The sequence below is a fragment of the Hordeum vulgare genome, chromosome 2H (assembly GCF_904849725.1).
Source record: "Hordeum vulgare subsp. vulgare chromosome 2H, MorexV3_pseudomolecules_assembly, whole genome shotgun sequence".
NCBI classification, from domain to species: Eukaryota; Viridiplantae; Streptophyta; class Magnoliopsida; order Poales; family Poaceae; genus Hordeum; species Hordeum vulgare.
The window spans coordinates 655,581,206-655,653,294 of NC_058519.1; the positions used below are offsets into that span (position 1 = coordinate 655,581,206).

At 44.2% G+C, this 72,089-nt stretch overlaps 1 long non-coding RNA gene across 2 annotated transcripts in view; it reads left to right on the top strand.

Moving 5' to 3' along the window:
* Positions 1 to 2,090, top strand: part of LOC123428481 — a 2,956-nt gene extending 866 nt beyond the window's left edge. Inside the window, exons 1-2 of one of the 2 annotated variants that reach the window (XR_006622564.1) lie at positions 1 to 390; positions 869 to 2,090. The exon at positions 1 to 390 is cut by the window's left edge and continues 866 nt beyond it. This is a non-coding gene — a long non-coding RNA (uncharacterized LOC123428481). The remainder of the gene's footprint in view (positions 391 to 868) is intronic. The other variant, XR_006622565.1, reaches the window with a different exon arrangement.
* Positions 2,091 to 72,089: the final 69,999 nt, after the last annotated feature.

Consider the following 72,089-nt stretch of genomic DNA (forward strand, 5'->3'; position numbering starts at 1 on the left):
GTGCATGTTTTTAATACCGTCAAATATATGGACATGTATAACATGCAAGTGCAAGGATAACGGCGCATCTCGATTTTGCATAAACTTTACTCAAAATGATAACGATTGCTTTATGGCATATTCTCTTTCATTTTGTACCTAGATTTATTTATTAGGAGATGATCCGGGCCACTAGTTAGTAGTTTAATTATTATACATGTATTTCTAGAGTGGGAATTCTAGACATATGGTCATAAGTGGTTCGCTCCAAAAATTATGACAGCTCAAATGTTCCATTCATTTATATAAGGCACTACTTCGCAGGGCTAATCTCTGAGTGAATACGAATATGTTATCATCGATGGGTAAAGAAAGGCTGTAATGTGCTGATTCTCGACGTGCGTGGCAATTGTATGTTATGTTTTTGCTTATTTTGTAGTATTTTGGCTGTGTGCATTCTTGAGGTCTAAATAGCACTATTGACTTGTTCTTGCAGAAACCGAATGTATTTTATTATGGAAAAAAAATTCCCCACATAAAATTAATTTCCCTTTCTGAACCTAGCTAGAAATCAAAGTTCTTTCCTCAACTGCTCTACACATGCAACTGTAACTAAGCAAAACAAGGCAATAAAGAGTGGGTGCCAGAAAACCATAGGCTACGCAAAGAAAATCATGGAGACTGATTTGTGTGCATGCTAAGATATCATGTGTATGTTTGGATACCTTTTTTTTACAAACATCGAGCTGCCTTAACCATCTACCAAAGATAGGTTCTCTATCGATGCAGTTAACTGGTTGTTTCAATTAAATTGCTTTAATGCTATTATGAACTACTTGGTTAAAAAATTGCTGGGATGGGCAGGGATAATTCACTCCCTTTTTACCAGGTGTCCAACTGTTGGGATGAGAAGGGTTAAATATTTTCTTGGCTGTAAATAAGGCGGACCAAAGGTCAGCCTAAACTTTGTATGAACAACACTTCATTAATTTTAGGTAGGGCTAATTTAGCCCTCAATTTGGCGGGGACATGTGGTATTTTTTTGCATTAATTAGTTTAGAGAAACCTTGGCATGAGTTTTGAGTTGGGGTGGTAATTGTTAGAAACAGATTAATGAATTTTTGGTAAAGATAATTGCATAAGCTTCTATTATATTTATTTTTCTGTATTGGTTCATCACGGCTTCACCAACTAATTCTAGACAAACAGATTCAAAACATGTAACCTAAGTAAGCTTCCTTAGAGTGTATCAAAGGCAATAGGCTATTATCGCAAAAAAGATACTATGATATTAGCATGAGTATTAATTTTAGGCCCTCTTTTAACACGAAATGCTTGTTTGGAATAATGAAAAATACCCAAATAGGATAATAAATTAAAGGATAATGTATCCTGATATAAGAAATTAATGGATAACTAAGCATCTCGATTTTGCATAAAATTTATCCAAAAGGATAATGATTGCTTTGTTGCACATTCTTATTATTTCCCCGTCTCATTTTACAAGTCCGGCACATGTACCTAAGTCGTTAATTTGACCAACTTAATGAGAGGCATATATAACAAAATATATATAATTACAAACTTTAGATATTTTATTTTTTAATGATATAATTTTTATGTTAAATAATATATTTTATATAAGTTAAATTGACAATCTAGATACACGTGCATGTCTTCTAAACTGTGATGGAGGGAGTATGTTTCCTTCCTAAATTTATTAGGAGACAATCAAGTTGCTAGTAGTTTAATTAATGACTACACATGCATTTTCTGGTTGAAAAATCTTGATATGGCATCGGTTGATCCTGAAATTATGATGGCACACAGGCATCGGTCCCTTTGTACTACGAGAGATGCTTCAGAAATTCTGATCACACACATTTCAGATGCTGTCAAGTGTCAACATCGAGGAATGAAGTTGAATTCGGCTACCGCGTGCCTATAAATGCTCGTTGCACATGACAACTGATTGCCATGTTTTCTTGCAAGAACTGTATGTACATAGTGGCTATTTAAAAGGAGCATCTTGTAACTGCTTGCACATATGCCTGCAAATTTGTCCATGCTTGCATCTTTCTCTTTCACAATATACGAATCGTTTTCCTGTGTTTGATTCGCTCAATCTACTTGTGTGACGTAACACAACAAAAACACGATGAATAGTGTTAGAGGAGAAAGAATGATAAATTAAAAGATAGAAGGCAACTCATACCGATCGGGGGGCCATCAATTTGTGATGTTTACGTACATACGTACAAACCGGTATCGATCCATCTCATTGCCCGCAATGTTGTTAATTACTCGGAGATTTTCAAACAGCAAGCGCAATTTATGCTACTCCCTCCGTTCCAAAATAACTGTCTCAACTTTATACTAGATCTAGTATAAATTTATACTAAGCTTAAGACAGTTATTTTGGGACGGAGGGAGTATTACTCTCCTGCCTTCTGCATCATTGCGATGCACGCAACCATAGTAATTTATTAACTATTGAGTAGGCTACATAAGAAATGCAACCACGCTCGAACCATTACAAGATATTCCATAAAACACAGCTACGACGAATGCAATTGCATATAATCTGATAACTCCATTAACTAATCAATCGTTGTCCATATGTTCATGCACGGCATAGTGCATACGTGCACAAAAAACCATGGTTCAGCCGAACTTACACTCGACATCATTGATTTTTAGACACTGTTAATAAACATCTGTGCATGATTGATTAAAAAAAATACATAGTGAAAGATGTTTGCAAGTAAATCGATGCATGTAATAAGATGTTGAATCCTACAGCGTGGAGTATAGGTTCGGCTGAACCATGATCTAAATCACTGCGTCCGGTGTACGTGCATGGATGATTTTCTAGAATGGTATCCATGCATGATGAAATCTTCTGCTCAGACCTCAGAGCACAGAACTAAATGTACCAAGTACTAGTACTTCCGTGTAGCTAAGCGAAGTGAAGCCCCGATGGACTGATCGACATGCAGCATGCGCGCATGCACGTCCCGTGCAATCATCTGCATGTGCAGCAGAGGATTCACTGCAATAGTTGCATGCATGCATGCGCAGGATTCACTGCAAGGGTGTCGGTGGGACTGTTCCTACGTGTGCCTGATCGCTTTTGGTTTTGGTTTTGGACCCCTTCTCCGTGTCATTTCTCTCTTGACTCTTGTCCAGGTGAATCACTTCAACTTGCTTGGAGTAGTTAATTCACTGACTGTGCACTTACTGTCTCTCTCTGTATATGGTGAGCGTGCGTTTGGCGGAAACCGAAACTAAGTACTCACTCCGTTTCTGAATATAAGACCTTCTAGAGATTTGAGTATGAACTACATACAGATGTATGTTATCATATTTTAGGATGTAGATTAATTTATTTTGCTCCGTATCTAGTCTATAGTAAAAATTTCTAAAATATCTTAATATTTAGGAAAGGGGGGAGTAATACGACATAGCAAAGTTTGGTTTAGTTTTTTTTTTTTCAATAGCTGTAGCATAGTGTTATATGAGGAGGAAGATTAATGAAGAAAGGAGCAGTTCAATGAATGATGCAGACCATGAATTTCACTAGCTCCTGATTAAGCATGTGTAAGCTTTACTTTTGTTTTTATTGAGTTGGAGTAAAGGTTTGTTTATATAGTTTTGCTATCTATATGAGTTTTAGTTACTGTTTCCTTTCCTAGAAGGATGAGACATGCTGTTTGACCAATGAGGGGGGCGATGGAGTGTGTTTCATGTTTCTTTATAATGCAGTTATTTGATGGGTTTTTCGTGGTGTGGTCCCGTGTTATCCGCTAATCAATCCATATTTATGTGGGGATATTTTTTCATTGTCGACTGCATGTACTATATTCGTTCTATAGTATCACATGATAACGCTTTTTTATGGGTGATAGGAGTCTGCGAGGGTTGATACGTTTTTATAGGCCGGTTGTTGGTGATTGATTAAAGAAATCGTTGGCCCGAACAAAATCATAAACCCAATCCAAAATTGAATACTTCAATCAAATGAAAAGGTTTTAAAATTAGGAAGCATATAGGATTAAAATAATTAAATATGAGAGCTCCTTGAGAAATTGTTGACCCGATCAAAATCAGGTGACCAAAGTCTAAACTGAAGCCTGAATTAATTGTGAAGGTTTAAAAATTAGGAAGCATAGTGTATTGTATAAAAAACTAAATGAAAGGGTTTGGAAAATTGTTGATCCGGTCGAAATCGGATGACCAAATTTCAATTGGAGACCTCGATTGATTGTGAGGCCTCCAATCCTAGGAAGGTTAGTGATATACTCTCTCTGTTTCTAAATATAAGGTGTATTATTTTTTCAAAAAGTCAAACTTCTCAAACTTTTCCAAGTTTATTGATAAAAATATCAATGTTTAGAATACCAAATCATTATCACTAGATTCACCATGAAATATATTTCTATATTTTGCATTTTTAGTAGTGTAAATGTTTATATATTTTCTATAAAGTTGGTCAAACATAGTCTTCCTTTGACTTTTGAAAAACTAATACACCTTATATTAAGGAATGGAGAGAGTAATATATAGCCATTAAATGTGACTATAAGATGTGTGTGTGCTGATGTGGATGTTGTATTACTTTGTTTCTGTTTTTGTTTTCCAGGTAAATGAGATCAAATTATATCTAATCTAGATGAGTTTTAGGCACTCCCTTGTTTATATGCACATATATTTGTCCCCCATTGCCTTCTGTAAGAGCATCTCCAACATCATGTGCCATATCTTAAGCACCAAATATATTGTTGGAGTAAAATCTAGGGTATCAAAAAGTTTCATTTTTTGCATAAAAGGTGGCATCTCCAACAGATACCCTAAAACAGTGCACCGGAAGATTGAAACACTTTTTTGCAACTACAAACTTTGATTCAAACTTACAAACGTGCCAAGTTTAAACATACGAATATCCAAACATTCAAACTAATTACTAGAAACACCAAACATTCAAACATTGTCTTAGTCACCGTCGGAACCCTCACTCCCACGCTCAAGTTTGTCCTAGTCAATGTAGGAACCCTCATCATCGGACTCTACCTTTCTCACGAAAGACATTTCCTCCTTGTTATTCTTGCGCTTCTAGAGCTCCCAATCCCTCTTCTAGTACCACTCCGCCTTGTACTAGACGTACACCGGGCGTTCCCTTGCGAACCTCGACATTCTCACCTCATTAGTCTTCGAGATGTTGACCCTCTCATCGAAAACAATACGGGTCTCCGGCTTCGCAGGTTGGGTCATAATGGTCACCCCCAGCCCGACGAACTCCGCCTCGATACGGGACTCCACCTCCCGAAAGTTGATCTTCAATCGCGACAGGCCGAATCTCCACACAACGATGTCGTAAGCGCGCGCCACTTCCACTACTGGTGTGATGAAACTTGATACCAAACCGGCCAAACACCCGCGGTCGCACTCCCCTGAAGCACTTTAGCGGCAGGGCGGTGGTAGCATGGGTATGTGGTATCGAGAGCGGAGGAAAGAACATCGACGGTGTGCAGGAGGATTGGATGTGGAAGTGGTGAATAGCCAGAGTCAGGGATGAGGCGATGGATGAGGTGCAACAATGGGTAGAGGAGGAGGTGTGATGGTGATGGAGCAGTATGCCCACACGGTGTAAGAAGTAAGAACGACCGATTAAGCTTGGGGAGGCGATGAATCCAAGCGGTGGGGAGGTGTGTTGGCGGGATTTGATTTGTGGGGGCGGGGAGGGGGGCTACAGGAAGTAGGCGGTTGGGTGGCGGGAGGTTGGTTGGAGTTTTTGTGGAAGAACCTTCATGCCGCATATATGTAGCCACTTGCCCTTTTTTTGGGCTGCCCAAAAACATTTTTGATTAGGTTAGAGTATTTGGGAAGCTGTTGGAGATATTTTTGCCCCCAATACTAAAAAGGAGTGTTGCTCTATAATAATGTAGCTGTTGGAGATTCTCTAAACAAACGCTCAAGGTTTAGCCATACATGAATGCAACTAGCTAGCTTCGATGGTTGACCTGTAGCATTAGCAAGGCTAAGGAAAGACCCTTTAGCATTAGCATTATAAGGTGTCATCTTTGTTTAGACATCTGATATAAAATTACACAAAAATATGTTGGTGGTCTTCTTCTTCCATTGTATGCCATCTGGCGAACATTAAAAGTTGCATTCAACTGGTAGTGTGGAAAAAGCACGCAAGCAAACGTCCTCATTATACTAGGCTTCCAAGACGCGCACGATTTCCACTCACCTTTATAAACAAGATATAATAGTCGTTGAAGGAACATAAGTTGTTTTATCATCCCAAGCAATACCGACTTGTAGCCTTTCACCATTTGTGTATAGGGTGGAGAAACCAGATCATGCCGCTAAACAAACCAAAAGAAGAGATCGAAATAACGACAACAGGAGCCATCCAACCACGGACCTTAATTGACAAGCCCGACATACATAAATTTGTATGTAGCACCAACAATGATTTTATAGTATTGTCGGCCTAAAACTGTTAGCAATGGAATGTACAACGTGATGTTCCATATAAATTTGTATTGCATCTATCAACACAAATCATACCATGATCAGATCCATGTATCAACCACAATTGTGAATTGGAATGATAAGGTTCAGTTTTGCACATCTAAGTACATAACAGTTCTCAATAAATAAAGTTAAGTTAAGTTGCAAGTTTCAGTGCTAAACTTTAGTGCATTACAAAAAAAAATCATACTTCGCAAGAGTAGATAACCTGGCTCTAGTGTCCATTGCAACACCAAAATGCTAGTGTGTTAACAACACCAGCATTAGTTCCAAATTCTTCTTTTTTTGCGAGAAGTTCCAAAGTCTTGTTACATGCTCTAAATCAACAAAGGCACTACTCAGGTTACCACCACTATCTAAGTCACGTTTTCACTGTTGTTGGAGGTAGTATTGCCACCACCAACACAAACATTGTTGGTGCAAAGGTTAGCTGCACCAATAGCCTGGTCGTTAATATCCCCACTGGTGTTTTCACTGCCAACATTACCACCTGAATCACCATCACCACTTAAGCAGTGTGGTCACCGAGTGCTCGGGATCCAATAAGACATGAATTAGTGCCCCCCTACATCATATTTTTTAGACAAACCAGGAGAGGTTATGAAGCAAACTAGAAAAGGCTTCTCAATTAAATGTTGCACTAAACCATCATGTAGAAAATATAAATGATTATAATTGCACATGACCTTTATAAGTAAACCATCAACACATTCAGTATGGACAAATTTATCTAACAACCTATGTAGTCATTTTAACTAAAAGAGAGTGATTAGAATAAACAATAAACATCTACCACAAATGGTGTTTTGAATCGATTTGTCCAAGAACTTAAGTATAGTAAACTTAACTAAGTGAGAGTGACCAAGTTGAGATCCAAGAGAAAATAGAATGAATGATGGTGTAAGTACGTTATGTTGGGACTACATGTACATGCAGGAATGAAGGTGCGCTCATACAAGCATATATTGACATGTTTTTGTTTGGGAGGGGGGGGGGGATGACAGGAAATAGTGCCATCTATCAAGCTAAATATTTATACAGTACCTTACCAATCAATAATATCTAAGATATTCATGCTGTGGCCTGACATAAAATTCAACATGAGGCCACTTCCTCAATGGTGTATATCTTGTTTCCATTATGATATAGCAAAGTATATTAGTTCTGATTTTCAATGGCTACTCCAATAACATAATAATATTTATTTGTAATGGTTGGCAGATCACGAGTTTGATGTTGGAGACTAGAGAGATCTTACTCCAATGCGCCACCGCCACTATCGTCATCGTCAATGCCGCTAGAAAACCAAAACCTATGGGAATTATAGGTAGTGATGAGGACACAAGACAAGATAAAAGGAGGTGGCTTAGGTGGCGACTTGAAGAATACCTTAGTTGCAGCTAAGACCGGTGAGCGGGGAGGGGGATGGGGTCATCTTTACACACAAACAAAGATTAATTTTGTGTAAGATGAATTGCTTTTAGATAAATTTGGTTTAGAGGAATAGATAGCCTTCACGGTTAAGAGGAGATATTTTGAAACTGTCTGGGCCCTCTAATTTATCAAAGTTGCGCTAGTCACATTGCGTTGGTGTACCCTTGTTCTATCCACATTATTGTAGCCCAGGAGCAAAAGAAGCAAAAAAGGAGTAGGCCGCCCAGGCATGTCACTTCTATATCTCACTTGATGCGAGATATAAGGTAGCATCGCCCCAAGAGGGAAATTGTGGTTCGGCCCAATAGTGTCAGGTTCCTTCTTTTTTTCCTTTCCCTTTCTCCTTAACCTTTTTTACACATTGAAAATTATAAAAAATATTTTATTTTTCACAGTTAATTTACTGAATCATTCAGTTCACATTTAGAACAAAATTAATGCAGTGCATAACTCTTGTTAGTGCATTTAAACAATTTCCATGTAGTTCAAAAAGATTTAAAACATGTATTTTTTAAAATATACACCATATATTTGACAATATTTCATGTCTATACAAAACATGTATGATGTGTATTAAAAAAAGTGGGTTTGTATCAAAAAATTAAACCTAAGAAATATTTTTCGAAAATAAAACTGATTAAGCTATGGCGACTCCCACCTCCCACCTCCCACCTCGGCGACCCCATGGCTATCTGGTGCTCTAGCCGGTGTATCCTCCCTCCTCGCCTCTCTTCTGCTCAGGTGAACCCTCCCGACCCCCCTCACGTGGTCGTGCATGGCTTGCATGGGTGGTTCTACGTTGGATCTGGATTTTTCTCATGGTTTGGCCTTCGCCGATGAGGTTTATCGTCATTCTGGTGTTACGGTGCACCCTATGAAGCACCGCCGCTCCTTCATCATGGTGGTTTCTTTTGGTCGTCATGTGTTCCGTCTCCCTGAGGACACGGTCGCCGCAGCTCTGGAATATGTGATTGGGGGCTCTGCCATTGAGTTTCGCGTCTCCCAAGTTACAGATTTGGTTTTCTCCTTCAAAGTGTCCTGCATGCAAGTTGGTTTTCATATTTTGGACTTACGTTCATTCAAATGCTCAAATTTTAAGTGCTTCTTCCATCTATGGGGCCATGGTGGTCCGAATTGGCGTCGGGAATTCTCTCTTTGGAAGAAACAATGTGATGCTGAATGGATTATTGTGAGTCCATCTAAGAGGAGAGCCTCACTAGGTCTGATGGCAATGCATTCCAGACCTCTAAAATTTTCTCTTAAAACTGGATCATCAGTTCGTAAGAAGCTCACATTCGCATCCCTCCAGCAATATGAGGTTTGCAAGGGTTATAGATGTCCTGTTTCCCATGAAGAGCTCCTCACGCTTGAGCAGGATGGTTATACAGTGCCTTCTCCTGAACGTGTCATCATTTCTGCGCCACCGCCGGCGGAACTCCGGTGGACGACGGCCACGCCGCATATTACGTTCGACACTGTTTCTCACCAAGAGTCACCCTCCGGATCTCCCGGACCTGATTTTCAAATTGCCAAGTGTAACGGAAATTCTCCCATGCAACACGGAGCTGCACCTGATCCCGCCGAGATTCATGGTGTTTCGAATTATGAGATTCAATTTTCGGCGGAGAGTTTGGATTCTGGGCCGATTTCTATGCTCATTAATGAGCCTTTTGAGGTTACCTCCTTACCTCGGCCTGAACGTAATACTACGATGGATATTCCCTCCTCACAAGAAGCCCATCTGGCCTTTGATGAACTTATTAATGGCATGGTTGAGGAAATCTTTTCTTGCTCTATTTGCAATGCTCGGGGACATCTAGCTGCCAACTGCACGGCTTTGCCTGTATACGTTGACAGAACTGTGGGTCACGCATGATCTAGAGGAGCCTCTTTTATGCGTAATAATTGTCTTACTTGGAACTGTAAGAGACCCACCACCTCCCCTGTCGCCGATATCTCGGAACTGCCGATACTCTTGGCGAAACCGCAACGCCTGCAGAACAGTTCCTCCCTGTCTTATCGCCGTCGCATCCTCGAACTCCCTCCGAGACACCGCCTACCACGCCGCCGCCACCTCCCAAAATGGCGAACTTTGAGCTTGACCCGGATTTCTTCCTCCCGCCGGGCCACAACATCATCGACGGAGGTCCTGGCCGGCTGCCTCGGACCTACACCACGCTTGCTGTCCCCATCACGAGGCGTAATGAGCGCTTCATCATTGCTGATGTCCACCCTGCACCCCCGGCAGACAACTTGGTCCAGGAACGGCAAGAGGTGGCCGCTCTTCTTCTTCACAGAGGACTTCATGTTCGATCAGCCCAGCCATGGATCAAGGGCGTGGGGCTGTTTGAACTTCGGGATGCGGCGGAGAGCTTCGCTGCGGTACAGATGGTTCCACAGGAAGTTGCTCACAACTCTGTGGTTCGCTTCTTGCGGCATGATCAAGGCGTTGGCTTCCGAGGACAAGAGGGTTTTCGGCAGGGGTGTCTGATGCTCCTGGGGGTCCCTCTGGATTTCCGCAATACTGAGGACTTGCGGGCTGCTGTCAACACCTTCAGAGAGTTCCACCATTGGGTCAGCGATGATCCTTACTTGGTTCGCTCCATTGTGTTTGCATCTTTCCCGGATGACCGTCGAGTCCCTCGCAGCATCAGCTTCTCTGAATATGCTGCTTGGGGGAGGGGGGGGGGGCGAAGGTGTCCTGGTCTGCACCTGTCTACATCTTGGGGGCAGTGCCTGCTGAACTGCTGCCCAATGACGAGGATCCTATGCCCCTCAATGGCAACCCTCACCCTCTTCCTGGCCAACCTGTTGTTTGCTGTGCCCCCGTACCCTGCTTTGGGCTGGAATGCAGTGCCGCCACCGCCTGAAGAACCAATGGTACCTGCTGCTGCTGATGACGGTGGTTGGGGGCAGCCGCCGGCAGCTGCTGATGGAGGAGGATGGGAGCGTGAGGCGGCCCCAGAAGCACCACCTGCTGATTCTGCTCAAGACTAGGAGTCCATGGTGATTGATCAACCGAGTCCTTCTTCTGACCCGGTTCATGAGCTTGTAGACTTAGACCCTCAGCCGCAGGGTGACATTGAGGCGGACGCTGCTGATCTTGCTCCCCCTGCTCCCAACCTAGATGCGATAGTGGCTGCTGACCCTGCCGCCCCTGACGCTGATGTGGCACCGGTTGTCCAGGCTCTTGCCGTTGAGCCGGAGGAAGAAGTGCAAGGGGAGGATGAGGCGCAGGACGACAATCCTGTGGCGATCGTCCCATACAAACCCCCGTAGGTTTAGTCTGACAATCTTTTTGTTGGGGCTGCCAGGTTTTTTTATGGGCCTCCTCTGCCGCCGGTACTATCCTGGTCCCGAACTTTTGATGCTTTCATGGGAGTTCCCACCTCCATGCATGTCCCTCGCCAGCTGCAGATGCCAATGGTGACGCCCATTGTGATCCCCAAGCGATCCTGGGCGGTGGCTTTTGATACTGCTGCCCCAGAGCTGCCACCACCAGAGCCAGCAAGCACCACACTCTCTTTGGATGAGGTAATCCCAGTCAGCCCCTCTTCGTCCGTAGAGGACTCCTTCTCCTTTCAATCTCCTGCTCCAACGAAGAAAGGGACTCGTAAGAAGGCCACTCCTGTCGTCGACTCCTCTGTTCGTCGATGTACTCGCGGCTCCATCAAACGGGATGGCTTCAAACCGGTTTTGCAGGAGCTACCGGTGCATGTCCCCAAGAAGAGGAAGCCCAAGGCCAAGCCAATGCCTTCTCCAGCGCAGGAGTCTGCTGATGTGCAAATTCCTCCTGCCACTCCTATTCCGGTGATTCAGGCGGTCGGGCATACGCTTGGCATCATCCCTGAGAAGCTGACTGTGGATAGTCTTATGGAAGATCCAGCCGATCCCATGCCATCATCTGCAGATGTTTAGTCTTCTTATGTTAACTTGTTGTTGTACTGGCTCCATGTACTGTCAGACTACTGTTTGCTCTGTCTTTTGGTTAACTGAACCTCGCTTGCAAGGGCTATTACATACCCCTGCTTTTGCTCTATATATATCGTCCAATGGATAGTAGTTCTACGAGAAGTTGGCGTGTGCTGTGTTGGAATGTGCGTGGCCTAAATTCGGACCATAGACAACGTGCGGTTCGTAACAAGATTGATGAGATCCTAGCTGCCATGGTGTGCTTGCAAGAAACCAAAATGCAGTCTGTTGATTTTCGAACAGTCAAGTGTTTCTGTCCTAAACGTTTTGACCAGTTTGCCTACTCCCCCTCCAGGGGAGCATCGGGGGGGGGGGGGGCTTATCACACTCTGGAACTCATCCATTCTTACTGGTCTGTTAGTAGAATGCACACCTTATGGATTAATCATCTCCTTTACCTCAAATCATACTGGAGAATCCTGGACTTTGGTGAATGTCTATGGTCCTTGTCAGGGTGAAGCTAGAGATCTCTTTGTTAGCTGGCTATATAATCTTTATATACCTACTGAGTCTAATTGGTTGCTTCTTGGAGACTTTAATTTCATTAGATCACCTGACAACAGAAACCTCACTGGGGCTGATGTAAATGATATGTTCATCTTCAATGAAATTATTGGTCATCTGGGCTTACTAGAACTACCTATTAAAGGCAGATCTTTCACTTGGTCCAATTGCAAGATTCCCCTCTTCTTGAGCAACTTGACTGGTTCTTCACATCTGCCAGCTGGATCTCTTCATATCCTCTTAACAAGTGCTCCCCCTTGCAAAGACAGCTTTTGATCATGTTCCATGTGTGATCACTGTCAACACTTCCATCCCTAAGTGTAGCCTCTTTCGTTTTGAAAACTACTGGGTTGAAATGGAGGGCTTCATGGAGTGTGTTCAACAGTCCTGGGTCATTCCTTCTAAGAAAGCCCATATTACTGCTGTCATTATGGATAAGATGAAACATCTCACGCAGGCCCTGAAAAGATGGCAGACAAACTTATCCCAGCTGAAAATTTTCATCTCGAGATGCAATCAAGCTGTGTTATGTTTGGATGAGCTTGAGGAATTAAGGCCCCTTTTCAGGCCTGAAGCTAACTTCAGGAGTATTATTAAGTTGCACCTGGAGCACCTATTGCATCTTCAGTGCTTATACTGGAAAAGGAGGGTCACTATCAGATTTGTTAAAGTTGGTGAGAAAACACCAAATTCTTTCATGCTATGGCAACTGAGAGATATAGGAGGAACTCTATTGCCTCTCTCAAGCTAAATGATAGATCCATCATATCTGACCATGATCAAATTGCTGCATGCTTTTGGGCATCCTTTAAGGATAGAATGGGAACTTCCCTTGGAATTAACATGGACTTTGATTTACAATCTCTGCTTCAGAAGGTGGAGGGTCTTGATGTTCTCACACAACCTTTTTCTAAGTCTGAAATGGACAAGACTGTTCAGGAAATGCCCATTGACAAAGCTCCTGGACCTTATGGTTTCAATGGCCTTTTCTTTAAGAAATGCTGGTCCATTATTTCTCCTGAGTTTTATCAACTTGTTGCTGCCTTTCATGCTGGTACTGCTCAACTTGAGAACATGAACTCATCTTATATTACTTTGATTCCCAAGAAGAGATCACCTGAGCAAGTGGGAGACTACAGACCAATATCCCTCACTGGGATGGGCCTCAAGTTTCTGTCCAAAATGATAGCCAACAGGTGGCAGTTGCAGATCATGAAGTGTATTCACAAGAATCAGTATGGCTTTATCAAGTCTAGAACCATTCAAGATTGTGTTGGGTGGACTCTGGAGTACCTGCACCAATGCCATCAATCCAAGAAACCAATAGTTATTCTCAAACTCGATTTTGAAAAGGCATTTGATTCTGTAGAGCATGAGTTCATCTTTCAGATTCTCAAACACAAATGATTCAATGATAAATGGATACTTTGGGTACAACAGCTCCTAACTTCTGGCTCTTCTTCTGTCCTGGTCAATGGTGTGCCTGGAAAGAAATTTATGTGCAAGAAAGGGGTCAGGCAGGGAGATCCCATGTCCCCACTGCTTTTTGCAATTGCTGCTGATTTTTTACAGACCTTGGTTAACCAACTGCTAATGGAGGGACTGATTCAGCTGCCCATCCCTTGTCATGATAAGGATTTCCCTATAGTCCAATATGCTGATGATACCTTATCATCCTCCGTGCTGATGAAACTCAACTGTTACAGTTCAAGAAAAATGCTCTTGCTTTTCTCCCAATCCACTGGACTACAAGTGAATTATCACAAATCTGCCCTTCTGCCTGTCAACACTTCTCCACAGCAACTCCAAGACCTAGCACACTCCATTGGCTGCAAAGTGGGATCTTTGCCCTTCACATACCTTGGCCTTCCAGTTGGGACAACTAAACCAAGAATCATTGATCTCATGCCACTGGTTGACAACTTGGAAAGAAGGCTCAGTGCTAGTTCATCTTTCCTGGCCCAGGGGGGAAGGTTACAATATTTAAACTCAGCACTGTCATCTCTTCCTATTTTTTCCTATGCAGTCTGGATATCCCACCAGGCATACTGAAGCAGCTTGAAAGAATTCAGAGGCAATGTCTCTGGAGGAAAAATGGGCAAGATCATGCACCCTCTCTTGCTGCGTGGAAACTGGTGTGCAGACCCAAAAATAATGGGGGATTAGGAATTATCAATCTGGCAATCCAGAATGAAGCCCTGCTGCTCAAGAATGTTGATAAATTTCTGAATCATGCTGATATCCCATGGGTTCACTTAATCTGGAACACTTACTATCATAGCACAGTACCTCAGGGAACTGCTCTTTGTGGTTCTTTTTGGTGGAAGGATATCTGCAAAAGGCTTGACAAGTTCAGATCAGTTACATATGTTCAGCCTAACAAGGGTGACACTTTCCTGTTTTGGTCCGACTCCTGGTTGGTTGGAAACTCTACTGGGCCTCTGGCTGCTAGATTTCAAAGGCTATTCTCCTTTGTTGCTGATCCTTTCTACACAGCTGAGGAAGTTTTTAAAGCTTTTTATGATGAAAGTATGCTCTTCGTGTTTCACTTACCCCTCTCTGATCAAGCTTACCACGAGCTACTTTCAGTCAACTCCCTGCTTCAAGCCCTGAATATTGATCCCCACGCCTCTGACAGATGGGTATGGGGAAAGGATGCTAAGGCCTACACAACCAAGAGATACTATATTCATATTCACAGCACTATTACACCAAACCCCTTGCTAAACTGGATCTGGAGGAGCTATTGTACAATGAAGATCAAGATGTTTGCCTGGATGCTCATCATGGATAGGCTTAACACCCAAGACATGCTTGAATGGTGTCACTGGAATGTTTCTGACTCCAATATCTGTGTTCTATGTCATGCCAGCATTAAAGAAGACAAAGATCACTTATTTTTCATCTGTCTTTTCAGCACGAGGGTCTAGACCTACCTGCAGATCACATGGCAGGGTACATCCATGTGGAGCGCTGCTGTAGCTGCTAAGAGAGACTTCCACAACCCCTGAATGCTCTTTACTGCATGTTGGAACATCTGGACTGTCAGAAATGCCAAGGTGTTTAACCAGGAGCAGCCATGGTTCAGAAAATGGAGATCTGGTTTCATCCATGACATTTCCCTGTTAGCTCATAGGATTAAGGCTAGTTTCAGGGATGATCTCCTTAAATGGATTTCCTTTTTGCCTCCTTGAGGTTTGTACCCATAGCTACCCATCCCCTTTGTACATTCTAACTTCTTCTTGTACATACTACTCTTATATATGGGAATAAAAGAAAAACGGCTGTGGGGGGTTTTCCCTACAGTAGCCGGTCAAAAAAAAAGAAATAGAGAAAATTTGAACACCAAAGAAAACCGAAGACACGAATAGGTTAACTGAAGAAATAAATAGAAAACTAATATCAAACTTCCATTACTGGGGCGGGCCATTCACCGCATGCTGTAGGCGAGCAAGTGCTACATACTCCCTCCGTCCGGAAATACTTGTCCTAGAAATGCATGTATCTAGACTTATTTTAGTTATAGATACATCCATTTTATTTATTTGTAAGACAAGTATTTTCGGACGGAGGGAGTACTGCAGTAGGCCGTAGTCTTGCAGCAGGGCTATGTGTGGCCCGTAGCCATACCTATTTGGTTCGTCTACGGCGGCGGCCCGCCCAACATTGTAGCCATGCGTGATTTTTCTTTATCAGTTGTTGTTTTTGTGTGGTTTCTCCACTATTTGTAGCTTGTTTCTTTGTATTTTCTCTAGTATTTTTTCTTCTATTTTGATTGATTTTCTTTTTTTTTCCTCTTTTATTCAACATATACTCCCTCCGTTCCTAAATATAAGTCTTTCTAGAGATTCTACTAAAGGACTACATACTTTACAATATAGATTCACTCATTTTGCTTCGTATGTAGTCACCTAGTGAAATCTCTTAAAAGACTTATATTTAGGAAGAGAGGGAGTATTTATTTCTCATACACATGGTACATTTTTCATATACATCCACTAGTAGAAAACAGGGCATTGAGCCAACCACATTGGACCCGGATTGGATATAAACCGGTTCTAAAGGGTCTGTCCGCTGGGCCCCCTCCCTGCAGCAAATGGCCGCAAGGCCTTTAGGACCAGTTTGTAACACAAACCGGTCCTAAAGGTTTTTGGACCGTTTGCTGCAGGGAGGGGGGCCCAGTGGACAGACCCTTTAGAACCGGTTTGTATCACAAACCGGTGCTAAAGGTTTTCTCATTTTTGCAGCAACTGCGAGGCCCCGCTGTCAGACCCTTTAGCACCGGTTTTTAACACAAAACGGTCCTAAAGCCCTCCTCTCCTTCCTCCCCGAGCACCCCTATATTCCACCCCGAGCTCAGCTCCATTTTTTCTAGCTCGAGCTCAACTCCATTTTTGTTCTCTCCTTCCTCTTGGGAGCTCTAATCCATCCCCATTTTTCTCCACCATTTGTCAAGATTGTTGGCACCCATCAGTCCTACGGTTAGCATCAACATTCCCTCTTCCGGCATTGCAAGTTTTGCTCGTTTTCTTGCTCATTTCATTTTTGTTGTGCTAGCTAGGTGTTTGATGAAATGCCTAAGCTAGAGAGAGTTCATCATTTGTTATGTATACATATGCAATTTGAGCTCAAATTTAATTATGATTTGTGGTTTTTTTTAGTGTCGCGCGCCTTGTCCCCTTCCTCACCGCCGTCGATCGCCCCGTCACCGACACAACCTTGGTGAGCGTATTGTTTTTATTTACCAAAACAAATTTTGATTTGTATGATTTACATATTTACTTGTATATAATTTTCTTATTGTGTAAGATTTTTTTTATATTTATAGCGCCATGGTTTTGATATCCGTCCCCGTTGGCCCTCGTCCAGTCTATGATTCGGATGTGGTATATTATCTTTTATAACTACATATTTTCATTTCCTGATTATATGACAATTAATTACGCCGACCAACTTGACATAGATATTTTTATCTAGGAGGTAGTGGAACCGGAAATGCCAATCGACCCTATTGTTGAGAAGTTACACTTAGTTGAACAAGAAAATGTTGGCCTGAAAAGAAAGATTGAAAAAAACTGAAGAAAGGTTGGAAAAAACTGAAAGAGAGAAGATGACCTTGGAAAAGGTTCTTGCCGGTGTCGTCGATGGTCACAAGAGTGAGATGGACGCAATGCGTTTGAAGATTAGAAAGATTAGAAAATATGCAATTAGTAAAGAGGCTTGGTATCATTATGCCGTCGGGTCAATTATTACCTTTGTTGCGATTTTGATCGCATTTGTTGTTGTTTTTAAATGCATTAATTAGAGAGAGTTTTTATGGTTGGTTTTAGTGTGTGTTTTTATGAGAACTATATATGTATGGTCACTACGCTACTTTGGTTTTAACGTGTGATGAACTTTTTGTATTAATTAATTAATTTAGTCATGATGATTTAGCATAATGGTTTTTGATAAATTTATATAATGCAGATGAACCGGCAATGGATGTACAGTGATCGACGTCGTCCCGAATTCCTTAATGGCATGCATAGTTTTCTCAATGTGGCTGAGAAAAACAGGCAGAATGGATTTATTTTTTGTCCATGTAAAAAATGCCAGAATAAGAGGAATTTCCCTAACTCAAGAACCATACACACCCACCTGTTGCAAGAAGGCTTCATGCCCAGTTATTTTTGTTGGACCAAGCACGGAGAAAGAGGGGTTGTAATGGAAGACAATGAAGAAGAAGAGGATAATGATAACTATCCTATGTTCGGTGAACACGGTGATACTGAAATGGGGGAAGACGAGCCTGAACTTGAGGACATTGTTGATGAGTCTGATGATGATCTTCGTCAGGTCATTCGTGAAGAACAGATAAACTGCGGAAGTGAAAACGAGAGGTTGAAGTTGGAGCGCATGTTAGAAGATCACAAAAAATTGTTGTACCCAAATTGCGAAGATGGCCAGAAAAAGCTGGGCACCACCCTGGAATTGCTGCAATGGAAGACAGAGAATGGAATATCTGACAAGGGATTTGAAAAGCTGCTGAAAATAATGAAGAATATGCTTCCAAGAGATAACGTGCTGCCCTGCAGTACGTACGAAGCAAAGAAGGTTGTCTGCCCTCTAGGATTGGAAGTGCATAAGATACATGCATGCATCAATGACTGCATCCTCTACCGCGGTCAGCACGAGAATTTAAATGCCTGCCCGGTATGCAGTGCATTTCGGTATAAGATCAAGCGAGATGACCCTGGTGATGTTGAGGGCGACGATCGCCCCAGGAAGAGGGTTCGTGCCAAGGTGATGTGGCATGCTCCTATAATACCAGGGTTGAAACGTTTGTTCCGAAAAAAAGAGCATGCCAAGTTGCTGCGATGGCACAAAGAAGACCGTAAGGAAGACGATATGCTGAGACAACTCGCTGATGGGTCGCAGTGGAGAAACATCGACGATAAGTACGAGGACTTTGCACGTGACCCAAGAAACTTAAGGTTTGGTCTAAATACAGATGGCCTGAATCCGTTTGGGGAGCAGAGTAGCAGTCATAGCACCTGGCCCGTGACTCTATGTATCTATAACCTTCCTCCTTGGTTATGCATGAAGCGTAAGTTCATTATGATGCCAGTGCTTATCCCAGGCCCGTCGCAACCCGGCAACAACATTGATGTGTACCTGAGGCCACTGGTTGATGCACTTTTAGAGTTGTGGGCTGACGAAGGTGTACGTGTGTGGGACGAGTACAAACAGGAGGAATTTGACCTACGAGGGTTGCTGTTTGTAACCATCAATGATTGGCCCGCTCTTAGTAACATCTCAGGACAGTCAAACAAGGGATACAACGCATGCACACACTGTTTAGGCGAGACTGAAAGTATACATATAGGCAAGAATGTGTACCCAGGGCATCGTCGATTTCTTCCAGACAAGCATCCCGTAATAAAGAAAGGAAAGCATTTCAAAGGCGAGGCAGATACACGGAAGAAGCCAACCCTCCCTAAAGGTACTGATATATATGACATGGTCAAAGATATAAAAGTAATCTTTGGTAAGGGTCCTGGCGCACAATCTGTTCCGAATGACGCCGACAACCACGTAGCCATGTAGAAGAAGAAATCTATATTCTAGGAACTACCCTATTGGAAATTCCTAGAGGTTCGCTCTGCGATCGACGTGATGCACGTGACGAAAAATATTTGCGTGAACCTGCTAAACTTATTGGGCGTGCATGGGAAGAAGTCGAGAGATACACCAAAAGCACGGCTGCACCACCAACGTATGCACGAACGAGACGACCTGATGAATCCAGAGAATTTCAAAGGTCCTGCCAGCTACGCTCTTACCAAGGAAGAGAAGGAGATCTTTTTCCAAGTCCTGAGCAGTATCAAGGTCCCGTCTGGCTACTCGTCGAACATAAAAGGAATACTAAACCTGGAAGAGAAAAAGTTCCAAAACCTAAAGTCTCATGACTGCCACGTGATCATGACCCAGTTACTTCCGATTGCATTGAGGGGGCTTCTGCCAGAAAACGTGCGAGTACCCATTGTGAAGCTATGTGCATTCCTCAACGCAATTTCTCAGAAGGCAATCGATCCAGCAACTCTACCAAGTTTACAGAAGGACGTGGTCCAATGTCTTGTCAGCTTCGAGTTGGTGTTCCCACCAACCTTCTTCAATATTATGACGCACCTCATAGTTCACCTAGTCCAAGAGATTTCCGTTCTCGGTCCTGTATTCTTACACAATATGTTCCCCTTTGAGAGGTTCACGGGAGTCTTGAAGAATTATGTTAAAAACCGTGCTAGGCCAGAAGGAAGCATGGTCAAGGGCTATGGAACAGAGGAGGTCATTGAGTTTTGTGTTGACTTTATTCCTGACCTGAACCCGATCGGTGTTCCTCAGTCGCGCCATGAGGGGAGACTGCGTGGAAAAGGCACGCTAGGAAAGAAATCAACAACATGTATGGACGAGCAATCTTTCACTCAAGCACACTACACAGTTCTAGTTAATTCCAGCTTGGCGGCTCCATATATCCAGGAACACAAGGATATTTTACGCTCGGAATACCCGGAGCAACCTGAAGATTTCATTGCTAAAGAACACGCGAAGACTTTCGGCGGTTCGTTGCAAAGACGTCTCATTAATGACAACATTGTTGAAGATGAGCTATACTTGTTGGCCAAGCAACCATCTTCGACTGTATTGACCTTTAAAGGGTACGAGATAAATGGTAACACATTTTACACGGTAGACCAAGATAAAAAGGGCACCAACCAAAACAGTGGCGTCCGGTTTGATGCAAAAGACGACAACGGGCAAAGGGTCACATACTATGGTTACATAGAGCAGATATGGGAACTTGACTACGGACCTTCCTTTAAGGTCCCTTTGTTCTGGTGCAAATGGTTCAACCTGTCAGGCGTGAAGGTAGACCTGAAGTACGGAATGACAACAGTGGATCAGAAGAATCTTGGGTACGGCAATGATCAATTCGTCCTAGCCAATGATGTGGCTCAGGTTTTCTATGTGAAGGACATGTCTAGCAGACCGAGAAAAAGAAAAGATAAGGAAGCGAATACATCAGACGATGAGCCAAGGCGCCACATAGTTCTTTCAGGGAAAAGAAACATCGTGGGAGTCGAGGACAAGACAGACATGTCAGAAGATTACAATAAATTTGATGAAATTCCTCCCTTCAAAGTCAAAGATGATCCAAGCATCCCGTTAAATGACGAAGATACTCCATGGTTACGACACAATCAGAAGAAAGGCAAGAAGAAAAATAGATAGGGGGTGTTGTTGGTGATGTGTAATAATGTATTAAACCTTTTATGTAATTGTGTTGACCATTTTGATAAATATCAAAAATTTGACCAGTTTCCACTAAATTTGACCATTTTGATAAATATCATTTTTATTTTTTAAGTCTTAAAATGACATTTTGACAATTTGTAAATAAATGTAAAAGAAAACAGAAAAGGGAAACAAAAAAGAAAAATAAAAGAAGAAACAGGAAAAAGAAAAAGGAAAGAAAAAGAAAAAGAAAACAGGAAACAGAAAAAAGGAAAAAAGAAAAATAAAAGAAGAAACAGGAAAAAGAAAAAGGAAACAAAAAGAAAAAGAAAACAGGAAACAGAAATAAGGAAAAAAGAAAAATAAAAGAAGAAACAGGAAAAAGAAAAAGGAAACAAAGAGAAAAAGAAAACAGGAAACAGAAAAAAGGAAAAAAGAAAAAGGAAAAAAACCTTTAGGACCGGTTTGTAACAACAACCGGTCCTAAAGGTGGGTTCGCTTCGCGCCCAATTTTTGGACCCTTTAGCACCGGTTTGTGTTAACAACCGGTGCTAAAGACCATTTAGCACCGGTTGTTAACACAAACCGGTGCTAAAGGCTCTAGACCTCTCCGGGGTCGCCAACTTCTCGCCTTCCCGCGCGTCTCTCCTCGCCTTCTCTCCTCGCCGCCTCTCTCCTCGCCGCCGTTGCCTCCTCGCCGCCTCCTCGCCGATCCTCGCCGCCTCCTCGCCGCCTCCTCGCGCGCCGCCTCCTCGCGCGCCGCCTCCTCGCGCCGCCTCCTCGCCGATCCTCGCCGCCTCCTCGCCGCGCCGTCGCCTCCTCGCCGCGCCGCCGCCTCCTCGCCGATCCTCGCCGCCTCCTCGCGCGCGGCCTCTTCGCGCGCGGCCTCCTCGCGCCGCCTCCTCGCTGATCCTCGCCGCCTCCTCGCCGCACCGTCGCCTCCTCGCCGCCTCCTCGCCGCCGTCGCCTCCTCGCCTCCTCCTCGCGACGCCTCCTCGCCGCCTCCTCGCGCGCCGCCCCACGCCGCCTCCTCGCCGCCCCACTTCATCTTCTTCTCACATACGGTATATCCATATTTGTTGTAGTTCCTATTTTCGTATATCCTATTTTTGTATATCCATATTGTTGTATATCATATTGTTGTATCATATTTTTCATATATCATATATCCATATTGTTGTATCATATATCCTTTTTTCGTATATCCATATTGTTGTATATCATATATCCATATTGTTGTATATCCTATTTTAGAGCCTTATCATATTGTTGTATATCCATATTGTTGTAGTTCCTATTTTTACCCTTAGACTTTATTCTTACTGTTTTATCGATGGAGATCGCAAAGTCCTATGATTGTATAAATGAGGTGACTCCGACGATTCCGACGATTCCGACGATTCCGTAAAACCCTAAACCGACGATTCCGTAAAACTTTCCGACGATTACAATTCCGTAAAACTTTCCTACGATTCCGACGATTCCATAACTGCGGGGAAAGTTTCCGACGATTCCGACGATTCCGTAAAACTTTCCGACGATTCCGTAAAACTTTGCGACGATTACGACTCCGACGATTCCGTAAAACTTTTCCGTAAACTCTCCGGTCCGTAAAACTTTTTCGTAAATAATTTTGCTAAGTTAAATTCTTGTTACTAGCAGGTGTTGAGCTATGGATCCCCAAGAACCACATGATCAACACGCCGATCAGCTCGCGGGAATGGGTGAGGCGGAGAAGGAAAGATACATGTGCCAGATGATTTTTGAAGATGCAACGGCCATATATCATGATGACGACGGTGGACATGCGTTTAGCAATCAATTTTTGAACGACTCCGGTGACGGAGCTGAGAATATAGAAGATGTAGTAGATGCAGAAGTGCCCTCCGGAACAAACTCTGCCAATGTATATCTCAAGTCACTGTTGACGCAACAATTAATTTGTATTGCACTTACTAACGAATCATTATTTTCCCGTTTAGGTGCCCTCTGGAACACCTAGCGCAAGTACTGAGACAAAGTCGAAACGAGGCCCGGCCGCAAGGTTGAAAGATACTGCAAGGTACTCGATCGATAAAGTTGCTGCTGATGGCAAACCACTGGAACCCCCAGAAACTTATCGCAAATTTGTAAATCAGTGCGGAGTTGTTGTAAGAGACCTGGTCCCGATCAACTTAATAGAATGGAATAAGCCGAAGACCGGCGCCAACGTTGGAGCTACTTATGTCGATGACAGATTGAAAAGAGTGCTTTGCGACACGGTCTGGCTAAATTTCAGCGTAGCGGAAGATAAGAAGAAGAAAGTCGAGGAGTGGGCTTTGAAGAAGATGGCCACACAATTCCAGAGGTGGAAGAAAGACTTGTGGAAGAAATATAAGGACGAAGATCCAGTTTTCACTAGGAACCTAGTGAAGATAAGAGACGCTTGGCCTGATTTTAAGGCGTACAAGAAATCGGGTGTCTTTACATCCCGATCAGCCACAAATATGGAGAATGCGAAGAAGAAGAAATATCACCATATTTTGGGGTCAGGTGGCTACATGACTGCCCTGCCTAGGTGGCGACGCTATGAAGATGCGCTTCTGAAAAGAAATATCATTCCACAGACACATGACTGGCCCGATAGGTCCAAGTTCTGGTTGTTCGCGCATGGGGCAACGTTGGACGCTGAGACTGGGATGATTGTTGCGGAGGGACCATGGTCGGAAAAAATAACACAAGTCGTATCAGATCTAGAGAAGGCAATAGAAGCTGTTCGAAAAGGAAATTTTGTTCCCGATAGAGAGAACGACGAGTTAACGAAGGCACTCGGGAACCCCGAAAAGTGGGGACGAACACGAGGCTTTGGAGCCACTACCCCGTGGAACCAAGGGTTTCCGGCGGACCTTGGCACTTACAGAAGCCGTGGTAGAAGCAAGAGGAAGGCACTGGAACGGATATCGACATTAGAAGAAAAGGTGGCGTTTCTCTTGAAGAAAGGGGGACACCCTGTACCTGACACTGAAGAGGAGGAAGAAGATCCTGCACCTGACGCTGATCAGCAGCAATTAGAAGACGATCTTGTAGCAGATGTCGTCCCATCTCAGCATAGAAGCAGCGTGGGTTCCACGCAGCTGCAGCTAGAAGACGGTCCTGCAGTCGAACTGTCGGCGCCTCACTACCCCGTGGATGATGTCACGGAGAAGACAAACTGTGAGATACATATGCCAATGGGGAACATATCCTCCATGGTGGCGTCAGGCTATGCTTTACCGAATCAACCTGGAGCAACCTACCATGGTGGTCAGATTCCAACATCCCATGCTCGTGTCGGGTTGTCAACAATTACGTCGGGATGCCAGTCAATTGAGCTTGATATTCCTGGAGGTGAAGGCGAGAAGACACTGGGAGAAATGGAGCTTGGTATCATCTTGTGGAAGAAGAAACACATCGTGTTTCCTAACGCGGCGCCAAGGCCACCGACTCCTCCAGGTACAAATGCACCACCTCCAACAATTACTGAATGTTGCACCACATGTAAGCCTATTTTTAATAGTTTTTTCACTTTCGTACAGAGAATGCACGACCTCCAAGTCCACCCCCAACGCACCTCCAAGTCCACCCCACAACGAAGATAGGGAGCCCGAGGCCGAGAGTCCATCGCCCGTGCACTCCAGTGAGCCGACGGATGCGCCCACTACGGGTACGGCAAAGCGGAAGCTGCAGTTCAGAAGAAACGGGACTCCTCCCAAGAAGAGAGAAAGGAAAGCCAATAAAGTCAAGACTCCCCCGAAGTTACTAGGCCTGATGACTCCGGAGGAACTAGACGAGGCCGTGAAAGCCAAAAACAAAGCATGGTTCGCACGGTTTCCCCTGAAGCCCCCTCCAGACATCTGGAAGGAAACTCTGAAGAACGTACCAAAGTGGAAAATTGAGCGCACCATCGACAACTTATATTATCCTGAACCGCCGCCACCGCCGCCCCTTTCAGACTATGAACGGTTCATTGAAAATATGCACACCGCACAGATGAAGCAGGCGGAGCAGATGAAGCAGGCGGAGCAGACGAAATGCGGGAAACAAGTTCCCCAGCTCGGACAACAAGAAGCACAGTCAATTGCCCCGCTCAAGGTGTTATTTGACCAGGCTTCAGTGTCCGGTCCACGCATGGGCGACGTAGGTTACGCTATTGCTGATGTGGTATATAAATATAAGCCCGAGCACCCTCTGGTCGAAAATCCTAGTGCTCTAACAACCCAACTATGGAATTTACATGGTTGGTACTTGGAGGCCGCAAGGCAAAAGAGAGACTGTATCATGGCGGCAGTTCAGGATCAACACTACTTCGGAGAGTACGGTGTGGAGGTTGGGTTCGATGATTTTTTCCAGATGTACAATCAACGTGCCCTCGACAAAGCTATCGTCAGCTGCTACTGTTTGTAAGTGATTTATTTGTGTAATTTAATTATTTAGTTAAGCTTGCGTTCACTGCCCGTATAATTATCACTCACGAGACATTCTTTTTGTACGCTACTATGCAGAATGAAGATTCGTGAATGCAGGCTGGCAGGAATCTGGGACTTTGGGTTCATTGACCCGTATTCGTTTCATCAAGAGACAATAGAAAAGTTCAACAAGGATACACCGGATGATTTGCTAAGGTTTTTGAAGCGACAAAGTACCAAAAAAGAAATACTTTGGCCCTACGGATTCAAGTGAGTGTTACTGTCTTGTACACATTCTATTTTGCTTACCTGATGTTAAGTGTAATTGATGAGCATGCATGACTCCGTGTGTACACGTGCGCAGGTCCCACTTCATATTGTTCATCATTAGAATCGATCAAGGACAAGTTGAAGTCTGGGACCCGTTAACCTGGGACGCTGAGAAATGGAAGAGCGCGCGTCAGATGCTTCAAAGGTATATATATATCGGCCTCTTTCGTTCATCGGCCTCTTTTTCATTTATTTCGTGATATCAAGTAAGTAATAATTAACTCTTGTATTCATTTTTCTTTGTCGGCCAGGGTTTGGCAAATGTTCATCAAGGAAGAACCCGGTACATGGGCAGACAAGCTCCACTTTCAGATTAACAAAGTAAGTAGTACTACGTACCCTGGTTTCAATACCATTACCATTCTCTTGATTATTATTAATTTGACTGAATTATGTTCTCGTATATAGGGCGTCCCGCAACAACCACAGGGCACTGATTATTGTGGATACTACGTTTACGAGTACATTCACAGGATTATCAATGAGAAATCCCGTACGTTCAGAAATCTAGAGGTACGTAACCGGATCTTCACAACTTTATTTATGTTGCCATCAATTATGTTTAGTTTTGTTCATAACTTAATTGTTTTCATCTAGTTCTTTTAAAGCTGCAACGAAAGCGGGCGATGCTCACACCAATCCAACGTTGCAAGGCAGTTGCAGAGGAATTGGCAGGGTTTCTCCTCACGCAAGTCATAGATGAAGGCGGAGAATTTTTCCATCCTATGAACCAATAGCCAGCTCCCTTCTCTATGCAAGTATACACCTATAGGAAACGAACTTCAAATTATGTAATGATAATCGGTCCAGTACTTCGTGTTACATGTATATATGTACTTTTATTTGGTGCATCAACATTTAACCGCAAACACGGAATCGGAAACACTTAACCGCAAACACGGAATCGGTGTTTTCGGATACGTGTTTCCGATTACGTGTTTCCGATTCCGTGTTCGTAAAAAACGGAACACGGACACACGGAATCGGAAAGACGTAAACGGAAATATGGAACCGGAAACACGTAAACGAAAACCCTGAAAATACGGAACACGGAAACACCGAAATACGGAATCGGAAACCCTGAAAAGAAAAGGAAAAAAAAAAGCATTAGGACCGGTTGGTGTTACCAACCGGTTCTAAAGGTCCTCCGCCTGCGCGCACTCTTCGGCGCCCACGTGGAGGCCTTTAGCACCGGTTTGTAAGAGACCGGTGCTAAAGGGGGGGGCCTTTAGTGCCGGATACGTAGCACCGGATGTGTATCCGGGTCCAAAGGCCCTTACCAACCGGTTCTAATACCCCTTTCTCCACTAGTGATCATTATCCTGGCCTTAGCATGACGATGCGGTGCTGTAACAAGGCTGACCCAGCATCAACTCCTTGCACACGACCCTCTCATAATAGTCGCTATGGGTCCCATGTAGCCACGGATAATTCTATCTCTCGCTAGGTCCGGTACGGGAAACCCTATTTGATGCGTGTTGCGTCAAATAGTCGGGGCTTCGCACACGCACCTAGTTCTGGTTTAGGAGTGGGCCGACCGTTTAACTGTTTCAAGGCCTTCGGTTTGGGGAAACTTCAAGATGTTCCCAGCCGGTTTTTCCTGCTTTTGGAAAACTTCTAGAAGGTTCCCGAACCGATTTTTCTTTTTTTTTTCCTTCATTTTTTCAGTTTTTTTTTTCTGTTTCTGTTTCAAAAAATGTTTTGGATTTTCAAAAATTGTTCTAGATTTTCAGAAAATGTTTCATGTTCTCAAAAATTGTTCTTCAAATTCGAAAAATGTTATTGCTTTTTGACAAAAATCTTCTGGATTTTCTAAAAATATTCTTCAAATTCAGAAAATGTTTCCACTTTTTAAAAATAATGTTCTGGATTTTAAAAAAAGCATTTCAAGTTTGGAAAATGTTTCTGGTTTTTTAAGAAAATGTTCTGGATTCTTAAAAATTGTTCTTCAAATTTTATAAATGTTTTTGCTTTTTATAAAAATGTCCTGAATTTTCAATAAATGTTCTGGCTTTTCAGAAAATTTTATATATTTTTTTCAAAATCTCTTTGTTTTCCGAAATTTGTCCTCAAGATTCTAAAATGTTCGTGTTTTCAAAAATTGTTCACGATTATGACTTTGTTCAGTATATATCAAAATTGTTCTCATTTTCAAATTTTCTTCTCAAGATTAAAAAATGTCCGTGCTTTTAACAAATTGTTCACGCTTTCAAATTTGTTCAAGGTTTTCAGAATTGTTCTACATTTCAAAATTTTGTTCTCAAGATACAAAAAATGTTTGTGCTTTAAAAAATTGTCCATGGTCCCAAAATTGTTTAGGATTTTTCAAAATTATTCTTGGTTTTAAAATTTGTTCTGAATATTAAAAAATATTCGTGCTTTATAAATGTCCGTGTTTTAAATTTGTTCTCAGATTTAAAAAACATTCATGTTATCAAAAAATGATTGAGAAATTTAATGTTTGTTAGTTTTGATAAAAAATAATAAAAAAAGGAAAACGGGAAGAAAAACGAGCTGGAAAAGGAAAAAAAGAAATAAGCAGAAAAGGAAAGAAAACAGAAAAAAGAAACTATCCTAGTTTTTAGACCCCCCCCCCCCCCCCCCAAAAAAAACTGGGCTGTCTCTGTCTGGAGCTCCCCTGTGCGTGGGAGGGGCTCCCTGCCGCAACGAGCGACAGGTAGGAGTTTCCGTCTGGCACACTGTAGACTGGACGCACATTCCAAGCTAGGTGGGCGTTATAGGGTGGGCCGGATCATTTTAGCGTAGTATAGTCGAGTGTTTTAACCAGTTTTGGAAAACTTCTAGAAGTTACCATCCGGTTCATGATTTTTCTATAGTTTTTTCTTTAATATGTTTTCCAAGTTGATTTATTTATTTATTTTCTTACTCACCTTTTCTAGATACTTTCTCCTTTCCCTTTGTTCAGATTTTACAAAAAAATTTGATTTCACAAAATTTCACAAGTTCAAAAATTATTCGTGTTTCTTCAAAAAGGTTCACAAATATGTTAAAATGTTTCATTTTCAAAATTTTTGGATTTTAAAAATGTCACCTTTTGCAATAATTGTTCAGAGGTCCTTTGCCTTTTCCCCCACAAAAATTGAAGTTTAAAACTGATGCTATTTTCAAAAAGATCGATCTTTAAAAAATGTTCATGTTTTCAAAAAAGGTTACACCCTAGATGTAGGAAAAACCGGATCGGAATGGAATTGGACTGGAATACCAAATCCAAGATGGAAAGAAAATGGCCTCCAATTCAAATTCTGTTGTTTGGATGTGCTTGGCATTTGCTGTTGGAATCAAAGGCTAGCACCTAATTTCAAATCATGTTTGGATGTGCAAACCATGGAATCGGGGCGGAGCAGTTGTGGCGGCTCGGGGTGGAGCAGCCAGATGCGGGGGCGGAGGTGTCCGGATGCGGCGGTGGAGGAGGTGGCCTAGGATGAGCAGGCCACTTGGTGACGGAGACTTGGTTGTTGCTCGGGGCTCCGGGCGTAGCAGCTGTGGCGGCTTGCGGTGGAGCATCCGGATGCGGGGGCGGAGGTGGCCGGATGCGGTGGCGGCGGGCAAACCCTAGCCGGAGGGCTTCGGGTCTCGCACGGGAGCGAAGGGGTACGCGACGGTGAGGGGCAGAGAGCGTTTCCGTGCGCTTCTGAGGTGCCAGGCTCAGAAACTGGTCGCACGTGGCGGACGTGCGGGGCCAGGCTTGGAATTCGACTACGTTTCCATGGGCCAATTTTGTAACCATCCCAAACAGCAGAATCGGTCCATAAATTCCATATTTTCAATTCCGAGCTAGTTTTTCCTACATCCAAAGAGGGTGTTAGTGTTTTGAAACAAAATCAAGATATTAGAAAATTATTTGTATGTTCCAAAGAATGTTCCAAGATTATAAATTAATTTTACATATTAAGATAAATATTTTGGGATTTAGAAAATTGTCATGCTTTCAAAAGTTGTTCTTGTGTTAAAAAATGAAAGTTTATGAAATCTTCAGTATTTCAAAATTAGTATTAATTTCGAAAAGTGCATTATAATATAGAAATTATTTGTGGTTTCAATAAAGTTTGGCATATACAAATTGTTTACAAGCTTTCACTATTTAAAAAAAATAAATCATGTTGGAGATGTGGGCTTGGGCTGTCATAATGTCAGATGGGCCTTTGCACTTTGAATTACATCGACGGGTCCACGTGTATTTTTTTAAAGGAAGAAGAATTCTACCCAGGGTGTAGAACTCAGCAACAACTGGTTGGCGAGTGCTCCTTTGGGAGCCTTCCAACAATCACTCTCACACATCGCCACTTAGGCGTTCTCAGCTGCCGCCAAGTGTCATGTACTGTCCGTTCCCTTCGTTTTTTTTATTATTCAGACGCGTTTTTGGTTTTGTAGAATGATGTTTTCCTGGTTTTTTGGTCTTTTGGTTTTTCACCGGTATTTCTCAGCTTCTTGAGGAAAAACAATTGTGTGAAAACACGAATTTATTGCGAGAGATCCTATCAAGAGAGCCACGAAAAAAGAGAAAACAGAAAACGCATGATAATTATGTGAACTAACACATGTAATGCGTCACTTGTCGCAATCTGAAAAGGTAAGAGTGATCTTTAAAATGAATATTCCTCAATCTGTGATATCAGGAGAGGTCCTACATGCCGCCCATGTGCGTCCTTTCGTCGCGGCTTTGCTGAAGGGAATAGCACATGAGCCGGCCCAGTTATCACGCGTCAAATGAAAATTCATGGAAAAAAAGAAGCCCACACGTGGGATCATACCCATGACCTCATGCTGGATTATAGAGAGGCTAGCCAGCCATGCTAGCAACCTAGAAAGTTATAAACACGGCGCGAGGCTTAAAAGTATAAAATAAAGTGGCAACATTTTTTTTTCTAAAAGAATTCAAAATATATATAATGTACGTTGACCAAATTTTAAAACAAAGTGAACTTTTTTTCAAAAGTACCGAACAAATCTAATATACACTAATGAACAAAATTGAAATACGCAATGAACATTTTATAATATACGTTGAACAATTTAATAATATACGATTAACATTTTTGTAATACAAGCTGAGCATATTTTGTAATGCAAGGTTAACTATTTCATAGTATAAGATGAACATTTTATTGATACAATGAAGATTTTCGTAATACACGGTGAACTTTTTATATAATGGGCAATAAAGGAAAAAATAACAGAAACAGAAAAACATGAAAGGAAATCTAAACATAAAAAAGAAAGGGAAAACGGAGCCAAACAGAAAAATTAAAAAATGCTTTTGCATATCTCATCTAGTTATGTCTCATTCACCTTTTATAGCTATTGGATGTGATATTTTAAGACACGTGTGTGTTGATCTGGTTCTATCTGTTGCTATTTTTCATATGAATGAGGCCAAATTATATCTCATTTCAATGAGTTCTAGGCACTTCCAAATAAAACCGAAACAAAACAACTGAAAACCGAGCAAAACAGTGAAAAAACTGGAAGTAAAAACCATAGAAGAAAAACGAAAATAAAACCCCGCATGAAACAAGGGAACAAAAGCCAACCAAATCCGTATGTTGGCCGGGCCGACTGGTGACTTGCTTCAGCGGGCGGCAAATAGGATTGGTTGGTTGGTTGGCCGGCTCCGATCGACAACAGCAATCAGGGACGTAGCTGTCGTACGTCAAGTTGGATCGGATCGGCTCGGATGGGTCTCCTCCTCGCGCCGCTGGCCGATCAATGGCGGTCACTGTACGCTCAGCATCTTCTTCCGACCGGCCATCCGGCCTTATCCACATGCACGCACGCACGCGCGCCGCCTACATATCCACACAACCACTACCCCGTCTCGTCTCGTCCCACTGGCCGGCGGCTGGTCCCGGGATATGGCATGGCCGAGCAGACAATCTCACTGCCTCTTCAATGCATGTTAAGCTCCTGTCAGCGTTCATCATCCATGCATGGCCCATGCGTACGTGGTGTAGTACTCCATTAGTTAAGCCCGCGCGTGTTACTCTCAGTCCTTCTTTCATCCAGCGCCCCGTCTCTTTCCTGCACTCAACTCAAGAGGACAGCCGGTCGTTTATCATAACCAGTTTACAGATAAGTAACAAAATTGTCAATCGAGTTTCGTTCACTGACGGGCGGGACCTCAACGCATGATGGTATTGGGACGTGTCGCACCGTGGAGGCCTATTCTTAGTGCGACGGCTTGAGTGAGCATAGCCAAGTGGCTCTGCCAGCTGGCTGCCGCCACAAAACACACGGCAGCTGCGTACGCGCATGCGGCAACGCATGATGCTACTTCCTTCATTCTTAAATATAAGACCTTTCAAAGATTTTACTCATAGTTTTAAATAGCACGCTATAGCTTCACTATAGCCTTTTCAGCAGGGTGTCGTTAAATGGTATCATGTACAAATATGCCGCTATATCCCGCTATAGCTGATTTAGAGGCTCACCGCTATTTGCCGTAGCCCGCTATTTAAAACATTGATTTTACTATGGACTACATACGAAAAAAAAGCGAATCTATACTTTAAAATATGTTTATATACATCTGTATGTAATTTGTAATGAAATCTTTGAAATGTTTTATATTTAAAAACGGAGGGAGTATATGTTAGCAGATGTGCACTGCCAATCGATGCTGGTGCCGCTGTGCTAATCGTGGAAGCCGAAAGGGACGTGCATGTGTGCTAATAAATTGGCCGGGATATCAGCCAATAGGAGTATCTCAGTGCATGTGAGAGGCGTCAAAATGTATCTAGTAGAGTATCTCAGCCAATTGGACACATTACACTTTTAGATGGTGATGCATTTGCTCTCGTTTGGGCATCTCTAACGCCGACCCTTAAATTTGATACCATATCCGTCTACGGGTCGATGAGGCTAGTCCACGGACAATGATGCGGAAGAGAGTCATCCACTGCATATTCATGAATAATTGTCATTTGTTTGGTTAAAAGGACAGAGGACAACCATATGCATGTGGTTGAATATGTGTCTGTGGTTTGCGGTTGGAAGAAGAGAGGAGAGATAAACGAGAGAAGGACTACGTGGTTGTTTTTTGTTGGTCAAGTGAATGTTTGAACTCTCGCATAACCCCCGCCCCCTCTCCCAAGTTGCTTCCAGTTCGTGAGAAAACGGATGTCCAGACCGCTCAGCTCCTCATTGGATGATAAAAGTTGACAAATTTTGTTTGAACACCGCAATCGATCCAGACATATACACGACCTTTGGACCTCCTTTAAAGATGCCCTTCATACTTTATAAATAAGCTCTTATTAAATACTTCCTCTGTAAACTAATGTAAGAGTGTTTAGATTATTAAAGTAGTGTTTTAAATGCTTTTATATTAGTTTACGGAAGGAGTACTAAGAGGGTTATACTGAGCAAAAAATTACTAACATGGTTGTGCTGCGAATGGCAGCTTACATGTATGTAGGAAGTATTTCAATATACTAAGAGGTTCACCGTGTTTGCTACTCCAGTTCATTATGATAAAATGTTATGAATATTTCAATATAAACTATATATAAATTGAAATGAGTGAACAAACACACTACAACATGTTTACATACATCTGAATCTAAAAAAGTTAGAACATCTTATATTTGTGAACGGAGGGAGTATTTGTGTGCAGGACAGGGTGGTCGCGGGCGCCACATCGTTCAGGTCGGACCTCTCTGGATCCGACGCTTGGATGCTATCGGCCGGCGTGGGGTGGTGGTCTTCGCCGCTGGCCACGACGGATCGGATTCGGCGCTGCAGATCTACAACGACGGTTCTTCTCGATCCTCCTTCCTAGTAGGCCGAGCTCCATGGCACTTTCATCTCCGTAGGTTCCGGTTCATGGCTCGCTGTCGGATCTGGAGCATGCGGAGGTTTGGTGGTATAGGATGGGGACCGGAGGAAACTTTGGTCGGCCGGTTCGGTTTGGTATCGGCGGCGTCCCTCGATGCCGTTACCCTCCCCGGAGACGAAGTCGAGGTCCCTCCTATCCACCTCCGAACCCCTCCTAGACGTAAGTCCGAAATTTAGACTGGATTTGGCAGCGGCGGCGGCCCACGCATAGTACCCTCCATGGAGGCGCCGTCTTGGGAGGCTCAGGTGTTTGTGGGGAGAGATGCTATGGGTGGTGGGCTCTGTGTAGCTCCAGCAGCGGCGACGGTGTGGAGGTTGGTAGGAGGAGTAGCTTTGTATCTATCTCGTCGATGACGACGAGTATTGGCGGCATGGTGCAGCTGGATCTCGACGATGGATGCGGCTAGATGGACAAGCATAGGGCGGTGGAGCTGTTTGGCACCGTGGCGGTGTCGATGATAGGCCTAGCAAGGTCGATGCTTCAATACCTACTCCAAAGATGGATCGGTGGAAGATGGCGGCGACGACCTATGAGAGTGTGTTGGACCGGTCTGTGTTCCAGACCTGATATGTGGTCGGGCTGGGGCCTCCGGTTTTAGATGTTAAGCTTAGATGAGAGAACTGGGTATTTGGCTCGGCATTTCTGCACCCCTTCATCAAGTGGACAGGAGTAGCGGCAGATGTTGCCAAGATGACGGATTCAGACATATTTATTGACTGCTTTGTAAGGTCTTCGTGAATAATTAATAAAATGGTTACATGCATCTTGAAGATGCACAAGCGAGAGATCATCCTTTAAAAAAAATAACAAGCGCCTGGAATTTCAAGAGAAACTCTCAGGGGGCATGCAGGTGCGGACGCACGCATCTGCCCGTTCATGTTCGGCCGTCCGATTGCTTTAATATTCATATTTAGTATGGGAAAAGATTATCTTCCACCGGCTGATCCGCGCGATCCATCCGCTGCCTGGTCGTCCGTTGAATCTCGAAACTGGGCAGGTGTTTCAGAAAACTGCCTAGTCCGTGTCTTCGCCTCCGCCTCGGCCCCGACGACCTCGTCGCCGCCGGCCTGTTGCGGCCCCGTCGCCCCTCCGCCGTCGGCCTGCTGCGGCTCTGTCGACCTCGCCGCCGCCGGCCTGCTGCGGCCCCGTCGCCCCTCCGTCCTCGGCCTGCTGCGGCCCCGATGACCTCGCCACCGCCGGCCTGCTGCGGCCCCGTCGCCCTCCGCCGCCCCGCGCCACGACCCCGCCCCGTCGGCCTGCCCCACGGCCCTCCGCCGTCGGCCTGGCCGTCGCCCTCCGCCGTCGGGCAGCTCCGCAACTGGCCTACAACATTTCTGCAACAGGGTCGTGGTTTCTGCAACTCAACCATTGTTTCAGGAGTTACGTAATTTTTTTCTGCAACGCGATCGTTGTTTCAGGATTTTTTTGAAGCACGATCATTGTTTTCGCAACGTGGTAATTGTTTCTGCAACTCGACCTGTGTTTCAGAAGCTATTGGGTACGGGGACGTACACTAGTAGAAAACAAGGCTTTGGTTCGGGCTTGGCCAGCCCATTAGTCCCGGTTCTTCAAAAACCGGGACCCATGGGGGGCATTAGTCCCGGTTCATGAGCCCAGGGGGCCGGCCGGGTCCTCGTGGGCATTGGTCCCGGTTCGTGTGGATCCATTTGTCCCGGTTCTTGGCACGAACTAGGACCAATGGGTCGCGCTCCTGGCCCAATTCAATTGGTACCGGTTCGTGCCTTGAACCGGTTTAGAAGGGGGGCTTTAGTCCCGGTTTATGCCACGAACCGGGACAAATAATTTGCCTATATATACCCATCGCCGCGACAAAGCACTCTATTTTTTCTGGCCGACGAGGGGAGGGCATTTGGGTGCTCTAGCTCACCTCCTATGCACATGAGGTATTTGATGAAATGCCCGAGCCAGACTAGTTAACCTTTCTCCTCTAGAAGCTCGACCTCGGAGCTCCATTTTTCCCGAGATTTGTCTAGATTTAGCGGTCCATCATGCCCCGTCCGCGTTTTCACCGCCGTTGATCGCCCGCGTCAATCTCGTCGCCAACACCACCGTGGTGAGCCTCTTGTTCTTATCTTCTTTCTGATTTTCTTACTTTAGATAAAGACTTGTCTGATTTTCTTACTTTAGATAGATACTTGTCTGATTTTCTTACTTTTGACAGACATAATTATATATAATGCACGCAGATGAACCGGCAATGGATGTATGGTGACAGACACACCTCCGAGTATATTAAGTGGCTGAGGCAAACAAGCAGAATGGTTTTATGTGTTGTCCATGCCCTAAATGTGGGAATACGAAGTCTTACTCTGACCAGAAAATGCTTCACACCCACCTGCTTTACAAGGGTTTCATGCCACACTATAATGTTTGGACGAGGCACGGAGAAATAGGGGTTATGATGGAAGACGGCGAAGAAGAAGAGGACGATGACAACTATGTGCCCCCTGAATACCGTGATGCTGCAACAGGGGGAGCTGCTGAAGATCAAGAGGAACCAGACGATGTGCCCGATGATGTTGCAACGGGGGAAGCTACTGAAGATCAAGAGGAACCAGACGATGTGCCCGATGATGATGATCTCCGCCGGGTCATTGTCGATGCAAAGACGCAATGCGAAAGTCAAAAGGAGAAGCTGAAGTTCGATCGCATGTTAGACGATCACAAAAAAGGGTTGTACCCCAATTGCGAAGATGGCAACACAAAGCTGGGTACCGTACTGGAATTGTTACACTGGAAGGCAGAGAATGTTGTGCCTGACAAAGGATTTGAGAAGCTAGTGAAAATATTGAAGAAGAAGCTTCCAAAGGATAACGAATTGCCCGACAGTACGTACGCAGCAAAGAAGGTCGTATGCCCTCTAGGATTGGAGGTGCAGAAGATGCATGCATGCCCTAATGACTGCATCCTCTACCGCGGTGCGTACAAGGATTTGAACACATGCTCGGCATGCGGTGCATTGCGGTATAAGATCAGACGAGATGACCCTGGTGATGTTGACGGCGAGCCCCGCAGGAAGAGGGTTCCTGCGAAGGTGATGTGGTATGCTGCTATAATACCACGGTTGAAACGACTGTTCAGAAACAAAGAGCATGCCAAGTTGATGCGATGGCACAGTGAGGAACGTAAGAAAGACGGGAAGTTGAGAGCACCCGCTGATGGGTCGCAGTGGAGAAAAATCGAGAGAGAGTACTGGGTTGAGTTTGCACGTGACCCAAGGAACGTATGGTTTTGTTTAAGCGCGGATGGTATTAATCCTTTCGGGGAGCAGAGCAGCAATCACAGCACCTGGCCCGTGACTCTATGTATGTATAACCTTCCTCCTTGGATGTGCATGAAGCGGAAGTTCATTATGATGCCAGTTCTCATCCAAGGCCCTAAGCAACCCGGCAACGACATTGATGTGTACCTAAGGCCATTAGTTGAAGAACTTTTACATCCGTGGAATGGAAACGGTGTACGTGTGTGGGATGAGCACAGACAGGACGAATTTGACCTGCACGCATTGCTGTTTGTAACCATCAATGATTGGCCCGCTCTCAGTAACCTTTCAGGACAGACAAACAAGAGATACCATGCATGCACGCACTGTTTAGCTGACACCGAAAGTATATACCTGGACAAATGCAGGAAGAATGTGTACCTGGGCCATTGTCGATTTTTTCCGACCAACCATCAATGTCGAAAGAAAGGGAAGCATTTCAAAGGCGAGGCAGATCACCGGAAGAAGCCCGCCATGCGTAACGGTGATCACGTACTTGCTATGGTCAATGATTTAAAAGTAATCTTCGGAAAGGGTCCCGACGGACTATCTGTTCCGAGTGACGTTGCGGGACACGCACCCATGTGGAAGAAGAAATCTATATTTTGGGACCTACCCTACTGGAAAGACCTAGAGGTCCGCTCTTCGATCGACGTGATGCACGTCATGAAGAACCTTTGCGTGAACCTTCTAGGCTTCTTGGGCGTGTATGGGAAGACAAAAGATACAGCTGAGGCACGGGAGGACCTGCAACGTTTGCATGAAAAAGACGGCATGCCTCCAAAGTAGTATGAAGGTCCGACCAGCTACGCTCTTACCAAAGAAGAGAAGGAAATCTTCTTTGAATGTCTTCTTAGTATGAAGGTCTCGACTGGCTTCTCGTCGAATATAAAGGGAATAATAAATATGGCAGAGAAAAAGTTCCAGAACCTAAAGTCTCATGACTGCCACGTGATTATGACACAACTGCTTTCGGTTGCATTGAGGGGGCTTCTACCAGAAAACGTCCGATTAGCCATTGTGAAGCTATATGCATTCCTCAATGCAATCTCTCAGAAGGTGATCAATCTAGAAATCATACCAAGGCTAAGGAGTGATGTGGTGCAATGTCTTGTCAGTTTCGAGCTGGTGTTCCCACCATCCTTCTTCAATATCATGACGCACGTCCTAGTTCATCTAGTTGACGAGATTGTCATTCTGGGCCCCGTATTTCTACACAATATGTACCCCTTTGAGAGGTTCATGGGAGTCCTAAATAAATATGTACGTAACCGCGCTAGGCCAGAAGGAAGCATTTCCACGGGCCATCAAATAGAGGATGTCATTAGGTTTTGTGTTGACTTCATTCCTGGCCTTAAGAAGATAGGTCTTCCTGAATCGTGGTATGAGGGGAGACTGACTGGAAAAGGCACGCTTGGAGGGGACTCAATAATATGCAGGGACGGATATTCTTGGTCTCAAGCACACTACACAGTACTAATGAACTCTACCTTGGTGACCCCGTACGTCGATGAACACAAGAACAGTCTGCGCTCCAAACACCCGGAGCGGTGCGATGACTGGATTACAAGTGAACACATCAGGACTTTCAGCAGTTGGTTGGAAACACGTCTCAGAGGTGAGAACACTGTTTGTGCTGAGCTGTACTCGTTGTCCAGGGGACCATCTTCAACTGTATTGACTTACAAAGGATACGAGATAAATGGGAATACATTTTACACGATTGCCCAAGATCAAAAGAGCACCAACCAAAACAGCGGTGTCCGCTTTGATGCAGCAACCGAGAGTGGAATAGACGCATATTATGGTTACATAGTGGACATATGGAAACTGGAATACGGACATGATTTTAAGGTCCCTTTGTTTAAGTGCAAATGGATCAATCTGTCAGGAGGCGGGGTACAGGTAGACCCACAATACAGAATGACAACAGTGGATCTGAAAAATCTTGGGTACACTGACGAACCGTTCGTCCTAGCCAATGATGTGGCACAGGTTATCTATGTGAAGGACATGTCTACCAAACCGAGAAAAAGAAAAGATAAGGAACCGAATACATCATACGATGAGCCAAAGTGCCACATAGTTCTTTGAGGAAAAAGGTACATCTTGGGAGTGGAGGGCAAGACAGACATGTCCGAAGATTATGAAAAGTTTCATGAAATTCCTCCCTTCAAAGTCAATGTTGAACCAAGCATCCTAATAAATGATGAAGATTATCCATGGTTACGGCGCAATAAGGAAAGGACACAAGCGAAGAAAAAGTAAAGACTTTCTCCACAACTATTATGATGATACCATTCCAACTTTCAACCTTTTCGTAGTTCATTTGAAATGCCTGTTGTAACAGACAAGTTTTCGTATGAAATCCTGATACTTCGAAAGAGATCGTCCGTTTTGTACACGAAGTGCATCCAGTTTTTGCCATAACCCTCTCAACTTTCTCGCACATGCTATGTGGATGAAATGATGATACCATGTCAACTTGGCACCTTTTCAGAGTTCATTTCAAATGCTTTTCAATTTCATGGTCTTATAGCTCAAAATAATCAGTAAATGCATGAAAAATAACAAATGAAGTCAGAAAGGGTTGTAAATTGATGATGTGGCTTTGAATGGTGCATTTTGAACATAGAAAAACTATGGAGTTCAAATAAGTTCAAAAAATAAAATCCCTTTGTAACACACGACTTTCCGTATGAAACCCTGATAGTTCGAAAGAGATTGTCCGTTTTGTACACGAAGTGCATCCATTTTTTGCCGTAACCTTCTCAACTTTCTCGCACATGCTATGTGGGTGAAATGATGATACCATGCCAACTTGGAACCTTTTCAGAGTTCATTTCAAATGCTTTTCAATTTCATGGTCTTATAGCTCAAAATAATGAGTAAATGCATGAAAAATAACAAATGAAGTCAGAAAGGGTTGTAAATTGATGATGTGGCTTTGAATGGTGCATTTTGAACACAGAAAAACTATGGAGTTCAAATAAGTTCAAAAAAATGAAATCCCTTTGTAACAGACGAGTTTCCATATGAAATCGTGATACTTCGAAAGAGATTGTCCGTTTTGTACACGAAGTGCATCCAGTTTTTGCCGTAACCCTCTCAACTTTCTTGCACATGCTATGTGGGTGAAATGATGATACCATGCCAACTTGGAACCTTTTCAGAGTTCATTTCAAATGCTTTTCAATTTCATGGTCTTATAGCTCAAAAATAATGAGTAAATGCATGAAAAATAACAAATGAAGTCAGAAAGGGTTGTAAATTGATGATGTGGCTTTGAAAGGTGCATTTTGAACACAGAAAAACTATGGAGTTCAAATAAGTTCAAAAAAGTGAAATCCCTTTGTAACAGACGAGTTTCCGTATGAAACCGTGATACTTCGAAAGAGATTGTCCGTTTTGTACACGAAGTGCATCGAGTTTTTGTCGTAACCCTCTCAACTTTCTCGCACATGTTATGTGGGTGAAATGATGATACCATGCCAACTTAGAACCTTTTCAGAGTTCATTTCAAATGCTTTTCAATTTCATGGTCTTATGGTTCAAAATAATGACTAAATGCATGAAAAATAACAAATGAAGTCAGAAAGGGTTGTAAATTGCTGATGTGGATTTGAATAGTGTATTTTGAACACAGAAAAACTATGGAGTTCAAATAAGTTCAAAAAATGAAATCCCTTTGTAACACATGAGTTCCGTATGAAACCATGATACTTCGAAAGAGATTGTCCGTTTTGTACACGAAGTGCATCCAGTTTTTGGCGTAACCCACTCAACTTTCTCGCACATGCTATGTTGGTGAAATGATGATACCATGCCAACTTGGAACCTTTTCAGAGTTCATTTCAAATGCTTTTCAATTTCATGGTCTTATAGCTCAAAATAAACAGTAAATGCATGAAAAATAACAAATGAAGTCAGAAAGGGTTGTAAATTGATGATGTGGATTTGAATGGTGCATTTAGAACACAGAAAACTATGGAGTTCAAATAAGTTCAAAAAAATAAAATCCCTTTGTAACAAACGAGTGTCCGTATGAAACCGTGATACTTCGAAGGAGATTGTCTGTTTTGTACACGAAGTGCATCCAGTGTTTGCCGTAACCCTCTCAACTTTCTCGCACATGCTATGTGGGTAAAATGATAATACCATGCCAACTTGGAACCTTTTCAGAGTTCATTTCAAATGCTTTTCATTTTCAAGGTCTTTCAACTAAAATTATATAGAACTTATTCAACTAAAATTATCAAAGTATATTTTCTGTTCAAAACATTAAAAGCAAAAAGAATTACCATAAAAGAAAATAAATACGTAATTATAATTTTGTTATAAACTTTAATAGCAAAAAGAATTATCATAAAAGAAAATAAATAAGTAATTAGAATTTTGTTACAAACTTTAATAGCAAAAAGAATTATGACAAAAGAAAATAAATCAGTAATTAGAACTTTGTTAGAAACTTTAATACCAAAAAGAATTATCATAAAATAAAATAAATAAGTAATTAGAAACAAAAAAGAAAGCAAAATAAAATAGGAAAAAAAATTAAACATAGCACAGCACCAAGCCAGCACACGGCTTTTGTTCCCGGTTGGTGCCAAAATACAAAAAATGAGTTGTAAGTAGAAACAAAAGAAGAAAATAAAGCAAAAAACAAAACAAAAATAATGGATTTTTTTTTAAAAAAAAGATGCGAATTTATAGAGAAAATTTAACCCAAATTCAAAGTACTAGTTAGCTTAACTGGCTAACTAGCACTTTGAATTTAGGTTGAATTTTGTCTTTAAATTCGAGCTCGATGTTGCAGCCTTGGCGGAGCTTATAAACAGGTTCGGGAGCCCTTCGCTTGGCGAGGTGGTACTAAACATCCAACCGCGCCGCGGCCGTGGCTGACACATGCCTTTAGTCCCAGTTGGTGACTAAAGGGGGCATTAGTCCCTTCCCGCCCTTCGGTCTGTTGAAAAGAGACCTTTGGTCCCGGTTGGTGGAACCAACCGAGACTAATGCCCCACTTTAGTCCCGGTTGGTGCCACTAACTGGGACCAAAGGTCTCTGTTTTCCGCCCTTTGGGCTGCTGAAAAGAGGCCTTTGGTCCCGGTTGGTGGAAATAACCGGGACGAAAGGCCTTTGCTATATAAGCGGGCACTTGGGAAATTTTCAGATTGGTATCGCCAGTTGCCCCCCCCCCCCCCCGCCTGACGACGCCACGAGCTCATCCACGGCGCCGCCAGGCTGCCCCGTCGCCCGCCGTCGTCGCCGTCGTCCATCGCCCATCGCCGTCGCCCTCGGCCCCCTGCCGCCGTTGCCGCCGCCCTCCGCCGCCCCCGAGCCGTCGCCCGTCACCGCCGCCCTCGCCATCTGCCCCCCCGTCGCCGTCGCCCTAGCCGCCCACGCCGTCGCCCCGACCGCCCCCGATGTGAGCCGCCGCCGCCACGCGGCTCTGTTCATTTTTTTGATTTATTGTTTTTAATTTTTGATTTATAACATTTGATTTCTATATGCATAGTTCTAAAATGCTCATTTCTATATAGGAGTACATATAAATAACATAATGGAATAAACATTCTTATGTATGTTTGAATGTTATGATGATTGATGAGTCTTTTTTTTCATGCATGTATGTATAATAATGAAGTGTATGTTTTCATCTTGAGAGACATATAATAGTGGACCGGACCTATTCTTATGCACGTTCTGAAATAATGATATGACATGTTTGCATTTTTGAGATAAATAGTTAGTGAAGGCTAACTATTTGGATATAAAATATGGGTTTAACAAACTTCGAGAGCTCTTTTGAGTTCTTGTTTCAATAAGATTTTCTTAATTTTTATTGATTAAAAGAAGTATAACTTGATTTCAGTCTACATATTCAATTTGTATTTTCTCTCAATTGTACTTTAATAAACAACATGTGTACTTATAAAAAGAAAACAAAAGTTGCATTTTTTTAACACAATACAATTGCAGATGCTTACATACACGCATATAGACTCAGGACGCAGAGTTTCTGCTCCTGAGATCATTTGAGCTCCGTGACCAGTAAATTTAAACAAAATTGAAACAAATTAAAAAATAATCTGATTTTTTGACCAGCATTGATAGAAAATTTAAGTGCGTGCAAAAATTTGGCATGAAATAACATTCCTATAAGGCATGAAAAAAACAAAATCGATACGCTGAAAAGCCTTTTCCGAAAAAGCTACTTTATTTTACTATATATAGAAGTAGTTTATTTTTAGCAAGAAAATTAATAGAACTAGTTTATTTTGTTTAGTTTATTTTACGATGCCTATCCCGCATCCTCGTCGTCGACTCGGCGGAGGACACCTGCTTGATCACAGGGGCCCTGTCCGGGGCTGGGCTCCGCCCGGCTGGTATTGGGAGGTGCTACCTTCCGGGGGGGGCGTAGGTTGGTGAGGAGCCAACCCGTTGTTGACCCGATCCTTTTTTGGTGGCGGTCGCGTGGGCCAGTGACGGTGCCGAGGCTTCCGGACACCGCGGAGGTGGTACGTCACCGTGTCAGCGAGGAGGACGAGCACGTCCGTCGCTACATGGTTGCGTTGGAGGGCAGGTTCGACAATACCTGACAGGTTCTTCAGGAATCTCACTGGAGCTATGATCCTGTGATGGTTCCTTCTCTTTGGGTGTCCACCGCCCGCGACGATACCCGTCGGGCGCTACGGTTCTAGCTGTATTAATGATGCTATATGTATGACAAGAGATGATGTAGTTTTGCTTATAATTGAATGCACGCTAATTTGAATACTAATTTATTTTACGATTTTGTTTTGCTTATTGGATGCTCAAATTGGAAAAGTACTCCTACTTTGAATGCTAAAATTGGAGAGCACTATGCAGAAATCTGGGAGCCTCCTCCATCATCCACGTCGTCGTCCCCGTCACCGACCCCCCTCCGACCTCGAGTCAGGGTCTATATTGTTTTATGCTATTTTACCTTAAAGACGGTATTTGATTAGGTCCTACCTAATATTGATGATCATGTTGCTGTAAATGTTGTATGACAATGTTGTAACGGGTAGTAATTGGTCTCTTCAGCTGCTTTTCAGAGATGGAGTTCTTCACGATTATACTTGAGAAATCCTCCAGCAGGCAGGTGGTGCCGTACAATTTTGTGAAGATGTTGGATGGCCATCGGCCACAGAACATGAAGCTGAGGCAGGCCGGCAACGGGCTTCACAAGCTGTGGGACGTGGAGGTGGTGTTCGACACCGATGGAAGCATGTACCTAGATCGTGGCTGGAAGCAGTTCGTCCGTGCCTACGACCTGCAGCACGGGTACTTCCTTGTCTTCAGGTACGACGACAACGCCATGTTCGCCGTGAAGGTGTTCGACACGACTATGTGTCGGAGGCGCTACCAAGACGACGACGATGCCAGTGCGCTCTGTCTCTTCTTCCTCTCCATTAGGCTATGTCTCACACCCATTTTTAAAAAAACTTTTTTGCATTTGGCAAGGCAATGGGAGCAGGAGCAGCGAGTACTGACAATGTTGTAAAGGGTAGTAATTGGTCTGTTCTGCTGCTTTTTAGAGATGGATTTCTTCACGATTATACTTGAGAAATCCTCCAGCAGGCAGGTGCTGCCGGACAATTTTGTGAAGATGTTGGACGGCCATCGGCCACAGAACATGAAGCTGAGGAAGGCCGACAACGGGCTTCGCAAGCTGTGGGACGTGGAGGTGGTGTTCGACACCGATGGAAGCATGTACCTAGATCATGGCTGGAAGCAGTTCATCCGTGCCTACGACCTGCGGCACGGGTACTTCCTTGTCTTCGGGTACGACGACAACGCTACGTTCGCCGTGAAGGTGTTCGACACGACTATGTGCCGGAGGCGCTACCAGGACGACGACGATGCTAGTACGCTCTGTCTCTTCTCCCTCTCCATTAGGCTATGTCTCACACCCATTAAAAAAACTTTTTTGCATTTGGCAAGGAAATGGGAGCAGGAGCAGCGAGTACCGCGACATGTGTTATGTCTACGGCAGCAGCGACTCAGGCTACAACAAAAGTAGCAGCGACTCTGGCTACTGCAAAAGTAGCAGCGACGATGGCCTCGCGATGGTGATCCCACAACTGGGCGACAGGGCCATGCCAATTGTGGTAGAGGAGTACATCCCACAGCCTGGTCTGGGGCTTCGCTGCTCTAAGCGCATCAGGATGATGAAGGAGAAGGTGAAGAAGCAGGAGTGAAGATCTTAAGAATCTGATGGAGCTTTAATCTTTATAGTGTAAACCTTTTAAGTACGATAGTGTTGAACTGCTACTGCACTTTTAAGTATGATGGTGGTGTGCCTAATGAAATTTTGTGCATGCTCATGGATGAAAGATAAAATTATTTCTTTTTGTGCTTGCTCATGGATGCTCCTTGTTGGTGTATATAACAACGTAAATTAACCCCTAAACCAGCCCCTTTCAAAAATAAAACCCCAGCTTCAGCCAGGTGCTGACGCGTGGATGCCTTTTGGTCCCAGTTGGTGTCACCAACCGGGACTAAAGGCCCCCCTGCCTGGCCTGGCTGCAGCGGCCACGTGGAGGCCCATCTGTCCTGGTTGGTGTAATAACCGGGACTAAAGTCCGAGGACATTAGTAACGACCTTTTAGTCTCGGTTTCAAAACCGAGACAGAAGGCCCTTACGAACCGGGACAAAAGGCCCTTTTTCTACCAGTGGTAGATCGGACGACTGCATCAATACATCCAACGACCATTGAGGTGGCGGATGTTTACTAAACATCCGCCGGTGGATGTGTAGCAGCCCCCATTTAGTATTAGGAATTTGACTACTATAGGCCAAGATCCATCGAAGCATGCTTTTGGCAGCTTTTTCTAGAGATGAATGTGCCATCCATCCCACCTCTCATGCCTTTTTCATTTCATCTTTCAATTTCAATCTACCACTCCATCTGTTTCAAATTATAAGATCTTCTAACTTTTTTTCCAAATCAGATGTATGTTGACGTGTTTTAGTGAGTCCCTATTGAAATAGGCAAAACATCTTATAATAGTGTACGAATGTAAAATGTAGTATACCTTTTGAAATGAAAGTCGAAATTAAGTTTAGTTTGCATATTTGTGTTCGTCACGACGAGAACTTTCAAACAAGACTAATTTTGAATACATTTTTTACGACTTCTAAAATATTCTAAGTTTGAAATATTAAAACTTGATAATTGTAACATTTAGTTATAAGGGGACTGTTAGGCATCCATCGGTGGATTTGTAGTAACCATCCACCACCCTTTTAGCCGTTCGATGCATACGCGTGCACCGTCCGATCACCAGCTCGGTCGCCTTGCGTCCACCACACAAAATTCCGAAACAACGCCCCAGTTGCGGAAACAAGCACGCTGCTACGCATAATTCCTGAAACGATGGTTGAGTTGCAGAAACTTTCGCTTTGTTGCAAGAAATAAACTTTGGACCCGTTAATTCCTGAAACAACGGTCGAGTTTCACAAACAATTTGCTTGTTGCAGATTTTTTTTTCTTCGTCTTTCTGCAACATAGGTACTTTTACGGGAGAAATTTTTGCAACAAAGGTCATGTTTCAGGAATTTTTGCAACAAAGGTCAAGTTGCAGAAATTTTTTCGTCTCCCTTCTCCGATCTGACGCCGCCGCTGCCCCACCAACCGGCCCCAGCACGCGCCCCGGCCACCGCCCGCCCGCCCTCCACACTCGTGGCAGGGCAGCGCGGCCGCAGCCATGCCCAGCTAACCCAAGGTGTTCTCCTCCTCGGCGGCCGTAGCCTCCCGACGCTCCTCGCTCCGTCGCCTCCTCTCCTCGCCGGCCGTCTCCGCGGCCTGCTGATATGTCTCAAACGTATTTATAATTTTTGATGATTTCACGCTGTTATCTTGTAGACTTTGGATGTTTTGTTTACCTTTTATATCTTTTTGAGGGCTAACTTATTAACTCAGTGCCAAGTGCCAGTTCCTTTTTTTTCTGTGTTTTTGACTCTTTTCAGATCTGATTTTGGAACGGAGTCCAAACGGAATAAAATCCCCGAAATGAATTTTTCCAGAACGGAAGAAGATCGAGAGGCTTGAGGGCCAAGCAAGTGGGCCCACAGGGGGCCCACAAGCACTGTTGCCGCGGCCAGGGGGAGGCTATGGCAACCAAGCTTGTGCCCCCCTGGCGCTCCCCTGCCCTAGGTCTTTGGCCTATAAATTCCCTAAAAATCCCGAAAAAATCAGGGCGTCCACGAGAACACTTTTCCGCCGCCGCAAGCTTCCTTTTCCGCGAGATCTCATCTGGAGACCCTTCCCGGTGCCCTGTCGGAGGGGACTTTGGAGTTGGAGGGCTTCTTCATCAACATCATCGCCCCTCCAATGACTCAAGAGTAGTTCACTTCAGACCTACGGGTCCGTAGTTAGTAGCTAGATGGCTTGTTCTCTCTCTTGGATCTTCAATACAAAGTCCTCCATGATCTTCATGGAGATCTATCCGATGTAATCCTCTTTGGCGGTGTGTTTGTCGAGATCCGATGAATTGTGGATTTGTGATCAGATTATCTATGATATATATTTGAGTCTTTGCTGATTTCTTATATGCATGATTTGATATCCTTGTAAGTCTCTCTGAGTCTTGGGTTTTGTTTGGCCAACTAGATCTATGATTCTTGCAATGGGAGAAGTGCTTGGTTTTGGGTTCATACCGTGTGGTGACCTTTCCGAGTGACAGAAAGGGCAGCAAGGCACACATCGTGTTGTTGCCATCAAGGGTAACAAGATGGGCTTTTATCGTAGATATGAGATTTTCCATCTACATCATGTCATCTTGTTTAAGGCGTTACTCTGTTCTCATGAACTTAATACACTAGATGCATGCTGGATAGCGGTCGACGTGTGGAGTAATAGTAGTAGATGCAGAAAGTATCGGTCTACTTATTTTGGACGTGATGCCTATAGATATAATCATTGCCACAGATAACGTCACGACTTTGCACGGTTCTATCAATTGCTCGACAGTAATTCGTTCACCCACCGTCTACTTTCTTTCATGAGAGAAGCCACTTGTGAACACTACGGCCCCCGGGTCTATTCACACCTATCGTTTCCACTTTTGCTTTTACTTTGCTTTGTTTCTTTGTTGCTTTCAGTTCTCACTTGGAAAACAATCTATAAGGGATTGACAACCCCTTCATAGCGTTGGGAGCAAGCTCTTTGTGTTTGTGCAGGTACTTGTGATATTCCTTCACTGGATCGATACCTTGGTTCTCAAAACTGAGGGAAATACTTACCACCGCTGTGCTACATCACCCTTTCCGCTTCGAGGGAACACCAACGCAAGGCTCCAAGGGCACGGGGGAATCCTTTGCATATTTGACTAGGAAGTCCCTAAAGCCGTAGCCGTAGCAGAAGGATTCCTGGTGCCGTTGCTGAGGAGTATCAAGACAAGAATAGTCTCCCGTCAGCACGCTTGTTTCTGGCGCCATTGGATGGTCTTTTGTTGCAGTAGCAAGAAGTATTTCTGGCGCCGTTGCCGGGGAAGGATAGATCTATCCAAGTAGGTCTCAGAAACTCATCTCTTGCGTTTACTTTTTTGCCAGTTGCCTCTTGTTTTCCTCTCCCCCACTTCACATTTGCCGTTCTCTTTTGCCCGCTTCACTCGCTTACTTCCTGCTCGTTTGTGTGTGGGATAGTCAATCAATGGCTAGACCCACTACTCCAAGCGATACCCCTGAAAACGAAGTTCTCAATTTCAGGCAAAATGAGGAAGAAAATTTAAAGGACGCTTGGTACCGGATTTGCAATGCTCAGAGTAGATCTGCTCGTAAGCAGTCCACTACCATTCTTCTTCGCAGTTTTTATGTTGGAATCTCTCCTTGGAATAGGTATATTCTTGATACCATCGTAGGCGGGACTTTTTTGGGGAGCCATATTGTTGACTCCTATGGAGCTATCATGAATTTGGTAGGCTCACCCCCGCTCATGGTTAATGGAACTACCTTAACCTTGGAACACGTGATGCAAAGGCTTGACGCTATTGAAAACAAAATTGCCACATTTGAACTTATTGAGGGTTTGGATAGAAAGATCCACAATCAAATTACTCAGTACGGATCCAAAGTGGGAAATGTTTTGTAAAATTTAAGGGAGAAGGAACCCATAGTTAATGATTCCTCTAGAATTGGCAAACTAGAGGATGTCATAACCAACCTGGGTTCCGCTTTTGCCGCTGTGCAAACTCCAAATCTCCCTCTCAAAAAGACCGTCAAGTCCATTTTTGTTCCTAAAGCTAGTGGTGAGTCATCCAATAAAGATGAAGATCTGAAGATGATAAATGATCACACTACTTATGGTTTGAGCACCAAAGATGACTATACGTGATTCCATCACCTTTTGCCTAGCTAAGGGCGTTAAACAATAGCGCTTGTTGGGAGGCAACCCAACGAATCTATCCTTTTTCTTTCGGTTTTGTGTTTTCCACACTTTCATAATTCTGTTATGATTGTGTTTTTTGTGTTTCTTTTTGCGTTTGTGCCAAGCAAAACCGTTATGATTAGTCTTGGGGATGATCGTTTGGTCATGGTGGAAAAGACATGAACTTTCTGCTCACAAAAAGAATTTTCATTTTTTTCTGTAAGAGATTTTGAGTTGATTCTTTTTGCTGCTGATTTATACACAAATTCTTCAGATTGTCGTAATTTTTCAGAATTTTTGAAGTACCAGAAGTATACGGAGTATACAGATTGCTACAGACTGGTCTGCTGTTAACAGATTCTGTTTTTGTTGCGTTGGTTGCTTATTTTGATGAAACTATGGATAGTATCGGGGGGTATTACCCATGGAAGATTGAAAATACAGTAACCCACCATCAACATAAGTATAATTTAAGTTTGCTACAGTACCTAAGGAAGTGGTGGTTTGCTTTCTTATACTAATGTTATAACGAGTTTCTGTTTAAGTTTCGTGTTGTGAAGTTTTCAAGTTTTGGGTGAAGTTCTTATGGACAAAAAGATAAAGAGTGGCAAGGGCTCAATCTTGGGGATGCCCAAGGCACCCCAAGATGATTCAAGGATGAAGTAAAAGCCTAAGCTTGGGGATGCCCCGGGAAGGCATCCCCTCTTTCGTCCTCAATCCATCGGTAACGTTACTTGGAGCTATATTTTTATTCACCACATGTTATGTGTTTTGCTTGGAGCGTCTTGTATCGCAGGAGTCTTTTATTTTTGTTGTTTCACAATCATCCTTGCTGCACACCTAGAGAGAGAGACATGCAGTCACCATGATTTTGTCGAGCTTCACTTATATCCTTTGGTAGATAATTCATCTCACATGCGCTTCGCTTATATCTTTTAGAGCACGCCGGTGCATGGCTTGGTAGTTGATATATGCTATGAAAATAGTCTCAAAAGGGGTAGTTATCCAAAGGGATACGAAAACTTCCACCTTCATGTGCATTGAATAGTTAGAGAAGTTTGATTCATCTCAACTAGTTTTGAGTTGTAGTTATGGTAATATTGAAGTTATGCTAGTAAGGTGTTGTGGATCTAGAAATACTTGTGTTGAAGTTAGTGATTCCCGTAGCATGCACGTATGGTGAACCGCTATGTGATGAAGTCTGAGCATGATTAGTCTATTGATTGTCATCCTTTGCGTGGCGATCGGGATCGCGCGATGGTTTATACCTACCAACCCTTCCCCTAGGAATATGCGTTGAATGCTTTGTTTCGATTACTAATAAAATTTTTGCAACAAGTATATGAGTTCTTCATGACTAATGTTGAGTCCATGGTTTAGATTCACTTTCACCTTCCACCATCACTATCTTCTTTAGTGCCGTGCAACTTTCACCGGTGCACAAAACCCACCATTAGCCTCCCTCAAAATAGCCACCATACCTACCTACTATGGCTTTTTCAAAGTCATTTCGAGATATATTGCCAAGCAACTACCACCATGACATGTGCCACCACGTCTACATTGCCATTGCATGGTCGTAAGATAGCTAGCATGATGTTTCCATTGATGTCCATGCCATGCTAGATCATTGTCACGGTACACTACCGAATGCATTCCATATAGAGTCATCATTGCTCTAAGTTTTGAGTTGTAAGTGTGATGATCATCTTTGATGGAGCATTTTCCCATACGAGGAAATAAAAGAGGCCAAAGATGCCCACCAAAATAGTAATAATAATAAAAAGAGGCCAAAGAGCCCATCTAAAAAAATTGAGAGAAAAAGAGAGAAAGGACAATGCTACCACCTATCCACACTTGTGCATATTAAGCACCATGATCTTCATGATTGAGAGTCTCTCGTTTTTTCACCACCATATAGCTAGTGGGAAATTTTCATTATATAACTTGGCTTGTATATTCCAATGATAGGCTTCCTCAAATTTGCCTTAGGTATTCGTGAGCAAGCAAGTTGGATGCACACCCACTAGTTTTCTTTAAGAGCTTTCACATACTCTTAGCTCTAGTGCATCATTTGTATGACAATCCCTACTCATTCACATTGATATCTATTGATGAGCATCTCCACAACTCATTGATATGCCTAGTTAATGTGACCATCTTATCCTTGTTTATCTTGCAACCTCCACCACACTCCACACCACTTATAGTGCTAAAACCATGGCTCACGCTCATGTATTGCGTGAGAGTTGAAAAGGTTTGAGAAAGTAAAGGCGTGAAAACAATTACTTGGCCAATACCGGGGTTGTGCATGATTTAAATTCGTTGTGCAATGATGATAGAGCATAGCCAGACTATATGATTTTGTAGGGATAACTTTCTTTTGGCCATGTTATTTTGAAAGTTCATGATTACCTTGCTAGTTTGCTTGAAGTATTATTGTTTCCACGTCAATAGAAAACTATTGTTTTGAATCTAATGGATCTGAACATTCACGTCACATAAGAGGAGTTACAAAGGACATCTATGCTAGGTAGCATAAAAGCATCAAAAATTCATTCTTTATCACTTCCCTACCCCAGGACGAGCAGGAGTTAAGCTTGGGGATGCTTGATACGTCTCAAACGTATCTATAATTTTTGATGGTTTCACGCTGTTATCTTGTCAACTTTGGATGTTTTGTTTACCTTTTATATCTTTTTTGGGACTAACTTATTAACTCAGTGCCAAGTGCCAGTTCCTGTTTTTTCTGTGTTTTTGACTCTTTTCAGATCTGATTTTGGAACGGAGTCCAAAAGGAATAAAATCCCCGAAATGAATTTTTCCAGAACGGAAGAAGATCGGGAGGCTTGAGGGCCAAGCAAGTGGGCCCACAGGGGACACACAAGCCCTGTTGCCGCTGCGAGGGGGGGGGGAGGCAGTGGCAACCAAGCTTGTGGCCCCCCTGGCGCTCCCCTGCCCTAGGTCTTTGGCCTATAAATTCCCTAAAAATCCAGAAAAAACCAGGGCGTCTACGAAAACACTTTTCCGCCGCCGCAAGCTTCCGTTTCCGCGAGATCCCATCTGGAGACCCTTCCCGGTGCCCTGCCGGAGGGGACTTTGGAGTTGGAGGGCTTCTTCATCAACATCATCGCCCCTCCAATGACTCGTGAGTAGTTCACTTCAGACCTACGGGTCCGTAGTTAGTAGCTAGATGGCTTCTTCTCTCTCTTGGATCTTCAATACAAAGTTCTCCATGATCTTCATGGAGATCTATCCGATGTAATCCTCTTTGGCGGTGTGTTTGTTGAGATCCGATGAATTGTGGATTTGTGATCAGATTATCTATGAATTATATTTGAGTCTTTGATGATTTCTTATATGCATGATTTGATATCCTTGTAAGTCTCTCCGAGTCTTGGGTTTTGTTTGGCCAACTATATCTATGATTCTTGCAATGGGAGAAGTGCTTGGTTTTGGGTTCATACCGTGTGGTGACCTTTCCGAGTGACAGAAAGGGCAGCAAGGCACACATCATGTTGTTGCCATCAAGGGTGACAAGATGGGCTTTTATCGTAGATATGAGATTGTCCATCTACATCATGTCATCTTGCTTAAGGCGTTACTCTGTTCTCATGAACTTAATACACTAGATGCATGCTGGATAGCGGTCGACGTGTGGAGTAATAGTAGTAGATGCAGAAAGTATCGGTCTACTTGTTTTGGACGTGATGCCTATAGATATAATCATTGCCATAGATAACGTCACGACTTTGCGCGGTTCTATCAATTGCTCGACAGTAATTCGTTCACCCACCATCTACTTGCTTTCATGAGAGAACTCACTAGTGAACACTACGACCCCCGGGTCTATTCACACCTATCGTTTCCACTTTCGCTTTTACTTTGCTTTGTTTCTTTGTTGCTTTCAGTTCTTACTTGGCAAACAATCTATAAGGGATTGACAACCCCTTCATAGCGTTGGAGCAAGCTCTTTGTGTTTGTGTAGGTACTTGTGATATTCCTTCACTGGATCGATACCTTGGTTCTCAAAATTGAGGGAAATACTTACCACCGCTGTGCTACATCACCCTTTCCTCTTCGAGGGAACACCAACTCAAGGCTCCAAGGCCACGGGGGAATCCTTTGCATATTTTCCTAGGAAGTCCCTAAAGGCGTAGCCATAGGAGAAGGATTCCTGGTGCCGTTGCTGAGGAGTATCAAGACAAGAATAGTCTCCCGTCAGCACGCTTGTTTCTGGCGCCGTTGGAAGGTCTTTTGTTGCAGTAGCACCTGCCTCCTCTTCGGCCTCGCCGGGTTCCTCGCCGTCGCCGTATCCGTCGCCCCAGGGATGCCGCGGGCGGCGCCTTCGAGCTCCTAGCGGGCCACGCCACCGGATCGCGTGGCAGGCACATGGTCATGGCCTTCGTCGGGATCTTCACCGGGTTCGGCTCCATCGGCCACCGCCGCGCGCTCACGCGGAAGTGGCTCCCCTCCGATCGGAGGGCCTCCTTCGGTTAGTTGGCGGAGGGGCGGCGAGACGCAGCAGGCCGGCGACGGCGATGTCGTCGGGGCCGAGGCGGAGGCGGAGGCACGGATGGGTAGTTTCCTGAAACAACAGCCCAGTTTCTGAAACAACGATCCAGCTTCAAGAAACGGTTCGCGATCAGATCGGGGCCATATCCAACGGACCAGCGGGCGGCGGATGGATCACGCGGATCAGTCCATGGGAGGTAAGACTTTACCTTAGTTTTACCAAGTTTCATGTACTTTTAAGATTTTAGGGTTCTCGACTTTGGGCTTAGGGTTCAGTTTGTAGTTTGTGAAACTTGCTAATTCTACCATCGTTCCTATCAAGTTTGTAGTGGAAAATTGCGTGGCCACCCGATTTGTCTCGCGATCCACAAAGTTGTTGGATTTTGGACGAGGGTATAACAAGATTTAAGTTTTAGTTCTCGAGACTTGCAAATTTGTCGTTTGTTCGTACCAAGTTTCGGCATTTGATACTTAACAAAGTTTTAGAAACACTTCAATATGTATTCAAAATGTATCTTATTTGGAAGCCCTAGTCACAAAAACACGAGTATACAAATCTTTACCTACTAATAAAGCAATTAGTGCTTATGTCGTCCGTCATTAACATTGTCCATAAAGTTGATGAAAATTACCCACAATTGCCACTTATAAGTCATTAAAAACGTTTCAAACAGGAAAATCTTCGTACTGGGCCGGCCCATGTAGGCACCTCCTATATTACGCTCTGGGCATTGCAAAAGATGTAGCACACCTATTTGGGTCGGCCCATGCGTGACCGCCTGTTCTTTTAGTTTAGTTTTTTTTATTTTACTTTTCAGTTTCATTTTTTTCTATTTTAAATAATTTAGAACTTCAAATAACTTTTCTTAAATTTAAGAAACTGAGAATTTTGGAATAAAATATTAAAAAAAACATAATTTTTTTTGAGAATTCAAAAACTACTCAGGATTTTGAAAAATGTTTGCATATACAATTTTTTAAATTTTTTTTAAGAAATATCTGTAAAATGAAAAAAGTCAATAATTGTAAACAAAAGTCCGTGTAAAAATCTTAAAAACATTTCGTGCCTCTGTTTTTAGTCTCATTTTTTATTTTCATTTTCTGCTCCATTTTTTAAAATTTAAATAATATCGACTTTTGAAAAACTTTTGCAACTTATAAAACTGAGAATTTTGAAATAGAATTTTGAAGAAAACATAAAATGTTTGTGAATTCAAAAAATGCTCGGGATATTTGTAAAAGTATTTCCATATTCTGAAAAATGTTCATAATTTTGAGAACAATGTTGGTGAAAACAATAAAAGTCCATGATTTTGAGAAAAAAGTTTGTGTATTATTTTTTTAGTGCAATTGAATTATTTTTTTGCTAATTCAAAAAATGTTCATGCATTTTAAAAAATGTCCTAAAATTTTAAGGACGTAATATGATCAGCATCCTTGAAGATTATAATTATTTTTCTTCCGTTGCAACGCACGGGCCCTTTTGCTCGTAAATATAATTGGACTCAAAGCACGAGTATACAAATAAATATCTTATTTGGAAGCCCTAGTCATATAAGCACGAGCATACAAATAAATATCTTAACAAAGCGGCGCGAAAAGATCAGCTGGAACGCAGGCCGGACCGGAAAGCGAATTTGAGCAGCTAGCAGGCGAGGGGCATACTCATATTCTGGATGCTCCGTCCTCGATCCACATGCATCTAGATTGGATATTTTGTTTGTGGCTCGCAGCGCAGACCGACGTCATGGTCATCTCATCCACATCCGCTGGGTGCCCCGCGCGGCTGATTTTTGGATGCCGATAACCATGCCATCGATGCTGATTTCATAGCCTTTCCATCCACGATTCCCGTCCTTCCCAGTTGCAGCGCCGAGAGAACCTTTTCCTTTCTCTCTTTTGCTTTTGCAGAGACCATGGAGGGGACTCTGGAAGGGATCGCTGGATAGCTTTGATGTGGATTGATCGAGTCACAAGATTGTATAAATTAAGTCTGAACCACCACGTGTCAAGAGGTTTACATGAAGTTTGTAAGTCATGGGATGTATCATTATATTGTTTGATGAATTTTACTGTGCAATTGCGTACTAAATTTCTTGCATTTCAAATGGACCATTTCGGCTCGGGTGAGTATATATTCTTGAATGAACAGTAAATTCAAAATAATTAGTACTTTTTCAGATTGATTTTTTTTTCAGATGTTCATGTTAATGTACCAATCGTGAATGACAATTTTCATTCGCAACGAGATGGCGGATCTTCTTCAGTAAAAAAAGAAATATTAAGTGTAACATTTAGATGTTTCCAAAATGAAGGCAAAAGATTTCCCTCATCCATTAAATAAAAAAAGAATAGAGTTTTATAAGTGACACACGATTACGGCGTGCCGATTACTCGCGTACGACAATAAACCCTAGTTTCTTAGCACCCACGCTATTGAGAATGATAGTTGGTGGAGCGTTCTTGTGACGGGAAACTAAGGCGTTCGCTCGTTCCAAATAGACCAAGAGACAAGCATGGTGAGGAAGGTCATGACACGTGTGTCGGGGTCCATCGCGTCAGTTCTCTTGTCCCACTATCTCACGAGGAGTCCTCAAGGTGCCAATCGGATGTGTCCATGTGTGCCAGGCCAAACTTCTCAATAACCAAACGCCATAGTCTGATAGAGAAGCGACGCGTGACGAAAAGGTGGATGCACGTTTCTTGCACTCTGTTGCAAAGAGGGCAGAGACCACAGTTGTCCCATCCACGCCGCTCTAGCCGGTCGGCGGTCCATATCCGGTTTTGTAGAGCAAGCCACGCGAGGAATTTGACTTTTGGAGGAGCCCATGCTTTCCAAACCATGTAGTCCATGGGAGAGAGCATCAAGCCAAAAAACTAAGCCTTGTATGCGGTTGTGGCCATGTAAATTCCATCCACTCCATGCTTTCGGACAATGTCATCTTCGGCTTGGTCATCAAGAGGAAAGTCGCTCACAAGCATCCATAAGGACAAAAGTTCTCAGTCGTGGGCACCCGAGACGACGGTTTGGAGTTTGATCTTTGTCATCCATGCATTCCCGCGAAGAGCCTCCCAAACTTTCCAGTTCTTTCTCGTGGAGGTTTCGTGAATCAGAGGAGCAATGCTTCTAGGTTTGCGGCCAAGCAACCACGGGGAGTCGCATAAAGGTGTTTTAGCCCCATTCCGAACGGTGATGGTGGTGGAAGCATAGAAGAAACCAAGTCTTCACTGGTGCACAGGTTTCCCAACCCAACCCAAAGCTTGTTGGGATCCTTCCATTCATACCATGGCTAACGTAAGCGCATAACTCTAGCAAATTTGTCAATGTTGAGAACCCCAAGACCTCCGTAAACCATAGGCCGGCAAACCACATCCCAATTGACCTTACATTTTGCACCCGTCGTCTTTTCCGAACCCGACAATAGAAAGGCCCTCTCAAGCTTGTTGAGGTTGTGCAGAGTACCCCCGCGGCGCAATGATAGGCGTGATGGAGTAAACTTCTTGGGAGGTGATGACCGCTCTGACAAGGGTCGTGCACCCAATAGTAGTGATGTTCTGCCCGTCTCACGCTGCTAATTTACCAGTCGCCTTGTCTTCAAGGTATTGGAAGTCCATATGTCTTAGTTGCCAAACTGATAGTGGGAGGCCCAAATATTTTATAGGGAACGAGGCACGGGTCGCCGGGATACTCCGCAGAATGCGCTTGAGGGGAAGATTGTTGCACCGAATGGGCATAGCTGAGCTCTTAAGGAAGTTGTTGCAAAGCCGTGTCACTCGCCAAATCCTTTAAGGATGACAAAGGTTGTTGATGCCCCTCTTGATAGGAGCCATGAAAATGGCCGCATCATCCACATAAAGGGATGTACGCATCATGGCACCGGGCCCACGGATCTTGTGGATGATACCGTTGCAAGTTGCAAGGTCGAAGATTTGGTGGAGGGGATCAATAGAAAGGACAAACAGCAGAGGGGAAATGGGGTCCCAGTGATGAAACCCACATCCATGCTTGATAGGAGGCCTGGGAGGCCGTTGAGCAGAATGTAAGAGGAGTACGTTTAGAGAAAAGTGGCAACCTAGTTCCAAAATTGGCAAGGTAACCCCTTGCGCTACAGCAAGTTCACGATATATTCCCATTTGTCCGAGTCGAAAGCTTTATTATTGTCTAGCTTGAAGAGGAGGGTAGGCGTCTTGCATTTGTGCAGCCAACAAGCAAAGTTGCGAACATACATGAAGTTTTGATGAATGCTCCTCGTTTTGATGAAAGCACTTTAAGCGTTTGAGACGAGGCCATCCATGTGGGGGGGGGGGGGGGGGTTGGGCGCAGTGATAGAATCTTCGCAGTAATTTTGGCGATGGCATCCACAAGGCTAATTGGCCTATAATCTGAGATGTCTTCAGCCCCGTCCTTCTTGGGCAAGAGCACAATGTTGGCAGAGTTGAGCCATTGCAAATGAGAAGTGTGGAGGGAGTCGAAGCTTTGAATCATGCTACTGCGACAACAGACCTTCCCTGACAACGGCGCCAGGAATCCTGCTGCTACGGGCGACGCCTATAGGGACTTCCTTGGCAAATATGCAAAGGATTTCCCCGCGGCATTGGAGCCCTGCGTTGGTGTTCCCTTGAAGAGGAAAGGGTGATGTAGCACAGCGGCGGTAAGTATTTCCCTCAGTTTTGAGAACCAAGGTATCGATCCAGTGGGAGGATCGCGTCAAGTCATAAGTACCTGCACAAACACAAAGAGCTTGCACCCAACGCTATGAAGGGATTGTCAATCCCTTATAGATTGTTTGCAAAGTGAGAAATGAAAGCAAAAAGTAAACAAAGCAAAGTAAAAGTGAAAGTGGAGACGATAGTTGTGAATAGACCCGGGGGGGCGTAGTGTTCACTAGTGGCTTCTCTCATGAAAGCAAGTAGACGGTGGGTGAACGAATTACTGTCGAGCAATTGATAGAACCGCGCAAAGTCGTGACGTTATCTATGACAATGATTATATCTATATGCATCACGTCCAAAACAAGTAGACCGATACTTTCTGCATCTACCACTATTACTCCACACGTCGACCGCTATCCAGCATGCATCTAGTGTATTAAGTCCAAAAGAACAGAGTAACGCCGTAAGCAAGATGACATGATGTAGATGAACAATCTCAAATCTATGATGAAAGCCCATCTTGTTACCCTTGATGGCAACAACACGATGCGTGCCTTGCTGCCCCTTCTGTCACTAGGAAAGGTCACCACACGGTATGAACCCAAAACCAAGCACTTCTCCCATTGCAAGAATCATAGATCTAGTTGGCCAAACAAAACCCAAGACTCGGAGAGACTTACAAGGATATCAAATCATGCATATAAGAAATCATCAAAGACTCAAATATAATTCATAGATAATCTGATCACAAATCCACAATTCATCGGATCTCAACAAACACACCGCCAAAGAGGATTACATCGGATAGATCTCCATGAAGATCATGGAGAACTTTGTATTGAAGATGCAAGAGAGAGAAGAAGACATCTAGCTACTAACTACGGACCCGTAGGTCCGAAGTGGACTACTCACGACTCATTGGAGAGGCGATGATGTTGATGTAGAAGCCCTCCAACTCCAAAGTCCCCTCTAGCACGACACCGGGAAGGGTCTCCAGATGAGATCTCGCGGAAACGGAAGCTTTCGGCGGTGGAAAAGTGTTTTCGTGGATGCCTTGATTTTTTCTGGATTTTTAGGGAATTTATAGGCCAAAGAGCTAGGGCAGGGGAGCGCGAGGGAGGCCACAAGCCTGCTTGCCGCGGGCCCCCCCAAGCCGCGGCAACAGGCCTTGTGGGCTCCCTGTGGGCCCCCTACCTTGGCCCTCAAGCCTCCCGATCTTCTTCTGTTTTGGAAAAAATTATTTCGGGGATTTTATTCCGTTTGGACTCCGTTCCAAAATCAGATCTGAAAAGAGTCAAAAACACAGAAAAAATAGAAACCGACACTTGGCACTGAATTAATAATTTAGTCCCAAAAAAGATATAAAAGGTAAACAAAACATCCAAAGTTGACAAGATAACAACGTGAAACCATCAAAAATTATAGATACGTTTGAGACGTATCAAGCATCCCAAGCTTAACTCCTGCTCGTCCCAGAGTAGGGAAGTGATAAAGAATGAATTTTTGATGCTTTCATGCTACCTAGCATAGATGTCCTTTGTAACTGTTGGAATTATGCCCTAGAGGCAATAATAAATATAGTTATTATTATAATTCCTGTATCAAGATAATAGTTTATTATCCATGCTATAATTGTATTGAATGAAGACTCATTTACATGTGTGGATACATAGACAAAACACCGTCCCTAGCATGCCTCTAGTTGGCTAGCCAGTTGGTCAATGATAGTCAGTGTCTTCTGATTATGAACAAAGTGTTGTTGCTTGATAACTGGATCACGTCATTGGGAGAATCTTTGATGAGGTGATGAGGTGATCAAAGCATTTGGGTTTATACAAGTGGTTGGAGAATCTTGTATTTACAAGAAAGTGAGTGGGAGCTCTGTGGCGTTTCTAATATTATATGTGGATGACATATTACTGATTGGAAACAACGTAGAGCTTTTGGAGAGAATAAAAGGTTACTTGAATAAAAGTTTCTCTATGAAGGACCTAGGAGAAGCTGCTTACATTCTAGGCATTAAGATCTATAGGGATAGATCAAAACGCCTGATAGGACTTTCACAAAGCACATACCTTGATAAAGTTTTGAAGAGGTTCAAAATGGAACAGTCCAAGAAAGGGTTCTTTCCAGTGTTACAAGGTACGAGATTGAGTAAGACTCAGTGCCCAGCAACTGATGAAGATAGAGAGCATATGCGCTCCGTCCCCTATGCTTCAGCCATAGGCTCTATCATGTATGCAATGTTGTGCACTAGGCCGGATGTTAGCCTGGCCATAAGTATGGCAGGTAGGTTCCAGAGTAATCCAGGAGTGGATCACTGGACAGCGGTCAAGAATATCCTGAAGAACCTGAAAAGGACTAAGGAGATGTTTCTCGTGTATGGAGGTGACGAAGAGCTCGCCATAAAAGGTTACGTCGATGCAAGCTTTGACACAGATCCGGACGACTCTAAGTCGCAAACCGGATACGTATTTATTCTTAATGGGGGTGCAGTAAGCTGGTGCAGTTCCAAGCAAAGCGTCGTAGCAGATTCTACATGTGAAGCGGAGTACATGGCTGCCTCGGAGGCGGCTAAGGAGGGTGTCTGGATGAAGCAGTTCATGACGGATCTTGGAGTGGTGCCAAGTGCACTGGATCCAATAACCTTGTTCTGTGACAACACTGGTGCCATTGCCTTAGCAAAGGAACCAAGGTTTCACAAGAAGACCAGACACATCAAACGACGCTTCAACCTCCTCCGCGACTACGTCGAGGAGGAGGACGTAAATATATGCAAAGTGCACACGGATCTGAATGTAGCAGACCCGCTGACTAAGCCTCTTCCACGGCCAAAACATGATCGACACCAGAACTGTATGGGTGTTAGATTTATTACAATGTAATTCACATGGTGATGTGAGGGCTAGATTATTGACTCTAGTGCAAGTGGGAGACTGTTGGAATTATGCCCTAGAGGCAATAATAAATGTATAGTTATTATTATAATTCCTGTATCAAGATAATAGTTTATTGTCCATGCTATAATTGTATTGAATGAAGACTCATTTACATGTGTGGATACATAGACAAAACACCATCCCTAGCATGCCTCTAGTTAGCTAGCCAGTTGATCGATGATAGTCAGTGTCTTCTGATTATGAACAAGGTGTTGTTGCTTGATAACTGGATCACGTCATTGGGAGAATCACGTGATGGACTAGACCAAACTAATAGACGTAGCATGTTGATCGTGTCATTTTGTTGCTACTGTTTTCTGCGTGTCAAGTATTTATTCCTATGACCATGAGATCATATAACTCACTGACACCGGAGGAATGCTTTGTGTGTATCAAACGTCGCAACGTAACTGGGTGACTATAAAGATGCTCTACAGGTATCTCCGAAGGTGTTAGTTGAGTTAGTATGGATCAAGGCTGGGATTTGTCACTCCGTGTGACGGAGAGGTATCTCGGGGCCCACTCGGTAATACAGCATCACACACAAGCCTTGCAAGCAATGTAACTTAGTGTAAGTTGCGGGATCTTGTATTACGGAACGAGTAAAGAGACTTGCCGGTAAACGAGATTGAAATAGGTATGCGGACACTGACGATCGAATCTCGGGCAAGTAACATACCGAAGGACAAAGGGATTGACATACGGGATTGTACGAATCCTTGGCACTGAGGTTCAAACGACAAGATCTTCGTAGAATATGTAGGATCCAATATGGGCATCCAGGTCCCGCTATTGGATATTGACCGAGGAGTCTCTCGGATCATGTCTACATAGTTCTCGAACCCGCAGGGTCTGCACACTTAAGGTTCGACGTTGTTTTATGCGTATTTGAGTTATATGGTTGGTTACCGAATGTTGTTCGGAGTCCCGGATGAGATCACGGACGTCACGAGGGTTTCCGGAATGATCCGGAAACGAAGATTGATATATAGGATGACCTCATTTGATTACCGGAAGGTTTTCGGAGTTACCGGGAATGTACCGGGAATGACGAATGGGATCCGGGAGTTCACCGGGGGGGCAACCTGATGGGTAACGTAGCATAAATTCAAAAAATTTCCTACGCATGTTCAGATCTTCCTATGGAGAGACCAGCAACGAGAGAGGGGTAAGAGCATCTTCGTACCTTTGAAGATCGCTAAGCGGAAGCGTTGCTAGAACGCGGTTGATGGAGTCGTACTCGCAACGATTCCGATCTAGTGCCGAACAACGGCACCTCCGCGTTCAACACACGTGCAGCCCGGTGACGTCTCCCGCACCTTGATCCAGCAAGGAGGAGGGAGAGGTTGGGGAAGAAGACCAGCAACACGACGGCATGGTGTTGGTGGAGAGACGAGGTCTCCCGGCAGGGCTTCGCCAAGCGCCGGCAGAGAGGAGGAGGAAGAAGTGCAGGGCTGCGCCGAGGGAGAGGGAAAACCGTGTCCTCCAAAGGCCAAAAGTGCCCACTATATATAGGGGAAGGGGAGAGGGGGTGCCACCCCTAGGGTTCCCACCCTAGGGGGTGCGGCAGCCCTCCCAGATGGGGGGTGTGGCGGCCAGATGGGGAGGAGGGGGTGGCGCACCCCTCTGGTGGGCCTAAGGCCCACCTAAGTTAGGGTCCCCCCCTCTTTTTCTTTCCCCTGCGCCATGGGCTGAGTGGGGAGGCGCACCAGCCCAACTAGGGGCTGGTTCCCACCCCCACTTAGCCCATCTTACCTCTTGGGGTCGCAGCCCCCCTTCGGTGGTCCCGGTGGTCCCGGTACGTTACCGGTGATGCCCGAAACACTTCCGGTGTCCGAAACCATCCGTCCTATATATCAATCTTTACCTCCGGACCATTCCGGATCTCCTCGTGACGTCCGGGATCTCATCTGGGACTCCGAACAACCTTCGGTAATCTCGTATAACAATTCCCTATAACCCTAGCGTCATCGAACCTTAAGTGTGTAGACCCTACGGGTTCGGGAGACAGGCAGACATGACCGAGACTCCTCTCTGGCCAATAACCATCAGCGGGGTCTGGATACCCATGGTGGCTCCCACTAGCTCCACGATGATCTCATCGGATGAACCATGATGTCAAGGATTCAATCAATCCCGTATACGATTCCCTTTGTCTGTCGGTATAGAACTTGCCCGAGATTCGATCGTCGGTATGCCTATACCTTGTTCAATCTCGTTACTGGTAAGTCTCTTTACTCGTTCCGTAGCACGTCATCGTGTGACTAAATCCTTAGTCACATTGAGCTCATGATGATGTTCTACCGAGTAGGCCCAGAGATACCTCTCCGTCACACGGAGTGACAAATCCCGATCTCGATTCGTGCCAACCCAACAGACACTTTCGGAGGTACCCGTAGTGAACCTTTATAGTCACTACCACTAGTTTCAGAGAAAAAACGGTGGAGGTATGTGGTCGGGCTGCCGTGGAAAAGTCGTCTCAAATCAGCCCTAAAACCTCCGTATATATAGGTGGGAGGGAGGGGACCTTGCCTTGGGGCTCAAGGAGCCCCAAGGGGGTCGGCCGAGCCAAGGGGGGAAGGCTCCCCCCCCAAACCGACTTGGACTTGGTTTGGTGGGTGGGAGTCCTTCCTTCCTTTCCCACCTCCTCTTTTTTTTTTCTTTTCTCTTTGATTTTCTTTCCCAGGCGCATAGGGCCCTTTTGGGCTGTCCCACCAGCCCACTAAGGGCTGGTGCGCCACCCTCAAGGCCTATGGGCTTCCCCGGGGTGGGTTGTGTTGGAAATATGCCCTAGAGGCAATAATAAAATGGTTATTATCATATTTCCTTGTTCACGATAATCATCTATCGTTCATGCTATAATTGTATTAACAGGAAACAGTAATACATGTGTGAATGAATAGATCACAATGTGTCTCTAGCAAGCCTCTAGTTAGCTAGCTCGTTAGTCAATAGATGATCATGGTTTCCTGATCATGGACATTGGATGTCATTGATAACGGGGTCACATCATTGGGAGAATGGTGTGGTGGACAAGACCTAATCCTAAGCCTAGCACTAGATCGTATTGTTCGTATGCTAATGCTTTTCTAATGTCATGTATCTTTTCCTTCGACCGTGAGATTGTGCAACTCCCGGATACCGTAGGAGTGCTTTGGGTGTATCAAACGTCACAACGTAACTGGGTGACTATAAAGGTTCACTACGGGTACCTCCGAAAGTGTCTGTTGGGTTGGTACGAATCGAGATCGGGATTTTTCACTCCGTGTGACGGAGAGGTATCTCTGGGCCCACTCGGTAGAACATCATCATGAGCTCAATGTGACTAAGGAGTTAGTCACACGATGACGTGCTACGGAACGAGTAAAGAGACTTACCAGTAACGAGATTGAACAAGGTATAGGCATACCGACGATCGAATCTCGGGCAAGTTCTATACCGACAGACAAAGGGAATCGTATACGGGATTGATTGAATCCTTGACATTGTGGTTCATCCGATGAGATCATCATGGAGCTAGTAGGAGCCACCATGGGTATCCAGACCCCGCTGATGGTTATTGGCCAGAGAGGAGTCTCGGTCATGTCTGCCTGTCTCCCGAACCCGTAGGGTCTACACACTTAAGGTTCGATGATGCTAGGGTTATAGGGAATTGTTATACGAGATTACCGAAAGTTGTTCGGCGTCCCGGATGAGATCCCGGACATCACGAGGAGCTCCGGAATGGTCCGGAGTTAAAGATTGATATATAGGACGGATGGTTTCGGACACCGGAAGTGTTTCGGGCATCACCGGTAACGTACCGGGACCACCGGGACCACCGGAGGTGGTCCCGGGGGACCACCGAAGGGGGGCTGCGACCCCAAGAGGTAAGATGGGCTAAGTGGGGGTGGGAACCAGCCCCTAGTTGGGCTGGTGCGCCTCCCCACTCAGCCCATGGCGCAGGGGAAAGAAAAAGAGGGGGGAACCCTAACTTAGGTGGGCCTTAGGCCCACCAGAGGGGTGCGCCACCCCCTCCTCCCCATCTGGCCGCCACACCCCCCATCTGGGAGGGCTGCCGCACCCCCTAGGGTGGGAACCCTAGGGGTGGCACCCCCTCTCCCCTTCCCCTATATATAGTGGGCACTTTTGGCCTTTGGAGGACACGGTTTTCCCTCTCCCTCGGCGCAGCCCTGCACTTCTTCCTCCTCCTCTCTGCCGGCGCTTGGCGAAGCCCTGCCGGGAGACCTCGTCTCTCCACCAACACCACGCTGTCGTGTTGCTGGTCTTATTCCCCAACCTCTCCCTCCTCCTTGCTGGATCAAGGTGCGGGAGACGTCACCGGGCTGCACGTGTGTTGAACGCGGAGGTGCCGTTGTTCGGCACTAGATCGGAATCGCTGCGAGTACGACTCCATCAACCGCGTTCTAGCAACGCTTCCGCTTAGCGATCTTCAAAGGTACGAAGATGCTCTTACCCCTCTCTCGTTGCTGGTCTCTCCATAGGAAGATCTGAACATGCGTAGGAAAAATTTTGAATTTATGCTACGTTCCCCAACAGTGGCATCCGAGCCAGGTTTTCTATGCGTAGATTCTATGCACGAGTAGAACTCAAAAGTTGTGGGCGATGGTTTTTCAATTTGCTTGCCGTTACTAGTCTTATTCTTTTCCGGCGGTATTGTGGGATGAAGCGGCCCGGACCGACCTTACACGTACGCTTACGTGAGACTGGTTCCACCGACAGACATGCACATCGTGCATAAAGGTGGCTAGCGGGTGTCTGCCTCTCCTACTCTAGTCGGATTGGATTTGATGAAAAGGGCCCTTATGAAGGGTAAATAGCTTTGGCATATCATCGTTGTGGCTGTCACGTAGGTAAGAAGGCGTTCTTGCTAGAAACCCAAATCAGCCACGTAAAACTTGCAACAACAATTAGAGGACGTCTAACTTGTTTTTGCAGGGTTTGACATGTGATGTGATATGGCCAAAGTTGTGATGTTGCATGTATGATGTATGAGATGATCATGTTATTGTAATAGGTTTCACGACTTGCATGTCGATGAGTATGACAACCGGCAGGAGCCATAGGAGTTGTCTTAATTTATTGTATGAGATGCAACGCCATGTGCTTGCCACTTTTACTTCATTGCTAACGGTTAGCCATAGTAGTAGTGATAGTAGTAGTTGGCGTGACGACTTCACGGAGACACGATGATGGAGATCATGATGATGGAGATCATGGTGTCACGCCGGTGACGATGATGATCATGCGATGCCTGAAGATGGAGATCGAAAGAGCAAAGATGATAATGGCCATATCATGTCACTATATGATTGCATTGTGATGTTTATCATGTTTTACATCTTATTGCTTAGAACGACGGTAGCATAATAAGATGATCCCTCTTAAAATTTCGAGAACGTATTCCCCTAAGTGTGCACCGTTGCGAAGGTTCGTTGTCTCGAAGCACCACGTGATGATCGGGTGTGATAGATTCTAACGTTCGCATACAACGGGTGTAAGCCAGATTTACACACGCGAAACACTTAGGTTGACTCGACGAGCTTAGCATGTACAGACATGACCTCGAATACAAGAGACCGAAAGGTCGAACATGAGTCGTATGGTTGAATACGATCAGCATGAAGTTGCTCACCATGGTGACTAGTCCGTCTCACGTGATGATCGGACACGGGTTAGTCAACATGGATCATGTATCACTTAGATGACTAGAGGGATGTCGATTTAAGTGGGAGTTCATACTTAATTTGATTAAATGAACTTAATTGTCATGAAATTAGTCTAAAAGTTGTCTTTATAAATATTGTAGATGTCCAACGTCAACCTCAACTTCAACGCATTCCTAGAGAAAAACAAGCTGAAAGATGATGGTAGCAACTATGCGGACTGGGTTCGCAACCTGAAGCTCATCCTTGAAGCAAGTAAAAAAGGCTTATGTCCTTAATGCGCCGCTAGGTGACCCTCCCGCTCCCGCAGCAGCCCAGGACATTCTAAACGTCTGGCAAGCGCGGAGTGATGACTACTCTCTGGTCAGGTGTGGCATGTTATACAGTTTAGAAACGGGGCTCCAAAGACGTTTTGAGCAACACGGGGCATATGAGATGTTCCAAGAGCTGAAGCTAGTTTTTCAAGCTCATGCCCGTGTCGAGAGATATGAAGTCTCGGACAAGTTCTTCAGCTGTAAGATGGAGGAGAACAGTTCTGTCAGTGAGCACATACTCAAAATGTGTGGGTTACACGGTCGTCTGACTTCACTTGGAGTCGAACTTCCGGATGATGCTATCATTGACAGAATCCTCCAGTCTCTCCCACCAAGCTACAAAGGCTTTGTGCTGAACTACAACATGCAAGGGATGGAGAAAACCATTCCCGAGTTGTACTCGATGCTCAAGTCTGCAGAAGTAGAAATCAAGAAGGAGCATCAAGTGTTGATGGTCAACAAGACCACTAGTTTCAAGAAAGGCAAGGGTAAGAAGAACTTCAGAAAGACGGCAAAGCTGTTGCCGTGCCCGGTAAGCCAGATGCCGGGAAGAAGAAAAAGAACGGACCCAAGCCAGAGACTGAGTGCTTCTACTGCAAGGGAAAAGGTCACTGGAAGCGGAACTGCCCCAAATACTTAGCGGACAAGAAGGCCGACAACGTTAAAGGTATATGTGATATACATGTTATTGATGTGTACCTTACCAGCGCTCGTAGTAGCTCCTGGGTATTTGATACCGGTGCTGTTGCTCACATTTGCAACTCAAAGCAGGAACTGCGGAATAAGCGGAGACTGGCCAAGGACGAGGTGACGATGCGCGTCGGGAATGGTTCAAAAGTCGATGTGATCGCCGTCGGCACGCTACCTCTACACCTACCGTCGGGATTAGTTTTGAACCTCAATAATTGTTATTTAGTACCAGCTTTAAGCATGAACATTGTATCAGGGTCTTGCTTAATGCGAGACGGCTACTCATTTAAGTCAGAGAATAATGATTGTTCTATTTATATGAGTGATATGTTTTATGGTCATGCTCCGCTGGTGAATGGTTTATTCTTGATGAATCTCGATCGTGATGTTACACATATTCATAGTGTGAGTACCAAAAGATGCAAAGTTGATAATGATAGTCCCACATACTTGTGGCACTGCCGCCTTGGTCATATCGGCGTTAAGCGCATGAAGAAGCTCCATACTGATGGACTGCTAGAGTCTCTTGACTTTGAATCATTTGACACATGCGAACCGTGCCTCATGGGCAAGATGACTAAGACTCCATTCTCAGGAATAATGGAGAGAGCCACCGACTTATTGGAAATAATACATACTGATGTGTGTGGTCCAATGAACGTTGAAGCTCGCGGTGGTTATCGTTATGTTCTCACTCTCACCGATGATTTGAGTAGGTATGGGTATATCTACTTGATGAAGCACAAATCTGAGACGTTTGAAAAGTTCAAGGAATTTCAGAGTGAGGTTGAGAATCAACGTGACAGAAAAATTAAATGTCTACGATCTGATCGTGGAGGAGAATATTTGAGTCACGAGTTTGGCACACACCTAAGGAAGTATGGAATCGTTTCACAACTAACACCGCCTGGCACACCGCAGCGCAACGGAGTGTCTGAACGTCGTAATCGCACTTTATTAGATATGGTACGATCTATGATGTCTCTCACCGACTTACCGCTATCATTTTGGGGATACGCATTAGAAACTGCAGCATTCACTTTAAATAGGGCACCGTCTAAATCCGTTGAGACGACACCGTATGAACTGTGGTTTGGCAAGAAACCTAAGTTGTCGTTTCTTAAGGTTTGGGGCTGCGATGCTTATGTGAAGAAACTTCAACCAGAAAATCTCGAACCCAAAGCGGAGAAATGCGTATTCATAGGATACCCTAAGGAAACTATTGGGTATACCTTCTATCTTAGATCCGAAGGTAAAACCTTTGTTGCCAAGAACGAATCCTTTCTAGAGAAAGAGTTTCTCTCGAAAGAAGTAAGTGGGAGGAAGGTAGAACTTGATGAGGTAATTACACCCCCTCTCGAATAGGAAAGTAGCGCAGCGCAAGAAGTTGTTCCTGTGGTGCCTACACCGACTGAAGAGGAAGTAAATGATGATGATCATGAAGCTTCGGATCAAGTTACTACTGAACCACGAAGGTCCACAAGGGTACGCTCCGCACCAGAGTGGTACGGCAACCCTGTGATGGAAATCATGTTGTTAGACAACGGTGAACCTTCGAACTATGAAGAAGCGATGGCGGGCCCGGATTCCAACAAATGGCTTGAGGCCATGAAATCCGAGATAGGATCCATGTATGAGAACAAAGTATGGACTTTGGTGGACTTGCCCGATGAACGGCGAGCCATAGAAAATAAATGGATCTTCAAGAAGAAGACTGATGCAAACGGTAATGTAACCGTTTACAAAGCTCGACGTGTCGCAAAGGGTTTTCGACAAATTCAAGGAGTTGACTACGAAGAGACTTTCTCTCCCGTAGCGAAGCTGAAATCAGTCCGAATCATGTTAGCAATTGCCGCCTTTTATGATTATGAAATTTGGCAAATGGACGTCAAAACAGCGTTCCTTAACGGGAATCTTAAGGAAGAGTTGTATATGATGCAACCAGAAGGTTTTGTCGACCCTAAAGGTGCTAACAAAGTATGCAAGCTCCAGCGCTCCATCTATGGGCTGGTGCAAGCATCTCGGAGTTGGAACATTCGCTTTAATGAGGTGATTAAGGCGTTTGGGTTCATACAGGTTTACGGAGAAGCCTGTCTGTACAAGAAAGTGAGTGGGAGCTCTGTAGCTTTCCTCGTACTATATGTGGATGACATATTATTGATGGGGAATGATATAGAGATGTTGGAGAGCATAAAGGCCTATTTGAACAAGAGTTTTTCAATGAAGGACCTTGGAGAAGCTGCATACATATTAGGCATCAAGATCTATAGAGATAGATCGAGACGCCTCATAGGTCTTTCGCAAAGTACATACCTTGACAAGATACTGAAAAGGTTCAATATGGAAAACTCAAAGAAAGGGTTCTTGCCAGTTTTGCAAGGTATGAGATTGAGTAAGACTCAGTCGCCGACGAATATCCTTAAGCTGTGTACCAGACCTGATATAAACCTCGCGATAAGCTTGGTAGGGAGGTACCAAAGTAATCCCGGTGCAGAACACTGGACAGCGGTCAAGAATATCCTTAAGTACCTGAAAAGGACTAAGGAAATGTTTCTCGTTTATGGAGGTGACGAAGAGCTCGTCGTAAAGGGTTACGTCGACGCTAGCTTCGACACAGATCCGGATGACTCTAAGTCACAAACCGGATACATATATGTGTTGAATGGTGGGGCAGTGAGCTGGTGCAGCAGCAAGCAAGAAGTCGTGGCAGCATCTACATGTGAAGCGGAGTACATAGCTGCTTCAGAAGCGGCTCATGAAGGAATTTGGATGAAGGAGCTCATCACCGACCTTGGAGTGGTTCCAAGCGCGTCGGGTCCTATGACACTCTTCTGTGATAACACTGGAGCCATTGCCATAGCCAAGGAGCCCAGGTTTCACCGGAAGACGAAGCACATCAAGCACCGCTACAACTCCATCCAGGACCATGTCCAAACTGGAGTAATAGACATTTGTAAAGTACACACAGATCTGAATATTGCACACCCGTTGACTAAACCTCTTCCACGAGCAAAACATGATCAACACCATGATGCTATGGGTGTTCGATACATCACAATGTAACTAGATTATTGACTCTAGTGCAAGTGGGAGACTGTTGGAAATATGCCCTAGAGGCAATAATAAAATGGTTATTATCATATTTCCTTGTTCACGATAATCATCTATCGTTCATGCTATAATTGTATTAACAGGAAACAGTAATACATGTGTGAATGAATAGATCACAATGTGTCTCTAGCAAGCCTCTAGTTAGCTAGCTCGTTAGTCAATAGATGATCATGGTTTCCTAATCATGGACACTGGATGTCATTGATAACGGGGTCACATCATTGGGAGAATGGTGTGGTGGACAAGACCTAATCCTAAGCCTAGCACTAGATCGTATTGTTCGTATGCTAATGCTTTTCTAATGTCATGTATCTTTTCCTTCGACCGTGAGATTGTGCAACTCCCGGATACCGTAGGAGTGCTTTGGGTGTATCAAACGTCACAACGTAACTGGGTGACTATAAAGGTTCACTACGGGTACCTCCAAAAGTGTCTGTTGGGTTGGCACGAATCGAGATCGGGATTTGTCACTCCGTGTGACGGAGAGGTATCTCTGGGCCCACTCGGTAGAACATCATCATGAGCTCAATGTGACTAAGGATTTAGTCACACGATGACGTGCTACGGAACGAGTAAAGAGACTTACCAGTAACGAGATTGAACAAGGTATAGGCATACCGACGATCGAATCTCGGGCAAGTTCTATACCGACAGACAAAGGGAATCGTATACGGGATTGATTGAATCCTTGACATCATGGTTCATCCGAT